Below are 72,089 nucleotides of genomic sequence, written 5' to 3'. Positions count from 1 at the left end.
GTATCTCTCTTTCCAGCAGACACAAGTGTGTAGAGGTGCAAAGACCTGCTGGTTAGTAAATTGTCAACTCAAGCGGAACGTGACCCATCAACAACTCCTCCTTCAATTTCTCCCGCCACTGGGGCTGCAAGGAAAAGGATTAGATTTCTTAGCCCGCCTGCTGGTGGTGTTGCAGGGCAGTCAGGAGCGAAAGCTTGCATCTGGTCCAGACTGAAGTACCTGCCAATGATTACTGACATGTCTACTGTCACTGCATTTGATTCTGTCACCATTGAAAGAATGGTGGAGGATTATATGAGTGACAGCATCCAAGTAGGCATGTCAGACAGTTCGTATGTATACTGGCAGGAAAAAGAGGCAATTTGGATGCCCTAGCACAAACTGGCTTTATTTTACCTAAGTTGCCCCCCCCCCCTCCAGTGTGTACTCTGAAAGAGTGTTTAGTGCAGCCGGTAACCTTGTCAGCGATCGGTGTAGGAGGTTACTTCCACTAAATATGGAGAAGATACTGTTCATCAAAATAAATTATAAATTCCTCCGGGAAGACCTTTACCAGAAACTGCCTCCAGAAAGTACACAGAAACCTGTGATGGTGGATTCCAGTGGGGACGAATTAATACTCTGTGAGGAGGAGAATGTACACAGTGAAAGGGGTGAGGAATCGGAGGATGAGGATGAGGTCGACATCTTGCCTCTGTAGAGCCAGTTTGTGCAAGGAGAGACTGATTGCTTCTTTTTTGGTGGGGGCCCAAACCAACCAGTCATTTCAGCCACAGTCGTGTGGCAGACCCTGTCACTGAAATTATTGGTTTGTTAAAGTGTGCACGTCCTGTTTATACAACATAAGGGAGGGTGGGAGGGCCCAAGCACAATTCCATCTTGCACCTCTTTTTCTTCTTTGCATCATGTGCTGTTTGGGGACTAGTTTTTTTAAGTGCCATCCTGTCTGTAACTGCAATGCCACTCTTAGATGGGCCAGGTGTTTGTGCCACACACTTGTGTAGCTTAGCTTGGCTATCCAGCTACCTCATTGCACCTCTTTTTCTTCTTTGTATCATGTGCTGTTTGGGGCCTATTTAGTAAATCTGCCATCCTGTCTGCCACTGCAGTGCCACTCCTAGATGGGTCAGGTGTTTGTGCCGCACACTTGTGTCGCTTAGCTTGGCCATTCAGCTACCTAATTGTACCTCTTTTTCTTCTTTGCATTGTGTGCTGTTTGGGGACTAGTTTTTTTTAAGTGTCATCCTGTCTGTAACTGCAGTGCCACTCCTAGATGGGCCAGGTGTTTGTGCCGCATACTTGTGTCGCTTAGCTTGGCCATTCAGCTACCTAATTGCACCTCTTTTTCTTCTTTGCATCATGTGCTGTTTGGGGACTAGTTTTTTTAAGTGTCATCCTGTCTGTAACTGCAGTGCCACTCCTAGATGGGCCAGGTGTTTGTGCCGCATACTTGTGTCGCTTAGCTTGGCCATCCAGCTACCTAATTGCACATCTTTTTATTCTTGGCATCATGTGCTGTTTGGGGACTAGTTTTTGAATAGTGCCATCTTGTCTGCAACTGCAGTGCCACTCCTAGATGGGCCAGGTGTTTGTGCCGAACACTTGTGTCGCTTAGCTTAGTCATACAGCCACCTCGGTGCAACTTTTAGGCCTAAAAACAATATTGTGAGGTGTTGAGAATAGACTGGAAATGAGTGGAAATTAATGTTATTTTGGTTAATAATACCGTAGGAGCAAAATTACCCCAAAATTCTGTGATTTCAGCTGTTTGTTTTTAGCAAAAATCATCCTGATCCAAAACCAAAACCAAAACATGAAAGGGTGGTTTTGGCAAATCCAAGCCAACACCAAAACACGAAAGTGTAATTAGAACCAAAACCAAAACATAAAACATGAAAAGTGCCAGCCGCACATCTCTACTTAAAATGCCATCTGCTAAAGTCAGTCCTCATTATCTGAAGCAGTGGGATATGGTTGAGAGAGAATAGACGAGATAAATCGCTGGGTAATTGGACACCTAAATATGCGATATAGTAAGATTTCTATAGGAAAGGGAAGGAGTGTTTAAGTATATTCACAGTAGTGGGAGAGGCCAAGATGTTTAAAGCACAGGATTTTGACATGTTAACTTTAAAATTAGAGAGTTTACTAAAAGTGTCCAATTCACTCATAAAATGGGGCAAAGAGGAAACGTGGATGCAATTATCGCAAATATATCGTCTACAAACATCGCTAGTTTATATTCTTTGTCCCCAACGGAAAGGCCAGAGATATGATCGTTGGATCTAATAGCCCTAGCCAGGGCTTCAATACACAGAAAAAAGATTAAAAGAGAAAGGGGACAGCCCTGTCTTGTACCATTTCCAATGGAGAAAGACTCGGAAAGGGAACCATTAACATGAACATACTCTCTCGGTTGACTATAAAGGGCCAGAATCCTACTAAGAGCATGTGGACCCAACCCGATGTGCTCCAGTACCGACCTCATAAAACCCCAACTAACTCTATCGAATGCCTTTTTGGTATCAGCAGATAGTAAATCAGTAAAGGTCACACTACGAAAAGCTAGGTGGATCAAATTTAGAATCTTAGTGGTGTTATCTTTCACTTCCCACCCAGGGACAAATCCCACTTGATTATTGTGTATAAGGGAAGGAAGAAATTCATTCAATCTAGTTGCCATCAACTTCGCAAAGATTTTGACATCCACGTTGAAGAGGGAAATGGGTCTGTAGCTAGAGCACACAGAGGGGTCTTTACCTAATTTAGGGATTACAGTTAACTGAGCTTCCAAGGATTACTTTGAAAAGTGGGTATCTGCAGATATAGAGTTAAAAGCCTGAAGGAGTGTAGGGGCCAATGTGTCTTTGAACATTTTATAAAAAAGTTTATACCCAGGCTTTTACCGGAGGTATATGAGGCAATAGCATGCTCCACCTCCAGTAAAGTGAAAGGTCATTCTAGTATCTCCCTGTCAGAAGGAGGAATAGCAGGGAAGGAAACATTTTCCAAATACTGTAGGCTTTCATTTGGAGGGTGTATAAAAGAAGGTCAGCATTTGGTATGTAAGTTGTAAAAGGAAGAATAGTATTGTTTAAAACAGGTCACTATTTTGGGATTCTTAAAGCATAAGGAGCCCGAACTGTCTTTCATGGTCCCAATAAACAAGGTCTCTCTTTGGGCTTGTAACGCCTGTGCCAGAAGATGACCTGGTTTCTTTCCCCATTGAAAGTATTTAGAACGACATTTGCAGAGACATAGTTTAGTGCTATCACTGAGGAACTTATTTAACTGGGCTCTCGCTTCGATCAATGCTATGTAATCATCTTTGGAAAGAGGTGATTCTTTTTGAGTCTCAAGAGAGTAAATTTGTTGCAGTAAACAGGTGATATGGGCTGTCCTCTGTTTCTTCATTTAGGAGCCCAATTGTATAAATTTGCCTTGTTAAGTGCACTTATGCTTTTCCCACAAAATAACTTTAGATACATCCACAGTATTATTAACAGTGACATATTCAGACAGTGTTTTTTCGACATAACCTTTACAGTACTTATCCTGCAGTAAGGCTTCATTAAGACACCAGGTCCATTGACCCAGAGAAGGGAGAAGAACTGACAGTGTCATAGACAGGTGCATGGTCAGACCATGTGATCGAACTAATCGATGAATCAACTAGAGAAGGTGTCTATGGCTAAGAAACAGGTAGTCTAGATGAGAGTATGATTGATGTAGGTTAAAGTAGAAAGAATAATCACACCCAGACGGGTGAGGGACTGGGCCAGCTGGAGCTCATAAAAAATTATCTTAACGATATTTGCGTTGAGAGGCTTTAAGGATATTAGAAGAGGAGTCAAGAGAAGGATACACAGTCCAATTCAAATCTAGCCCCAATACCACCGTGACAAGAAAAAGATGTTATAACTGGAGGAGGTGAGTCTGAAAAATGGATGTTTGGTTATGGTTGCAGGCATACATCACTAAAAACGTATAGCAGCACATAAATATTTTACAGTTAACTAGAAGCAACCTACCCGGGACCGGTTTGTGCACAGAAACATCAGACACTGGAAGGTTCCTAGAAAACAATAAGGCTACACCTTTTGATTTGCTATCCAGAGTATTACAATAAAAGACCAAAGGAAATATGCGATTGGTCAATGATGGGCTACAGGCAGAAGTTTAAAAATGTGTCTCCTGGATGAGAGCAATATCGACCCTATCAGACCACAAACACCTAAGTAAAGCGGATCTCTATTCTGGAACATTCAGGCCCTTAGCATTAATTGACAAAAATTTTAATTTACCTGGCAAAGTCATAGAGGCCAGAATACAGTACAGTGCTTCATAGGTCTTGGAACGGCAAAGAAATGAGAGAGAAAGAAGAAAGAGACAAAGCATGAAACTGTTAAAAGGTGGGCACACAGATTTAAGAACAATATGAACATTAAAAGAAAAAAACCCAGCAGTAGTGAGACTGAGACACCAGGGAATTAGCAACCCAAGAGGCATGGTAGCCATATGGGGGTGTTTTGGTAGGGAGTCACTAGGAAGGACGTGTTGTAAGCCAAGTAAATAAGATAAGTAGTAACACATTAAAACGTAGGGGTTGGCTTAAGACTTAAAGTAAACATTCACAACATCAGAAAACAGAATAAATGACTAAACATCCAGAGGGTCTAAATCCTTAAGGCTAGAATTCCAAACTAACAAGTGTATCATATATCTGAACAAAGATAGCAATAGGGTGGATCTCACCAACATGTATCAAAGTGGGAGTCAGCCGCAGCCATGTAGAGAGTAAACTAAAATGTGTAAAAGAAAGACAGGCTTTCAGGGGATACTGGAGTCAACAGGCTGCGACAGCAGTGGATCTCCTCGTTATAGAGCTACCTGCCTCTTGCCATCGGGAACTGTTATTCAGTAGCTGAGGAACTTGCATATTTGGGGTAGTAAATTCCTAGTCAGGGAGTGTAAGTTTTGGTAGGCCTAGTCCAGAACAAAACTTTGGCAAATCAGATGAGGTGTTTAGGGAATGGATCTTCCCAGACAACGATACTTGTAGGCTGAAGGGAAAGCCCCAATTATATTTCAGCTGACGTTTTCAAAGCTCATCTGTCAGTGGCTTGAGAGCTTTCCGCTGCTGAAGGGTGTGCCAAAACCGATATTGAAAGATATGGATTAGTGAGCCATTAAAATCGACTCCCTCCAACAGTCGAACCTTGTGCATGATGTCAGCTTTTTGAGAATAATAAAGTAAACAGCAAATGACATCACAAGGACGATCCGATTGGAGCCCCCTCGGTTTAAGTGCCCGGTGGGCTTTATCAAACATTATGGTGTCACTTAGATCGTTTCACAATATCTTGTTGAAGATCTTCGTTAGGTCGTTCACTAGACTCGACCTAGGGACATCCTCTGATAAGCCTGACACAAATGTTATTCCTCCTTCCTCGATTGTCGAGATCTTTCTGCCGTCTTTGTAGCAATCTAATCTCGGCCAATTGGGCTGAGACAACATCCTGTAAAGACTTCAGATACACTTCTGTTGAGTCTCGACTATCTTCCAAGGTAGACACATGATCAGAGAGATGAAAAATGTCCTGTCTAATAGTAGCCAGTTCACGTCTAATGGTATATTGCAAATCCTGTTTAGTGGCGAGATTTCTCATGAAATTCAGGATCTCGAATATCTCTGTCTCCCGTCAGGAGGAGGTGGTCTCCATTGGCTGGTGGGATGGACTTGGGAGTATCATGAGGAGAAAAGGATGTGCTGGAGGCTGAAAGATAAGCCTTTAGTCTGGATGGAGTGGGTTGGAGAAATGGTCTCATATCAGACTGTGACATGGTCTCTTTCTGTTGAGGTGCATTAAGTTTCTGGGAGGCTTTCTTGTTCCTGACTATAGTGTAGGTAAAAAGTAGATAACAGATGGTTGGAGAGGTCAGGACATACAGTTGGTGCCTGTTTACATAGTACACGGAAAGAAAAGGGCCCCTAACATAGTGACTCTGTGTGAATTAGCATCAGCATGTCATTAAGTAGCTGCAATAAACACCATCGAATACAGTTATACAGCCACCTAACCCCTCTAAGGAGGTGAACGTAAGAGAAAGTGTTCGTGTAAAATAGCTTTCTCACATCCCAGCCCAGATATAGAAATAGATGTGTATTTCTCAATGATATATAGCCAAGTTTTAGAAAATAAAAGTATTGGGTCAAGTACAGGAAGATAAACACAAGGGGGGGGCTCTCATATAAGGACACTAGAAGGTAAATGGAAGTGAGCAGAGCATACAGGGGAAGCAGTGTAATAAACTGCAAACCCAAAATCTCTGAACTAAATTCCATGAATTTGAGCAAGGAAGAGCCAACTGGGAGCAGCAACAGACCTGTTGTATCCCAATATAAGCCCTAGAATAATAGACTCAGGTGTTGTAGAAGGGTGCTATTATAGGGGCAATATGTGACAGCAACTCAAGCATTTGTAACATAGAGAAATGCAATAGGAAACTACTTGGAGCTGCATAGAGAGTGTGGTGTATAACAGGGAAGCAGGAGGAACTGTGTGTGTACAGCAGCAAAAGTCTTAATGCTGTAGCATGTAGCCTCCACAGTCCTCCAAGATGGCCAACACAAGGGAGCTCCAGTGGGGGTCATCTCAGTGATCAGCATCCCCGGCCACATTGCAGAGTGAACAAGCGGCTCCATCTCCCTTCCTCAGCACAGAGAGCCGTGGAGACCACACCAGGGTCCAGGACAGGAGCAGCAGTTGTCAGTGGAGAGAGGTCAGGGCCCGGATCCTAGCCGCACTGCAGCTCACAGAGGTGCACGTGACGTCCCGGCTTCAACCGAGGGGAGCGGGCCGCAACCCACAGGGACAGGTAATCAAAACCTCCAGCTCCGCAGCACTCACCCCCCACTCTAGGGCACTCAGGCAGGCAGGGAGGACCCTTTGAGAGGGGATAGGCACCCCGGGGAGGACAATATCACCAGTGATGGTGACGATATAGCCGGAGCTCCGGGGAGAGACCTCCGTCCTGTTAGCCTGCCAAGCCACGCCCCACTATTTTATTCTAACTTGAAATTGATTATATTTTCAATAAAAAATATTTAAAAATATGTTTATTATATATCTCTAAAAATTCATCCCTGAAGAGTTAAAACTTGCATTAACAACCAGCATTTGTACTGATGCAAACACTTTTTTTAAGATACTTTTTAGTTCTATATAAATCTTACAATGGTTTGAGTATATTTATTTCTATTAACAATACAGCAGAGCGTTATGGTAGATCAATAGGGAGTTCAATAGTAATGGATCACTTTTACAAATGTTCCACTAAGAAGGAAGTTGTTATGAACCACAGGTAGTGGTTCATTCCTATTTTATGTTTAAAGTTCTCTTGCAGGCCAGGATTTCCTTTTGCTCTGGTTTAGAAGATATTTGTTTGCTGTCAGTGGTAGTCTGTGTAATTGCAGCCTGTTTCCATGTGGTTGGTCTCACCTGTCTGCTAATTGCATCTTGTCAGTTTGGAGTTATGCAACGGGGCAGCTGCACAACATAATTAATTAGGCCTCTCTGTTATATGCTGGCTGAGTGCAATTCACAGACGCTGGTGATATTTCTAGGTTTCCAGTCTTCCAGAGTGTTTGAGTTCTGAGCTTGTTCCTGTCAATTCCTGAGCTCCTGTCTAGCAGTGTCTGACTAGCTGCTTCCTGTGTCGATTCCTGTGTCAGTTCCCGTGTCCAGCCGTGAAGCATTCCTGTCCTGAAGTCCTGTGGCTTTGCCTGTGCCTGGTCGAGTTTCTAGCTTCTTGGTGTCCTCCGGTCTGTCGTTCGGGATTCTGCCTGTCCTCCAGTTCTGAGAGTCTGTGTCGGCAGCATTGGGGGTTCCTGTCCGTTTGCCAGTATTTGTACCGGTTGCGTGAGTAGCGGCTTTGCCGCGTCTGTCGGCCTAGGCCGCTGTATTCCTTGGTTGTATCTGTCACTGGTGTTTTGCAGAGGGTTCTGCTTATGCTGTCACCGCCGGTACACAAAAGTATTGTGTCGGCGTGTGGTCAGCATTTCCTTTGTTGTCTTTTCCTTTGGCGGCAAGCCGCACATACATTTAGTTTTAGGCTAGTTAGTAGCCCCTGGCTTTGGTTGTTTCAGTTAGTGTTAGGGTCTCCTGCTCTGTGCTGCCACGTCGTCATGGCAACCGGGAGACAAGTGCTAGCGGAGTAACCTGAGCGTAGCTGATACTCCGGTTCGGGTCTTTTGCTGTGCAGTGGTTACAGGCTCTGTGCACGGCAGGGGATCCGGTGCTGGTTTTTGTGCTCACAGTCTGTGAGGTCTGAGTGGGGCGTGGACAGCACCTGCTATATAAACCCTCTTCTCAGGTTAGGCAGATGCTGCTGAATCTTTGTTGGTTAGTCAGTTCCTGAAAGCTAGCTAGTACTGTGTAAACTTTGTATTTGTTTGTTGCTTACTGCAAATAGGCCTTGGGATTTGGTATTACACTCTGCCAATCCAGACCTAGCAGTAAGACTGGAGTCAGTCGTTTAACCTGCTGGGGTTCTTTTGCTACTCTGTGAACCTAGCAAGTTTGCGGCTGTATTCTCAGACTTGCCTGCCAAAATCCTTTCTCACTGTGCAAGGTGTTCAGGTGTCAGTTTAGTGGCAGTAAGCTGAACCAGTGCACTGCAAGTGAAGACTAGGATTGTGGAGACTCTCCTTGTGTCTATTATTTAATCTCTGACCAAGGAGTTTACTGCCACACCCGTTGGTAACCCTTTAGGGTTTTGCTGTTGCCCTTAGCAACAGCATTTCGGGTTATCTACGTATTAAATCACAACATCTCGCTTCTTTCCATCTGAGCATTCCTAATACTAGGGAGACACCCAGTTTCTTAGCCTTTGGGCTTCTCTGTTCACTTTGTGTTTATTTTGTTACCCTATCACCTTCTGTGTATGTAATGTCATATTCCCCAGTCTGTCTGTGAGTTCATTTGTTTTGCATCCCTCTCCGTTCAGACACCAGTACATTCCTGCTGGCACTGGTGTGCATAACATATTCAGCAGCCTAATACTCCTGTTGAAATTTTGTGGGAATATGGAGCATACCCCTCAAAATACTTTGCAACAGGTGGTCGATCAGGTGCAGGTCCTGACTCGACAATTTAATGATTTGTCCATTAAAATGCACACCTCGCAGGCCGCTGGCGGAGCTCCCGCAGCAGCAGTACCTTCAGGGGTTAAGGAGCCGAAAGTAAATCTCCCGGATCGTTTTTCTGGAGATCGCTCGCAGTTCTTTTGTTTCAAGGAGAGCTGCAAGCTATATTTCCAGCTTAGGCCTCAGTCTTCTGGGTCGGAGATTCAGCGGGTGGGCATAGTGATTTCCTTGCTACAAGGAGACCCACAGGTCTGGGCATATGGGTTGCAGCCTGACTGTCCGTCGCTTAAAAGTGTTGATGCTTTTTTTACGGCACTGGGCATGTTGTATGATGACCCTGACAAGACGGCCTCAGCCGAGGCTCAGATTTCGATCCTTAAGCAAGGGCGAAGGCCAGTTGAGGTTTATTGTACGGAGTTTCGGAGGTTGGCCCATGATACCCAGTGGAATGACCCAGCCCTGAGACACCAGTACCGAAGAGGTCTTTCTAACCAGTTAAAAGACCAACTGGTACAATATCCCTTGCCTGATAGCTTGGATCAGCTCATGCAGTTATCCATTCTGGTGGATAGACGGATGAGAGAGCGCAGGCTTGAAAGGGAGACCGAGGTTTCCTTCTTTCCCAAGGGAACCTCAGACTCTGAGGAATTTTTCGAGGAGCCTATGCAGATTGGGGCTACCCGCCTCTCCTCGCGTGAGAAGACGCGGAGGAGACAGCAGGGGTTATGTTTGTACTGTGGGAATAAAGGTCATGTGGTAGTATCATGCCCAGAAAAGCCGGAAAACTTCAGGGCCTGAGGGTGATGGGAAATATCCTGTCAGGCCAGAAGTCAGAATTTCCCAAGAAGACTTTTATCATTCCGGTGACCTTGAAGATCCTCGGTCAAACTGTCAAGACTGAGGCCTTTGTGGACAGTGGGGCCGACGGGGTTTTTATGGACCGCCAATTCGCCCTGAAACACTCTGTTCCCTTAGTACCCTTGGCATCGGAAATTGAGATTTGTGGGTTAAATGGGGAACCATTATCCCAGGGTAAAATTACCTCTTGCACTAGCCAGATTTCTTTGTTTATTGGAGCCACACACTCTGAAAAATTGTCCTTTTATGTGACTGTCTGTACTTTTGCCCCATTTGTGTTGGGGTTACCCTGGTTAAGGGCCCACAATCCTCAATTTGACTGGGTCTCTGGGGAGATTCTTAGTTGGGGTCCTGATTGTTTCAGGAGTTGCTTGAGCCTTCCAGTCAGGCTTTCGCAGCTAAGTTTGCCAGGATTGCCAGGATGTTATGCAGATTTTGCGGACGTGTTCTCCAAAAGAGTTGCAGAGGTACTACCTCCCCATCGCCCCTATGACTGTGCCATTAATTTGTTGCCGAATGCTAAGCTTCCCAAGAGCAGGTTGTACTCCCTGTCACGTCTTGAGACTCAGGCTATGGCAGAGTACATTCAGGAGAACTTGGCTAAGGGATTTATCAGACCTTCACAGTCTCCAGTTGGGTCGGGGTTCTTCTTCGTGGGTAAAAAAGACGGTTCGTTGCGACCCTGCATCGACTTCAGGGAATTGAACCGTATCACGATTAAAATCTCATACCCACTGCCTCTCATTTCGGTCTTGTTTGACCAGCTTCGTACGGCCACCATTTTTTCTAAGATTGACCTACGTGGTGCGTACAATCTAATCCGAATAAGAGAGGGGGATGAATGGAAGACTGCCTTTAATACCCACTCAGGGCATTATGAATATTTGGTGATGCCTTTTGGGCTCTGTAATGCCCCGGCAGTCTTCCAGGACTTCATGAACGATGTGCTCAGGGAATATTTGGATAGATTCTTAGTTGTATACTTAGATGACATCCTAATCTTCTCCCATTCCCTGGAGGAACATCGGAAGCATGTACGCTTAGTCCTCCAGAAACTCAGAGACCACCGGCTTGGGGCGAAGCTGGAGAAGTGCGAATTTGAAGTTCAGCAAATCGCATTTCTAGGATATATTATCTCTCCAGAAGGTTTCCAAATGGAGGGTTCCAAGGTACAGGCAGTCCTGGATTGGGTGCAGCCCACTAGTTTGAAGGCGCTTTAGCGTTTTCTGGGCTTTGCGAATTTTTATAGATGATTTATCGCTGGATTTTCGTCTATAGTGGCGCCCTTGGTGGCACTCACTAAGAAAGGGGCGGATGTTGCTCACTGGTCTTGTGAGGCCAAAGCGGCATTTGCCCGTCTCAAAAGGGCATTTGTCTCGGCCAAGGTGCTGCGACACCCATATCCAGAGCGTCCTTTTGTGGTGGAGGTGGATGCCTCTGAGATGGGTATTGGGGCAGTGCTCTCTCAGATGGGGGTGTCTGATAATCGCCTTCATCCCTGTGCTTACTTTTCCCGTAAATTTTCGCCTGCCGAGATGAATTATGACGTGGGTAACCGGGAATTGTTGGCTATTAAGGATGCACTCGAGGAGTGGAGACACTGGCTTGAGGGGGCTAAGTTTGTGGTCTCAATTCCCACCGACCATAAGAATTTGGCATATTTAGAGTCAGCGAAGCGCCTCAATGCCAGGCAGGCACGATGGGCTTTGTTTTTTGCTCGCTTTAATTTTTTGATAACATATCGCCCTGGGTCAAAAAACATCAAGGCTGATGCGCTCTCGCTGAGTTTTGCTCCAATCCAGGGGACCACCGAGGAGCCATTGCCCATTGTGTCCCCATCATGTATTAAAGTGGGCATTACCCAGGACCTCTTGTCATTAGTCCTTAGAGCACAGGAGCAGGCTCCTCCAGACCTTCCGGTAGGTCTTTTGTTTGTGCCTCCTAGGTTAAGACAGCGAGTGTTCCTGGAATTCCATGCCAAGAAGTCGGCAGGTCACCCGGGTATTGCCAGAACTCGGGAGTTGCTATCTAGGGCGGTGTGGTGGCCCTCGGTGGCTAGGGATGTGGATCAGTGGGTTCGGGCATGTGACATCTGTGCCCGAAATAAGACTCCTAGAGGGGTTCCTGTTGGCCCATTACATCCACTCTCTATTCCATCTAAGCCATGGACCCACATTTCAATGGATTTTGTGGTGGACTTGCCCAAATCCTCGGGGATGACAGCCATCTGGGTTGTCGTTGACAGGTTTTCGAAGATGGCGCACTTCGTTCCATTGGTTGGGCTGCCATCGGCCAGACGCCTGTCTGAATTATTTATGCTGCATGTTGTGCGCCTCCACGGGTTGCCACTTGATGTGGTCTCTGACCGCGGATCCCAGTTTGTGGCCAAATTCTGGAGGGCATTTTGTTCCGATCTCCAGATTTCTGTCAGCTTGTCTTCAGGCTACCATCCGCAGTCTAATGGGCAGACTGAAAGGGTGAACCAGTCCTTGGAGCAGTTCCTCAGGTGTTATGTCTCCAAGTGTCAGACTGACTGGGTTGCTCATCTGTCCATGGCGGAGTTTGCCTATAACAACGCGGCTCACTCTGCTACAGGGATCTCTCCCTTCCTTTGTGTGTATGGGCATCATCCTAAGGCCAATTCTTTTGACCCCCTGGACTCCACGCCTGGTGGTTCCTCTGTGGTTTCGGTCCTTAGAGGTATTTGGAGGAAAGTGAAGAAAGCCCTTGTGTCTGTGTCATTAGTGACCAAAAGGGTTTTTGATAAGCGGAAGAGACCCTGCAGCTTCAAATTAGGAGACTTCGTCTGGTTGTCTACCAAGAATTTGAAGTTGAGACAGCCATCTCATAAGTTAGGCCCCCGGTTCATCGGTCCTTATAAGATCACTAGGGTTATCAATCCGGTGGCATTTCAGTTAGATCTACCCCGTTCTTTGGGTATCAATAAAACATTTAATTGTTCCCTTTTAAAACGGGCGATTAGTAATCCTTCTTCCAGTGGAAGACCTTCCCCTCTTCTGATACGTGGCCAGAGGGAGTTTGTTGTTGAAAGGATTCTTGACTCCAAGATGGTTCGGGGTCGGCTGTCATTTTTGGTGCACTGGAAGGGGTATGGCTTGGAGGAGCGGTCGTGGGTGCGCAGTTGTGATCTTCATGCCCCCAGACTGTTACGCTCTTTCTTCTCGCAGTTCCCCGATAAACCCGGTGGTAGGGGTTCTTTGACCCCTCGTCAGAGGGGGGGTACTGTTAGGGTCTCCTGCTCTGTGCTGCCACGTCGTCATGGCAACCGGGAGACAAGTGCTAGCGGAGTAACCTGAGCGTAGCTGATACTCCGGTTCGGGTCTTTTGCTGTGCAGTGGTTACAGGCTCTGTGCATGGCAGGGGATCCGGTGCTGGTTTTTGTGCTCACAGTCTGTGAGGTCTGAGTGGGGCGTGGACAGCACCTGCTATATAAACCCTCTTCTCAGGTTAGGCAGATGCTGCTGAATCTTTGTTGGTTAGTCAGTTCCTGAAAGCTAGCTAGTACTGTGTAAACTTTGTATTTGTTTGTTGCTTACTGCAAATAGGCCTTGGGATTTGGTATTACACTCTGCCAATCCAGACCTAGCAGTAAGACTGGAGTCAGTCGTTTAACCTGCTGGGGTTCTTTTGCTACTCTGTGAACCTAGCAAGTTTGCGGCTGTATTCTCAGACTTGCCTGCCAAAATCCTTTCTCACTGTGCAAGGTGTTCAGGTGTCAGTTTAGTGGCAGTAAACTGAACCAGTGCACTGCAAGTGAGGACTAGGATTGTGGAGACTCTCCTTGTGTCTATTATTCCATCTCTGACCAAGGAGTTTACTGCCACACCCGTTGGTAACCCTTTAGGGTTTTGCTGTTGCCCTTAGCAACAGCATTTCGGGTTCTCTACGTATTAAATCACAACATCTCGCTTCTTTCCATCTGAGCATTCCTAATACTAGGGAGACACCCAGTTTCTTAGCCTTTGGGCTTCTCTGTTCACTTTGTGTTTATTTTGTTACCCTATCACCTTCTGTGTATGTAATGTCATATTCCCCAGTCTGTCTGTGAGTTCATTTGTTTTGCATCCCTCTCCGTTCAGACACCAGTACATTCCTGCTGGCACTGGTGTGCATAACAGTTAGAGGGCCCCTTGTTATTACCCTGTCTCAGTTCACGCTTTGTCTCTCTTTAAGACCTGAGGGGGCATCGGAGTTGGGCAGACCTAATCCGCCCTTCAAACGCGGCTGCCATGGGCCCAAGAAACCATAGTCCTGCAAGCGTGAATTGATAACACGGGTAAAACAACGGAGGTAGGGTGCCAGGGGCTATTCCCGTTCCATTTCACCAAATCCAGTATTACGTCCTGGTGCTCTGGACTCACTTCATAACATCTCCCTTGTTCTGAGCACCAGGAACCTAACAGAAGTAAGCCCAATCCTCAATCATATAAAGTTAACAAGCAAGCACTATAATGTTGGGTATGGGTGCCCAGTGGTTGGGATACTGCTGGTCACCATACCGACGCTGGAATCCAGGTGTTTAGATTGCCGGTGGGAAGGGAGTACAATGAAGCCCCTTGCAGGCTTGGTGGCTCACTGCGCTCGCCACAGGTTCTGTTCCCACTCTATGGGTGTCATGGACACCCATAAGGGGGAATAGCCTCTGTCAGTCGGCATGCCGTCTGTGAGGGTTTCCACTGGGCGTGATTCCGGCATCAATATGCGGTCGAACCGCATCCCAAGAAAACCATTTGAAACCTATATGTGTTAAAATGTTACAAATGATTGCAACAGAAATTATCTTGCATAGACACAATGTTTAAGATCTTTCATGTAATGACTAGTCAACCATGTTGCTTGAAATCAAGCTTAAAAAAATACTGTGTGTTCATCTATAGTTAGAAAGAATTCATTATATCAACTGAATGTAGTTCCTGATCCTCCTTTGTCGGTATCCTTATAGGTTTTCTGAAGGGTTGGGTTTGGCTGACTGGCGGTTGGAAGACCACTGGTCACCATACCGACGCTGGGATCCCGGCTGTTAGATGGCCGGCGGGAAGGGTGTGGAAGCGTAACGAGGCCCCTTGCTGGCTCGGTGGCTCGCTGCGCTCACCACAGGTTCTATTCCCACTCAATGGGTGTCATGGACACCCACGAGTGAGAATAGTCCCTCTTGGTCGGCATGCTGACCAGCGGGCTAGTCAGGGTTCTGGATCCCGGCGTCGGTATTGTGACCGCATCCCTTTCTGAAGTGGATGCTTTTTCAGTCAGACAGGTTTGGGATGCCAGGGGTTGGTGCGGCTGGACAATTATACCCACACCCCTGTGAAACAGTTTGTGCTAAATTTGGGTTCAATGAAATTTGTATGTATCCCTTGCATACTAGTTTGTATTGTCCTCTCATCATAATGTTGCCCTGCCTGAATTGCGTCGTGGCTGGGAAGATATGGTTGGAACCCATCAACTGATGAGGAATGAGAAGCAGCCCTGGAATATCCCTGTAGGGTCACCACATCTATCAGATTTCAACCGATTCAGTTATTTCTTTTACACAGAACGTACTTAACTCTTGTTTGCCTGGTGTGGTATCGGAGGTCGGCTTTCTGACCATTGACTCAAGTGAGCTTCTGGTATCTACTTTGGGAGCGTTCTGGGCCCCCTCCTCTGTAGCTGGTGCATGCCATCGCAATAGAGTCTGAGCACAAACTCTATTGTGCCGGTGAAAATCTCTGGGGAAATGGTGCTGTGGCCATTTTCCCAGAGATTTCCTTACTGAGCATGTATGATATTTGTAGAGAGATGTTTCCACTGGTGAAGGTCTCTGGAGAGGTATTTAAAATATAGGTATAGGGTGTGCAATGTGGACCAATGTGCCACTGCTTCTGTGGTTCAGTTATTCTGGTCTCAGGTAAAATATAGTGTCTAATTCTGATATTCCCTCCCCCCCCAACACACACACACACACACACACACACACACAGTTCTTACACCTAAATTCTGCACTCCGGGTGCCAGGCGGGGATGAGGAATTGGACCATTATAGTGTTCAATATGCCACTAAATTATGTGCATTGGCTAGACTCTGTCTGGCCAATTTATGTATGGCATCCTCTGGCCCAGACTTTTCAGCATGGGTTGCATTGGTAAATCGACCGTGTATATATATATATATATATATATATATATATAGTCACACTCACTTTCTCAGTGTACCCAAAAAAGCAAAAATAGCCAGCACTCATGGTTTTGATGAATGAAAAAAAAGGGGTTTTATTCCTTACAGAGACGACATGTGAAATCCAGCATTCACAGCCCGACAGCTGTTTCAACCGGTCCTCGGTTTTCGTCAGGGGCTAGACACACAATTTACTGAGCTCAGCTATAAACACAGTCTTGGCGCCAAATAGCCGATTCAGACAAGCCCACTATGTGGGAGGAGACAGTACGGGACGAGCCTGCAAGCGGCTCACAAGTCACTCCTGCTCCGTAGCGCCGTTGCTAGGATAAACAAACCCGGCGCCGCTTGTAGCGACAGCTCAGTGTTGAAGTGCAGTGAAGTGACGGGTGAATGGATGGCACACCCACAGTAGTTCTACAGTGATAAAACCAAAGTGAAAGTTGGTGCATTCATAGAAAGCGAACACAGAGATAAAATATAATCTCTGGCACGTGACAGAACCCTGTTACAGAGGGAATTGCAATGGATACACAGACTGAACACATTGACTCCCAATGGCCTCAATGAGGAATTTCGTTTAGGATGTTTCCTGTAATTATTTGGGATCGAACACCGCTATTCTTTGTATGACCAATTTATATTGCCATGTTATTCTGGGTTTTGACACCACTGAATGTCATATTTTTCACTGCATGTAGTTGGGCACTATAATTGGAGACACTGTTTTGTGTCACATAGTATGCATGTGGGTGGATCCACACTTGTCTCACAGCCCTATGTATTCATTATACTCACCGGGTTGACCTTTAGAATTATTCCCCTGTTATTTGTCATCATAGCGCATATGGATGAGGTTTGTTCATTGCCATGGTAAGTCTTACAAAAGATCTATACAGCCACACCACACTGGGGATGTCCAGGTCCGTCAGATCTTGGAAACTAAGCAATGATGGGCCCAGTCAGTACCAGCTTCCGAGACTGCCTGGGAATACTGGGTGCTGTATACAAATTATTGAGACTTATGGACTAACATCCTTACCATATGGGCTAACAGAATAGCACTTTAATCATGCTATTTTAGTTATGCTTCCTTATAATATAATTACATGGGCTAATATTGCATATGGGAGCATTGATCTCCATGCTCTTACAATTTGGGTCCCCTATGATCACATGCCATTATACTCGTTAATGATATTTGGCTTCTGTGCCCGGCTCCGCAGTGTTCCCAGATATAGTGTTCACTTTCACGTGCCAGAGATTATATTTTATCTCTGTGTTCGCTTTCTATGAATGCACTAACTTTCACTTTGGTTTTATCACTGTAGAACTACTGTGGGTGTGTCGTCCATTCACCCGTCACTTCACTGCACTTCAACACTGAGCTGTCGCTACGAGCGGCGCCGGGTTTGTTTATCCTAGCAACGACGCTACGGAGCAGGAGTGACTTGTGAGCCGCTTGCAGGCTCGTCCCGTACTGTGTCCTCCCACATAGTGGGCTTGTTTGAATCGGCTTTTTGGCTCCAAGGACCGGTTGAAACAGCTGTCGGGCTGTGAATGCTGCATTTGACATGTCGTCTCTGTAAGGAATAAAACCCCTTTTTTTTTCATTCATCAAAACCGTGAGTACTGGCTATTTTTGCTTTTTTGGGTACACTGAGAAAGTGAGTGTGACTATTTATCTTTGCCTTGCACCACATTCAGGTCTTAACTTGATTTGCTTTGAGTGCTGTCTATTTTCTATTTATTTATATATATATATATATATATATATATATACACACACACACACACACACACACACACACACACACACACATACATATATATACATATATATATATATATATACATACATACAGTATATAACCACACACAACTTACAGAATTATATTGATAGCTCTTTCAGTCAGTTTGCAGGGTTCGGAGCCTGCAGTGAATTGGCAGGGCTCCAGCTACACTGGACAGCATCTACAGTTATTTTCGAGTTTTGAATGTATATCTGTGTGCATGTCCGAGTCTCTATATATATATATATATAGAACAACAGAGCATGTTTTGTGAATATTCTAAAACTGTGGATGCCACTTGTTACAAATATATACAGTACAAGTGTGTCCTTTGTGGGAATTGAACCCTAGCTCATGGGCATGATAACCATTGGCGATACCACTATGCCAAGAGAGCCATGAAGACAGGTGACTAACACCTGCAGTGACACAATGATGTCGCTCATTACGATTTTTTTGTTTAGTGCTGTGTGTCCCAACTCTATTGCTGATTGTAATGATTTTTTTTCTTTTAGAGAGCAGTGTAGAACTCTGTACTGTGCTTTTCTTTGTGTGCGCTGGAGACGCTGAGACAATCTTTTTCTGTGTTCACATTTCTAATGTAGAGATCATCAAAAAAAAAAGTAGTTCTTAAACTACAAGCATCGTTTGACTTTACAATGGAGACTTCACACATGCGAAATGGTGGTTTTCAAAAGCGACACCTGGTGGACAAACACCAGGATTGCACCCAACGGAGACTCAATTCATTACACTGTGACCAAATACACTACGTTGCGACAAAGCGCAGGAAAACGTAATGTGACTGGTTTTTCGCACTACACACCACACAGAGGATAGATGAGCATGGCTACATATGTATGTAAATATATATATATATATATATGAAATTCACACTGAAGGCACCAGGGCAGCGTTTGGATCATAGAACAGAGTGCCGGGCTGACATTGCTGTGTATATATATATATATATATATATATATATATAAAACAACCACTCAACTCCGGCACTCCAGAAGTCCCACAGGACCAACTTGCTCAGGTACCTTCCCCCGGGGGCTCACCCCAGTACACGAACAGGAACAAACGAGGCGGCACTCAAAGACTTAGAAAATGCATCAAACGTGTATTAGTGCTATCAACGTTTCGAAGGGGAGGTGGTCCCCGAAACGTTGATAGCACTAATACACGTTTGATGCATTTTCTAAGTCTTTGAGTGCCGCCTCGTTTGTTCCTGTTATATATATATATATATATATATACACACACACAGTCACCACCTAAACAAATGCAACCGCACATACATAAAATCACACACTTATACACATACATAGTGTCACACACATATCTACTGTATACAAATATATAGTGTACAACTATGTATGTATACATACCCTCCAACAATCCTGATTTTGTTGTGACAGCCCTGCTTTCTAGGTAGGAAACGCTCTCACCTGACAGAGGAAAGCCCAGCAGCTGGTGAAGTGATGTAATTGCACCCTGCCTGACATGAAATGGGGGCATGATGTGTGATCACCAGTGGCGAATTTCCCACGTGAGGCACGTGCCTAGGGGTGGAACTTCTTGGGGGGCAGCACTTGGGCTCATGTTTCATTACTGTCAGTCCAACATTACCAGCAACTACAAAATATTTCCACTCTAATGTACTGTTCACTTGAGATTGAATGGGTAGGACATGGGCAGACATAGCTCTTGGCTTGTTTTATTATTAGGTTATATTATGCTAAAAGAAAAAAAAACAATCTCCAAAAGGAGGGCTTATATTCAAACAATGAGTATAATAAAATTGGAAGGCAGGAGTAGCCCTAGGGGCACACTTAAGGGCCCTACACATATAAAGATCCGCCGCCGAGCTGCTGGACGGCGGATACGGCCGACGGGCGACTCGGCGGTGGGGGGGCAGTGATGGGGGGAGTGAAGTTTCTTCACTCCCCCCGTCACCCGCCTCCATTAAAGTGCAGGCAAATATGGACGAGATCGTCCATATTGGCCTGCATGTACAGCTGAAAGGGCACCAGCGATGAACGAGCGCGGGGCCGCACATCGTTCATCGCTGGTGCCTCCACACTCAAAGATATGAACGTTATCTTGTTCATTAATTAACAAGATCATTCATATCTTTGAGGAATATCGGCCAGTGTGTAAGACCTATAACACCTAAATCCGTCCCTGGTGATCATGCCTCCTTTCCATGTATACGCCAAAGGCTTGCACACAAGAACCCAATATCCACATCCCAAACTCTATAGCCCCCCACCCCCCCAGCCTTAAGTGCCCCAAGGCACCCCAAAGCCTAAATCCAGCTGTGATGCTCTGGACCAATCAGCACGTTTGACCACTAGTGTCGCCAGTCTTGCAAAGTTTAAGCCAGCAGTCGGCGCAACTTTTCAGTGTGCCGCTGATCAGCTGGGTGTGCCTATTACTGTACTTTCAGTGATGATAGCGGCTTTACAGGAGATTTTCGGGAAGCTGCAGATTCCAAAAGAACTCACCTGAGCATGTTTAAGAGCAGTGAAAACATAACTCTGCACATGATCCTAGGCATAGAATGAAGCCTATTACTGGTGAGAGAGGGTACTAAGTAGATCAGGCTTCATTTATAAGTAGCCGAGCAAATGTAATTTCATGCAAATTGATTTTTACAGCAGACAAAATTACATTATTCCTGCAATACAACTGGCGAGTTCCACTGTTGCTTCGTCATTCTGGGTAATGGCCATTCCTCACCTCTTTGCAAATTGTAGGTTATAAGCGCAATGGTGTGGTTTTAATTCGGGGAAGAACAAAAGTGAACACTTAAGGCTGTGAATAATTATATGAAATTAGGAAAAACCAGTTTAGAAAATGTATACTAAAATTGTCTTTTTAAAAAAATTTTTTTAAAAGCAAATAGAATGGGAAAATAACACTGTATCCATACTGTACACTGGCTCTATATGACATCAGGATTATTATATACTGTATCTGTTGCAGGCAAGTCTGGTTGTTTGTAGTCAAGCTGTCTCTGTACTGAGAAACTGCTGGTGATTTTAAACTGTTGTTATAAGCCTGCAGCAAAAACCTGCCTCTCCTGTAGCAGCGTGACATATCCCCAGAGCACTGCTGTGCTATAGCTGAACAATCACCAAGACTGCTACACCCAGGCAGGCTAAGATAAAAATAAACAGATCAATTCTATAGCCATTCATCACTACAGGCAACAGAGTTGTACCCGGCGTCACACAGGATGGAAGGATGATCTCTTTGCTGGCTGTGATGGAACGATAAGTGATCAGAACGGATTCTTGTGGAGTTCACCAGCAGATTCTTGCACCTGAAACAAGTAGGTGGAGCTGCACTACTGTACTATGATCTAACGTACAGGCTTCTAGTGCAACCACAACAACAAATGTATGTATCTGATTAGTAGCGGGCCATTTACAGGGACTGTCATCTGAAGATTTCTTTTGTGAACGTAAATGCATTTGGGACGACATATTTATCAATTATTGGGTTTTAGAGCCGATTATTGAATTCATACCTCTCAACATGACCCTTTCCAGGAGGGACACAGTGCTCTTCTTCTGGACTTTTCCCTTTCTCTATGATTGCCGGCACCTGTGTTGAATAGGTTACTGGATAAGAAAGATGTTTCAGCACAGGTGATGGCTATCATAAATTAAGAGGGAAGTCCAGGAGCAGAGCATTCTGTCCCTCCTGGAGAGGGTGATGTTGGGAGGTATGTGGGCCCTCATTCCGAGTTGTTCGCTCGCTAGCCGCTTTTCGCAGCAGTGCACACGCTAAGCCGCCGCCCTCTGGGAGTGAATCTTAGCTTAGCAGAATTGCGAACGAAGTATTCGCAATATTGCGAAAAGATTTTTCTTTGCAGTTTCTGAGTAGCTCGAGACTTACTCTTCCAGTGCGATCAGTTCAGTGCTTGTCGTTCCTGGTTTGACGTCACAAACACACCCAGTGTTCGACCAGCCACTCCCCCGTTTCTCCAGCCACTCCCGCGTTTTTCCCAGAAACGGCAGCGTTTTTTCACACACACCCATAAAACGGTCAGTTTCCGCCCAGAAACACCCACTTCCTGTCAATCACACTCCGATCGCCAGAACGAAGAAAAAACCTTGTAATGCCGTGAGTAAAATACCAAACTTCTTAGCAAATTTACTTGACGCAGCCGCAGTGCGAACATTGCGCATGCGCAGTTAGCGGAAAATCGCACCGATGCGAAGGAAAAGAACGAGCGAACAACTCGGAATGAGGGCCGTAATTGGAAATTCTTACTAATGCTGTTTGCGGCAGTAAGAAATTAAAATAGCACCTGAATGTATCAAAGTTCCTTCACTGAGACAGGGGCTCTAAATGGAGCCTGTTCCTGTGAGGAGTTCAGAGTGCAGTGAGTGCATCAGCAATCTCTTCACTCCTCTATCAGGACTCCTGTGCATGCGTAAAAAAATCTAAGCTAGATTCAAAAAAAAGTGCACTGTGTCTCTGTACATCTTCCTGAAACACATAGACCCAGAGACAGAAGGCAAATGTTTTTAAAGGGTGCTTAGCTGTCTGCCAGGTGAGCAGAATATAGAGGGTCATTCAGACCTGATCGTTGCTGTGCATTTTCGCACAGCAGCAATCGGGTCTGAACTGCGCATGCACCGGCGCCGCAGTGCGCTGGCGTATGCCAGACAGCTGATGGCTGTCTTAGGCTACCGATCACCTCTGCCTGTATGAGAGGCAGAGGCGGTCGCCGGGTGGGAGGGGAGGGGACAAGACGGCGTCGATTGGCCGCCGTTTAGGGGGCGCAGTCCAGACAATGCAAGCATGCCCGGACCATAGGGGGGGTGGGCTGCTGCAGCTGCGTGATGTCACACGCAGCCAGAGCCGGCCCTAACCAATATGATGCCCTAGGCAAGATTTTGGCTGGTACCCCCTAGCACCACCGCTAGTTCCGCCTCTGACCCTGCACCCCTTTCCCAGCACCATCACCCCCCACCCATAGCAGTCCTTTTTTTTGCTTTCCTACCCCCTGTAATTTAAATAAGAACAGTGTGCACATTTGGCCTTACACATATGCCGCACATTATTAGTGCCCTTATACACATAATGACACACATAGTGCCCCTTACACATATGTTACACATTATTAGTGCCCTTATACACATAATGACACACATAGTGCCCCTTACACATATGTTACACATTATTAATGCCCTTATACACATAATGACACATGTAGCTCCCAGCGTGAGTCAACTGGCAGCTCTGCTAACGTCGGGTGCCTATTTTTTATGAAAATGCATCTTATTTGTATTGCTATGTGGCTAGGATACACAAGCAGCTTCTGCTGATTAAAATGATATGCGGCATGCCTATATACTGTGTGCGACTGTGGCTGTATCTGCATACGAAATGCTACACACAGAATATAGGCATGCCGCATATCATTTTAATCAGCAGAAGCTGCTGATGCCCCTAGGCATACCAGATGCCCTAGGCAATTGCCTAGTTTGCCTATACCTAGGGCCGGCTCTGCACGCAGCCACTGCGACCCTCACAGTGATGAGTAGCTCCCTGCCAGCGCGCAGGAGCTGCGCTGGCAGGGAGCTACTCCTACAGTGCAAAAGCATTGCCGCTATGCAATGCTTTTGTACTTATGCGATGGGGCAGGGAGGGACATTCAGGGTGGACTAGCCCTGTGCTGGGCGTCCCCCCGCATGTCAGGGAAGCTGATCGTAGATGTGCTAAATTTACCACATCTACGATCAGGTCTGAATCACCCCCATAGTGTGGGTGCTAAGGGCAGGGCCGAAAAAAAAAAAGCATTGTGGGTGATAAGGGCAGGGCTGGCAACAAAAATATTGGGGACCACTATACTCCAATCATGCCTCTGGGGGTGCATCTTGCATCTTAGTAGGTACAGGCCAGTTGGGCCACCAGATCACCCCCCCTCCACCCCACCTTTCCTTCCCCTGGTGTATTCAGAACTATCCCCCCTCTCCAGCACCACAACCATGTGTGTCTTCAGCCTAATCCCCCCCTGCTTCACACAGGTTCATTCTCCCTACCCCTCCCCTACCCCCCACCCAACCTGTGTTTAAAATAATCTTCAAAAGATAAATACATTGTGCATGATCTAGTTAATATTAAATTTATGTTTACCAAAATCAATATGCATGCAGGGCCGTAACTAGGTGTGTGCGGAGGGGGCACCACAAATAGCAAAGCAGGGTAGGGGGTGCTGTTGGAGGCACTTTTTCAGTAATCTGTCTTAATTACTTTAACTTTTAGCTTCCCCCTTTTTTGAAGCCCAGCATCCATTTGAAACCTATATGTGATAAAATGTTACAAATGATTGCAACAGAAATTATCTTGCATAGAAACAATGTTTAAGATCTTTCATGTAATGACTAGTCAACCATGTTGCTTGAAATCAAGCTTAAAACAATACTGTGTGTTCATCAATAGTTAGAAAGAATTCATTATATCAACTGAATGTAGTTCCTGACCGCCCCTGTCTCCTACCTTGATCCCTTCTGTCGCTAATACCTATACAACATTTATGAACTCAACTTGAGATTTCTTTGTTATTTAGTCATGCTGTCCTTTATTACCTTTCAAGATTATGACATACCTGGGATTCAAACCCATTGCCTGTGGCATTAGAGATAGACAATCGATTCATTGAGCTATGTGCCCTTGCATAGAAAGTTAGAGAATTTTAAGCTAGAGAATTCTAATTATTTGAAGCTTACCTTGTACTTTGTAAAAAAAAATGATCAGCATTGCGACTGAGCAGATCTATGTAGTGTGTGGCTGCACACTACATAGATCTGCTCAATTGCAATGCTGATTATTTTTCTACAAAGTACCAGTAGCTTCATATAGTTCTCATAGACCCCTTTCACATCTCCAATGCCGGATCCCACCCGGCTTCCCGACCAGGCAATATGCCGGGCCAGTTGCCATAGCGATGGGGGGTGGAGCCGGCAGTGGGGGTGGGGGGTGGAGGCAGCCTTTACACTGCCAATGACCCGGTGTTCAACCCAGGAATAACCCTTCTTATTACCCGGGTTGAATTACCGGGTCAGGCGACCCGGGAATTCTCCAAGGCCCCTTTCACATCACACACTGACCCATGTCGACCCGGCAATATGAGATGTCGATACCAGGTTATTTTTGCGATGTGAAAGGGGTATTAGTTTTTAAGCAGGATCAAATAGCTCAATGAGCAGGGTGTTTGATTAGAATTCAGCAGGTTAAAGGTTTAATTCCTGGGTATGGCAGTATATATAGTGTTATTTAGTAAAGGGTATTGTAACTGAATAAGGGCCCGATACAGACCTGATCACTGTGCTGCAAATTTGCAGAGGACTGCAATCAAATAGTCACCACCCAGTGAGAGTATATGCTGTGAAAAAACTTCGCCAGGCAGCGGACATCAGCAACTCAGTTCACAACTCACTCACCATCTAATTATTTTTCCATACTGTGCAGTCTGTGCATAACCCAGGACTTAGTCCTACAGTGCGATAGAAACAGGCTGATCGGGGCCGGAGCCGATGTCACACACTCTCCTTGAAAACGCTTGGGAACGCCTGCATTTTTCCTGACACTCTCAGAAAACAGCCAGTTACCACCCCCAAAAGTCCTCACCTTGAGAACGCCTTGGGATCAAAATTTTTGCACCATCCTGTGTTGCTGTTTGTCATCATGCCTGTGCATTGCGGGGCATACTCATGTGCAGTCATTCGATATAAGGCCGCTGTGCAATTTTGCACAACTGCAATGAGGTCTGAATCGGGCCCTTACAATGAGCTCTCAAGTGTATGAATGTGGTATAAAGAGGATTTGTGTCCAAATCCATTTTCTTGCAGTGGTCAATAAATCTGCGTGCATTATATGTTTGTGTGTGTATATATAGAAAAAGACACAGATTCCCAAGTGCGCTAATAATGAAGTGTGATTACACAATTCTTCCAGCGTTTATTTCGTTGGAAAATGTGGACTGGAGGATGTTTAGATCTGGGGACCTGTAACAGACACCCCTCACCAGAAAGTCACCCAAACAAGAGGCCAACAGGCCAATTAATAAAAAGTTATTTTAATAACATATGATAAAACATATGAGTTTTGATACACAATTCAAAATATAAAATTATATCCATAAAATACAGCCACAACCAACATGTTTGTAAGATGGATTCTGGATACTCCCTCACCTTTTTCAAGGTGCGAGCTCGAAGGGAGTATCTTCACAAACTAGGGTGCGATTTTTTTTACTGACAAACCAACGCGTTTCGTCTTATCGACTTCATCAGGGGTAACGCATATAGGGAAAAAGGCTAATTTGCTCTTGATAAGTTTATATGGCAGATCGTAACCTCAGAATAGGGATTAATCAAAGTCTCCTTTATCTGGATTTAATAGGTGGAGCTCCTATATTCTGTGACTTCCACACACAGCCAAATTTCTCCAGGATTTATGCCTTGAGACCTATTGAGGAAGTCGCATCTTTTATATCCCTGTGATTGTCAAACCAGCCAATTAAATCTTGAATTTTACGCGAGTCAACATTTGAACCAGAAATATTCTTGGTCATAAGAGTTGGAGACCATACTTTAGTTTGCATAAACGCCGACATACGGTTGTCGGCATTTCCAACGGACTATAACCAAGAGCTTTTTTAGACGGCTCTTAAGGAATTATGTCTAATTAGTTCTAAGGCAATGTCTACAAAAACACTATCATTTTATAGATCTTATATCTAAAAAGGAATACCATTCTAGCTCCAGTTAGGAGCCCGAATATAGGAGCTCCACCTATTAAATCCAGATAAAGGAGACTTTGATTAATCCCTATTCTGAGGTTACGATCTGCCATATAAACTTATCAAGAGCAAATTAGCCTTTTTCCCTATATGCGTTACCCCTGATAAAGTCAATAAGATGAAACGCGTTGGATTTGTCAGTAAAAAAATCGCACCCTAGTTTGTGAAGATACTCCCTTCGAGCTCGCACCTTGAAAAAGGTGAGGGAGTATCCAGAATCCATCTTACAAACATGTTGGTTGTGGCTGTATTTTATGGATATAATTTTATATTTTGAATTGTGTATCAAAACTCATATGTTTTATCATATGTTATTAAAATAACTTTTTATTAATTGGCCTGTTGGCCTCTTGTTTGGGTGACTTTCTGGTGAGGGGTGTCTGTTACAGGTCCCCAGATCTAAACATCCTCCAGTCCACATTTTCCGACGAAATAAACGCTGGAAGAATTGTGTAATCACACTTCATTATTAGCGCACTTGGGAATCTGTGTTTTTCTCTGTATGTTTTTGAGGTCTCCCAACAAAGATCTCTCCCAGTGTGTCGCTCCTGAGTTGGCGCAAGATAAAGATACTTTTGTGTTTTTCTATATATATATATATATCTATCTCTATATCTATCTCTGTATATATATATATATATATATATATATATATCTATATATATATATATATCTATATCTATCTATCTATATGTGTGTGTGTGTGTGTGTGTGTGTTTGTATATATATATATATGAATATATATATATATATATATATATATACACATACATACATACGTATGTATATATATATATATATATATATACACACACACACACAGGTTGAGTATCCCTTATCCAAAATGCTTGGGACCAGAGGTATTTTGGATATCGGATTTTTCCGTATTTTGGAATAATTGCATTCCATAATGAGATACCATGGTGATGGGACCTAAATATAAGCACAGAATGCATTTATGTTTCATATACACCTTATACACACAGCCTGAAGGTCATTTTAGACAATATTTTTAACAACTTTGTGCATTAAACAAAGTGTGTGTACATTCACACAATTCATTTATGTTTCATATACACCTTATACACACAGCCTGAAGGTCATTAAATACAATATTTTTAATAACTTTGTGTATTAAACAAAGTTTGTGTACATTGAGCCATCAGAAAACAAAGGTTTCAGTATCTCACTCTCACTCAAAAAATTCAGTATTTCGGAATATTTGGATATGGGATACTCAACCTGTATATACACTGCTCAAAAAAATAAAGGGAACACTAAAATAACACATCCTAGATCTGAATGAATGAAATATTCTTATTAAATACTTTGTTCTTTACATAGTTGAATGTGCTGCCAATAAAATCACACATAAATTATCAATGGAATTCAAATTTATTAACCCACAAAGGCGGAGGTAGCATTCCTGCTGCTGGGTTGTTGCCCTCCTACGGCCTCCTCCACGTCTCCTGATTTACTGGCCTGTCTCCTGGTAGCGCCTCCATGCTCTGGACACTACGCTGACAGACACAGCAAACCTTCTTGCCACAGCTCGCATTGATGTGCCATCCTGGATGAGCTGCACTACCTGAGCCACTTGTGTGGGTTGTAGGGAGGTCATACGGGCAACGTGGAGGCCACACACACTACTGAGCCTCATTTTGACTTGTTTTAAGGACATTACATCAAAGTTGGATCAGCCTGTAGTGTGTTTTTCAACTTTAATTTTGAGGGTGACTCCAAATCCAGACCTCCATGGGTTAATAAATTTGACTTCCATTGATAATTTTTGTGTGATTTTGTTGTCAGCATGTTCGAACAAAGTAATTAATAAGAATATTTCATTCATTCAGATCTAGGATGTGTTATTTTAGTGTCCCCTTTATTTTTTTGAGCAGTGTATATATATATATATATATATATATATACACACACACACATACACATAATGTGGGAAGGGGCATCATAGCATGGGCTTTCTCTGGGATCAATCTTGTCATTCCACTTCCCGACGAGGCATGCTCCTTATGTCCGTAATAAAAAAATTCTCTGCCAATTCTCTTTCTGGCACAGGACACCAAAAAGTCTAGTTACGGCTCTGCATGCATACATTTATTTGCAAAATGTGTGTATTTGAGAATAACTTAATTCATTGTTCACTGCGTTACAACAATCTTTACTAGAATTCTTATCCTTATTCTCACATTTAGGGGTGTATGTACTAAGCCTTGGAAAGAGATAAAGTAGAGAGAGATAAAGTACCAACCAGGGTCCAGACGATCGGGATGCCGGTGGTCATGTGACTGGTGACGGAATCCCGACACCACTCGGAATCCCGGCACCAGAATACCGACCGCCAACATCGGGGGTTAGCTGTAGCTACCACTGCCTGAGTTTTAGCCCTAGTCCCCCCTGTTTTTTTAGCCCCAGCTACTACCCCAGGTGGGTTAGGGTAGGGGGCAGATGAGGGGTAAATTAATTACCCCATCTACTGTTGGCTTTCCTAAGGTTGAGATACTCGTGTCGGTTATGTGGCCGCCGTCATCCTGACCACCAGGATCGGGTATCACACCCAACCAACTGGCTCCTATCAGTTTCCAAACACAGACTGTAACATGGTAGTTCAGAGCTGATTGCTTGGCACCTTATCTCTCTGCAAGGCTTACTACATAGACCCGTATGTGCCCTACATGGAAGACCCATATACCCATCCCGTGTATGTATGTGTATATATATATATACTATGTATGCACCCTGGACTGCTGAAGATCACAAGACCTAATTCAGCATGGACCGCAATTTAGAGATTTCACAATTTGGCCAATTATCGGAAGACTGCGCATGTGCTGTGTACGCAATGTGAATGCACCATAGCTGCTTTGCCATCACGGTGCATTCGCAATTTTAAAGTGAAGTGATTGACAGGAAGTGAGCATTCGGGGGTGATATCATGAGGCTTCTGAAATGAATTGCCTGGAAGCATTACAACAATACTGTGGGCGGGATGTACTAATGCACATCACCACCCATCACCACGCAGTGACACGATGCTGATCGCATATGTAATTTCATAAATGCAATGAGCATTTCTCTTCCAATAAGAGCTGTCCTCTGCGATGTGCAGCGGCAGCCTGACTTCCGGGACTCGGCCCCGGGAGTCAGTCTAAGCATGCGCAGGTGGACGGGGGCGGACACGAGCCATGCTGGGAGGGATCCAATCAAATCCCTCACACAGCGCTGCGGAGAGAAGCTCATTGGATTCTATGGGGTATCGCCAGCAGATGCTGGCGAACCCAGCCGCGCCACTGACCAGGTGGCCGGGGGATAGAACAATAGGAAAATGCAGTAAACGGGGTTTACCACACTTTCCATTTAGTACATCCCGCCCAGTGTGTCTCACCCCCCAGTTTGCTTACTGATCGTGACTTTGAATCAACGAATGTAGCATTAGTCTGACATTGTAGGCTAGTGCTCTCCCTCCCTGTATCTACCAGCTGTCTGGCAGTTTATCACTACTCCAAGCATAGGATTGAGCATAGCACAGACTTTGAGCACAGTCTGTGTTCTCACCTGTCTGGATATACAATTGGTTTGTTTTCAGTAAATCTAGGAGTAAGCACCATTAACACCAACTTGTGAGGGATTGCTCATGACTAAGTTTACAAAATATTAATATCACCACTTTGCATACTGGACACGGTGTTCTCTCATTTTCCTGACAGGGTCCATTTTTCCAGAAGTGATTGCTTTTTAATAGTTAATCTGCTCCAATTAGTGGGTTATCTCCAGTGGTGCAAGTAGAAAAAATGTCTTACAGGTACTGTGTGCGCGTGCGCCAAAAAATGGGTGTGGCCAAATGCCACATGGGGTGTGGCAAATGAAAATGGGGGTGTGATACTCATATGGGGGGGGGGGGATCAGATACACATATGACCCCAATAGTGCCAGATACACGTTGCCCCACAGTGCCAGATATACATTGCCCCACAGTGCCAGGTACACATTGCCCCACAGTGCCAGGTACACAAATGCCCCCACTGTGTCAGATATACATTGCCCCCCAGTGCCAGATAAAGACATGCCCCCACAGTGCCAGATATGCCCCCAGTGCCAGATACAGAAATGCCCCCAGTGCCAGATACACATGTTCCCACAGTGCCAGTTATGCCCCCAGTGCCAAATACAGAAATGCACCCACATTACAGATACACATTTCCCCCAGTGCCAGATATGCCCCCAGTGCCAGATACAGAAATGCCCCCAGTGCCAGATACACATGTTCCCACAGTGCCAGTTATGCCCCCAGTGCCAAATACAGAAATGCACCCAGTGCCAGATACACATTTCCCCCAGTGCCAGATATGCCCCCAGTGCCAGATACAGAAATGCCCCCACAGTGCCAGATATGCCCCCAGTGCCAGATACAGCGATGCTCCCAGTGCCAGATATGCCCCCAGTGCCAGATACACATGTCCCTCCAGTGCCAGATATGCCCCCAGTGCCAGGTACACATGCCCCCCCATCTGCTTACCACGCTGCTGCTGTCATCCTGTTCCTGTGTGTGAGGGGCGGAGAGCGCAGCATGCGCCTCTCCTGCCCCTCAGTCTCCGGCGGCGGTGCGGGTGTCACTCTACCTTCAATTAGACACTGATCCGTTAGCCAATCAAAGCTCACGGTCCGGCAGCCAATCAGGAGCCTTGGCTGCCGGTCCGCAAGCTCTGATTGGCTCACAGGCCGGCGCCGAATTGAAGGTAGACACTGAGGGGCAGGAGAGATGCACGCTGCGCTCTCCTCCCCTCATGCAGCAGCAGCGGCGTGGTGAGCAGCAGCGTAGGGAGGGAGGGAGTGGCGGCGGTGGGTACGGTGTACCCACGGCTAAATTCTTAAGGGTACACAGTACCCACGCATACCTGCCCACTTGCACCGTTGGGTATCTCACCGCTTCCTGTTATTCCTAGAAGGAGCTACCATGGAGAAACCTCAGATTTCTCCAGCAGTGCCCCTGATCAGGGTAGATATAGCTTCCCCATACTGTAGTATGGGGAGAGCAATTCATAGAAGCACGGAAAGCTTAGCTTTCCATTTCGCTTCTCAAATAGCCTTCTTCATCTCAGGATGGCGTAAGGAGGATGTGTGGAGAAACACATCGGAGACTGCTGTCTCCCCACCTCCTCCCCCGCTTCTCCGCCCCTTCAATGACACCGACCAATCACATGCGCCCTCTGCAGTAGCTCCGCCCCTTTGTTTCCATATAATGCACTGCCTTTTAAGCAATGGGTAACAAAGATCTGATAGAGCTTGTTAACCCACTGCTTTGTTCCAACAGCCCCGGACCTCATGTGTCCGACATCTTTGTACTCACTGGAGAACATAATATATTCACATTTTCCCCGCAGCTGCTATAGTTAGGTAGGTGACCCATCATATTCATATGCATATGCTGGGTCACCTCCTCCTTACAGCCCCCTGTGCCACTCGCTTTGCCCCTGCACCACTGTGGTTACCTGCTGCTGGCTCACTTGCCTAAGGTGCAGGAGAGCTGGGAGGAGGGAGGAACCGCAGTAGCAGCAGCGCGCAGTGCAAAGGGGTTCAAGGGGAGAGCAGCAGCAGGCCAACAGCTTCCAGTGCGGGAGGTGCATAGGGGTCCGGCGGAGGCACTGAGGTGCAGAGGTGCTTGGAGGCACTGAGGTGCAGAAGTGCCTGGAGGCACTGAGGTGCTTGGAGGCACTGAGGTACGGAGGTGCTTGGAGGCACGGAGGTGCAGAGGTGCTTGGAGGTGCAGAGGTGCTTGGAGGCACTGAGGTGCTTGGAGGCACTGAGGCGCAGAAGTGCCTGGAGGCACGGAGGTGCTTGGAGGCACGGAGGTGCTGAAGCACGGAGATGCTGAGGCACGGAGGTGCTGAGGCACGGAGGTGCTGAGGCACGGAGGTTCTTGGAGGCACGGAAGTGCTGAGGCACGGAGATGCTGAGGCACGGAGATGCTGAGGCACGGAGGTTCTTGGAGGCACGGATGTTCTTGGAGGCACGGAAGCCACAAGGATACGGGAGCTCTGGAGATCACAACTACAACAGCAGTAAAACTGAAACACGGCAGCTGTGGTTTTCAATGGAGACTATGGAATACAGTACTGTGCCTTTAAGATAAACCACTACAGCTGTGCCTTTACATTGAGACTCATGGAAACAATGAAATCAGTGGCAACACAAAAGTAAACCAAACAGGGTAACAAGGGAACAGTTTCCACAGGAACTTAGGTACAAAGGTTACCTTTAGTGAGCTCAGCTTTAAGACTCACACAGAGCTGTGTGTGACACGAGGAACTGGCCCAGTTTCCAACTCAGCCTCCTGACTTATACTTCCTGGTCCTTGGTGATTGGTGAGCAGGATTAGGTGATGCAGAGAGTCTCAGGCTGGCAGAGGATTGGACAACTCTGGCTCAGGTGAACAGTCAATGTCATGTGACTACTCTAGACTAGGCTGTGATGTAGAATGAGGCCTAGCAGGCCGAGAGAACACTGAAGCCTGAACTTCTGCAAAACATAAGATGCTGGCTTTTAGGCCTAAACTACAGATTACTGAATTCAGCCTCACACAGGAGCTCACCACAGGTGGAGCTAATTAACTATTACCTTTCAGGCAGAGAACTCAGGAAAACTCAGTGCTGACATGCTGTTTGACTCAGTGAGTAAAAAGACACAGGATCCAGGACAGATGGCAGGGGTAAGTCACCAAATATGAAACCTACAGTCAGGATTGTGACAGTATCCCCCCTCTTCAAGGGTGGACTCCGGACACCGATCTTGAATCTTAGAGGAACTTGAGAAATTCATACTGAAAAATGTAGGACCTTCGTTGATGCCTCTTCTTCTTCTTACGGGAACATTTGGTTTTGACCAAGGGCAGCGGAATCTCCTGTAAAGAAAAACCTTCCTTAGAAAACATGGGGCCTCCCATAAAAGGAGTAGCATCATGAACTGTATCAAATTCAGAGTCTGAGTCCAAGTCTAATGGAAGATATGAATCTCCCTTAGATACACAGTTTGCAGATGAAAAGGAGGTGCACTGGAGTTTTAAATTCTCTGGGCTAGGAGAGACTCCAACATGAGCAATTTTAATGGTCGGATTCTTACCGAAGGAGATTCTTAGATTATCCCTGGGAGGACAGCACAAACTTCCTTCTGCATTCCCTTTAGAGCATGATTTTTTTACAGAGTCAGATTCCAAAGGTTTAGGACCAAATTCTTTAACCACAGCATTACTAAAAGTCTGTAAGTCATGGAACACCGGATCATTACTCTCAAAAAGCATGTTGGCCCACTCCAAAGCTCTTCCTCTGAATGCCAGGAACAGATATCGAGTAACGTTGGAAGGAGTTACTGCACCTGAAGGATCAGACTCCATCCGAGAGAGAAATTGTTCAACCAGAGCGGCATATTGCAATAAATCTCCATCAAAGTAAATAGGTGGGACGAAAGCTTAGAGGCTGAAACTGGAGAAAACTTTGGCTGGACGAGTAGGACTGGATTGGATCCGAGGATACTCGAATTGGCTGGAGCCAACGGAGACTGACCAGGCTGGTCCTGGAGTATTGCTGGACCGGCAGGAGCCCCCTCTTCACGGGGCTGGGCTGAGGCAAGAGCCCCCTCTTCACGGGGCTGGGCTGAGGCAAGAGCCCCCACTTCACGGGGCTGGGCTGAGGCAAGAGCCCCCACTTCACGGGGCTGGGCTGAGGTAAGAGCCCCCACTTCACGGGGCTGGGCTGAGGCAAGAGCCCCCACTTCACGGGGCTGGGCTGAGGCAAGAGCCCACACTTCACGGGGCTGGGCTGAGGCAAGAGCCCCCACTTCACGGGGCTGGGCAGCACTCTGTAGACTCCCTGGCTGGGCAGCACTCTGTAGACTCCCTGGCTGGGCAGCACTCTGTAGACTCCCTGGCTGGGCAGCACTCTGTAGACTCCCTGGCTGGGCAGCACTCTGTAGACTCCCTGGCTGGGCAGCACTCTGTAGACTCCCTGGCTGGGCAGCACTCTGTAGACTCCCTGGCTGGGCAGCACTCTGTAGACTCCCTGGCTGGGCAGCACTCTGTAGACTCCCTGGCTGGGCAGCACTCTGTAGACTCCCTGGCTGGGCAGCACTCTGTAGTCTCTCTGGCTGGGCAGCGCTCTGTAGTCTCTTTGGCTGGGCAGTGCTCTGTAGTCTCTTTGGCTGGGCAGCGCTCTGTAGTCTCTCTGGCTGGGCAGCGCTCTGTAGTCTCTTTGGCTGGGCAGTGCTCTGTAGTCTCTCTGGCTGGGCAGCGCTCTGTAGTCTCTTTGGCTGGGCAGCGCTCTGTAGTCTCTTTGGCTGGGCAGCGCTCTGTAGTCTCTCTGGCTGGGCAGCGCTCTGTAGTCTCTCTGGCTGGGCAGCGCTCTGTAGTCTCTCTGGCTGGGCAGCGCTCTGTAGTCTCTCTGGGGCTGGACCCTCTGAACCCCTCACTGGGGCAGAAGACGCGGACGCCCCTCCTTGGGCTGTAGACACGGACGCCCCTCCTTGGGCTGTAGACACGGACGCCCCTCCTTGGGCTGTAGACACGGACTCCTCTGTGACTCTAAATGGCTTAAACATTCTTCTCTGGACACCTAACTTGAGATAAGGTCTTTTAATCACCGGACCCAAGTCATAAATTTGAGTCTCTTTCAGAGTAGCCATCTTGATACCCCCATCAGCAGTAGCAGGATCGGCTACTGTGGATGACTTGTAGACATGAGCACTGTGATACATTTGTCACCATTCCCTGGCTTACGAAGAATGCAGTCTTTAACAAAGTGACTGGAATTTCCACAGTAAAGACAGAGGTGTAGCTCCCTACGCCGCTGACGTTCAGCTTCAGAGAGTTTGGGCCGTGGATAGCTCTGATGAACAACTTTTCCTTGCACAGAGGAAGAGACTCTATTAACTGGATGGGACAAAACAGGATCAACAACGTTGGTAGTATTCCTGAAGAGATCAGGCATCACAGAAAGAATACTAGACAAAAGTTCTTGTAACTGTAATAACATCTGGTAGAAAAACTGCAATTGGTCAGGAGTCTTAATGCAGAAGGTCAGAGAATCTCTGGAGAAAGAATTCCGCTGCAGACACTGTGCTAATTGATGCTGAGTCGACTCCAGACCTTCCAAGCGTCCTGCAATATTGCTTAGGAGGTCCTGCGTCAGACAAACACTTTCGTCCGGGTCCACGTGGCCAGTTCCTACTGTCATGACTGAGGTTTTGTGAACCCGGTGTTAGTGAAGTCTGTTCGGGTGACTGGAGGACTATGTAAATACTTTCACTGACCTGGTTTGGAGGTGTTGTGGGCTCGGGGTTTCTTCCGGTGACCAGGAAGAGGGACCGCAGCAGAGATGACTGAATCTAGGTTTTCCTCATGCAGGATTTGGTCGGTAGACAGGAAGCAGGTATGGATGCTGGAGGTCTCCTGAAAGACAGAACTTGAAAAAGGTGCTGAGGAAAGAATTAAGGAGTACCGGATGCTGGAGACACCAACTACGCTTGTGAGCACTGGGTTTTTGGAGGCACTGAGGTGCTAGGAGGCACTGAGGTGCAGAAGTGCTTGGAGGCACTGAGGTGCTTGGAGGCACTGAGGTGCAGAAGTGCCTGGAGGCACTGAGGTGCATGGAGGCACTGCGGTGCTTGGAGGCACTGAGGTGCAGAGGTGCTTGGAGGCACTGAGGTGCAGAGGTGCTTGGAGGCACTGAGGTGCAGAGGTGCTTGGAGGCACTGAGGTGCAGAAGTGCCTGGAGGCACTGAGGTGCTTGGAGGCACTGAGGTGCTTGGAGGCACGGAGGTGCTTGGAGGCACGGAGGTGCAGAAGTGCCTGGAGGCATGGAGGTGCTTGGAGGCACTGAGGTGCAGAGGTGCTTGGAGGCACTGAGGTGCAGAGGTGCTTGGAGGCACTGAGATGCTTGGAGGCACTGAGGTGCTTGGAGGCACTGAGGCGCAGAAGTGCCTGGAGGCACGGAGGTGCTTGGAGGCACTGAGGCACAGAAGTGCCTGGAGGCACGGAGGTGCTTGGAGGCACGGAGGTGCTTGGAGGCACGGAAGTGCTGAGGCACTGAGGTGCTGAGGCACGAAGGTGCTGAAGCACGGAGATGCTTGGAGGCACGGAGATGCTGAGGCACGGAGGTGCTGAGGCACGGAAGTGCTGAGACACGGAGGTGCTGAGGCACGGAGGTGCTGAAGTACGAAGATGCTGAGGCACGGAGATGCTGAGGCACGGAGGTTCTTGGAGGCATGGAAGTGCTGAGGCACGGAGATGCTGAGGCACGGAGGAGCTGAGGCACGGAGGTTCTTGGAGGCACGGAGGTTCTTGGAGGCACGGAAGCCACAGGGATACGGGAGCTCTGGAGATCACAACTACAACAGCAGTAAAACTGAAACACGGCAGCTGTGGTTTTCAATGGAGACTATGGAATACAGTACTGTGCCTTTAAGATAAACCACTACAGCTGTGCCTTTACATTGAGACTCATGGAAACAATGAAATCAGTGGCAACACAAAAGTAAACCAAACAGGGTAACAAGGGAACAGTTTCCACAGGAACTTAGGTACAAAGGTTACCTTTAGTGAGCTCAGCTTTAAGACTCACACAGAGCTGTGTGTGACACAAGGAACTGGCCCAGTTTCCAACTCAGCCTCCTGACTTATACTTCCTGGTCCTTGGTGATTGGTGAGCAGGATTAGGTGATGCAGAGAGTCTCAGGCTGGCAGAGGATTGGACAACTCTGGCTCAGGTGAACAGTCAATGTCATGTGACTACTCTAGACTAGGCTGTGATGTAGAATGAGGCCTAGCAGGCCGAGAGAACACTGAAGCCTGAACTTCTGCAAAACATAAGATGCTGGCTTTTAGGCCTAAACTACAGATTACTGAATTCAGCCTCACACAGGAGCTCACCACAGGTGGAGCTAATTAACTATTACCTTTCAGGCAGAGAACTCAGGAAAACTCAGTGCTGACAAGCTGTTTGACTCAGTGAGTAAAAAGACACAGGATCCGGGACAGATGGCAGGGGTAAGTCACCAAATATGAAACCTACAGTCGTTGACTGTGTGTGCCCAGGAGTGTCCCCAGGTGCATCATGCTCTGAGATGGGACCAGCTAGGATTTCTTCCAATTGATGAGCCACCCGTGGGCTTGTAGGAAGCTTACCGTCAGTTGCAGATGACTGAGGAGGACATAGTGGGAGCAAGTCGTTCATATACGGCAGGATCCTGACTCCCTGACGACGGAGATGGGCCGTCATTATGGCCATGACCTTGGTGAAGATCCGAGGAGCCGTAGCCAGTCCAAATGGTACAGCCTGGAACTGATAGTGGAGGTTGCCAATAGCAAACCACAGATACTGCTGATGCGACATGACAATAGGTATACGCAAGTACGCATCCTGTATATCCAGGGATACCATATAGACTCCGGGTTCCATAGCCAGTACAATTGAGCACAGTTTTTCCATACAGAACTTGGAAACTCTCGCAAACTTGTTCAGTGATTTGAGGTTGAGTATAGGCCAGAAATACCTATTGGGTTTCGGAACTAGAAACAGGGTCATGTAGAAACCTCTGCCTTTCTCCTGTATTCAGGAGGGAACCCACAACCTTTTGCAGAGCTTGTGCCTTTAACGGATCTGAAGGGATAACTGTGGTGCAAAACTGGCGAGGGGGACATCTCTTGAAGGAGACTGCGTACCCGTGAGAGACGACTTCCCACACCCATGCGTCTGAAGTGGTCTTTATCCAGACCTGGGTGAACTGCAGAAGTCGGACTCCCATCCTGGAGTCCTCCAGGGGGAGGCCCGCACCGTCATGCAGCAGGCATGTCTTGTTTAGAAGCAGGCTGACAGGCCGCCCAGGACTGCTTTGCCTTGGGCTTAGTGGTTTTGGGAAAACGAGATTGTCTCGGATATGCTTGACCTTTTGCTTTCCCTTGAGGCTGAAAGGAACAAAAAGTGGTAATTTTAGACTTCTGTGCAGAAGGATTAGTAATTTGGAGAAACTCAGTCTTAGCAGCCGCCAATTCAGACACAATTTTATTTAGGTCTTCCCCAAACAAAATGTCCTCCTTAAAGGGGAGTACCTCCAAGATCTTTTTGGAGTCTAGGTCCACCTTCCATGACCTCAACCACAGAATACGGCGAGCCAGGACAGACATAGTCTATTCCTTGGTGGCCAACACACCCGCCTCAGAGGACGCCTCCTGAATGTAATAGGCAGTGGTGGTAATGTGAGACAGGTACTGTCTGGCATTGTCATATATATCCTCAGGCAGCTCATCCTCTAATGCCTGAACCCACGCTTCAATTCCTTTTGCAGCCCAAAAGGCCGCACCTGTAAGGGAGTAAATAGACTTCAGGCATCCCTCCACACGCTTATCTGTCAGTTCCTTCAGTGAGGTGACAATGGTGATAGGCAGAGTGGATGACACCACTAGGTGAGTGACATGAGAATCCACCAGTGGTGAATTTTCCCACTTGTTACATAACTCTGCAGGGAGAGGATAGCAAGCCAAGGCCCGATTAGACAGAGGGAATTTCTTCCCTGGATTAGACCACCAAATGGTCAGATTGGGGTAATAGATTTTTAAACACCTTCTGCCATTTGAACATATCAGTTTTCTTAGCCACAGTAGTGGAATCCTCATCATTAGTGATTTTAAGGATTTGCTTAATAGCAACAACAAGGGCAGGGACATCAAGTTGCAATGGAGAATCCTCGTCAGAAACACCGGATTCAGTGTCTGACAGTACAGTATACTCCGCCTCCTCTTCAGATGAAACATCTAAGAGATTAGTGGATTGTGAGGAGGAAGCAGCCCGCTTAGATGACCCAGAGACACAAGAGTAACCTGAAGTAGATTTTTGCCTGACCAAGGAACGAGTTAATTGCTGCATCTGGTTAAACACATTTTCCACACAAGGCGGATTAACCATAGGGACAATTTGTGGCTGTAATGGCACAGGTGGTCCCAAAGGGAGCGTAAGGCGTTCCACCAGAGTACCCAGTAGGTTTGTGAATGCAGCCCAGGTGGCTCCTAATTGGTTATAGGAGCTGCGGACTGACTGGGAGATGTATGGCACATAGTACACAGACCATCATACACAGCTTCCCCCTCTGGGAAATCTTTGGCATATGCTCTGCATGATGCAGGAGCGTCCACAGACTTTCTACCCTTCTTGTTAGACATTGTACACAAATGCAATAACAGAGCGATTTAGTATAATAAAGCCAGACAGAGTACAATACCTGCGATTAAAACCGTTAGTATGTGACTGTAGACACAGTAAAGAACACCAGCGATTAAGGCCCTCATTCTGAGTTGATCACTCGCTAGCTACTTTTAGCAGCCATGCAAACACATAGTCGTCGCCCACGAGGGAGTGTATTTTTGCTTTGCAAGAGTGCGAACGCCTGTGCAGCCGAGCGGTACAAAAATATTTTGTGCAAAACAAGACCAGCCCTGTAGTTACTTGTTCTGTGCGATGATTGCTGTGACGAAGGTCCCAGAATTGACGTCAGATACCCGCCCTGCAAACGCCTGGACATGCCAGCGTTTTCCCCAACTCTGCCAGAAAACGGTCAGTTGACACCCATAACCACCCTCGACCTGTCAATCTCCTTGCGTTCGGCTGTGCGAATGGAATTGTCACTAGAAGCAGTGCAAAACAACGATGCTCTTTGTACCCATACAACGCGCGTGCGCATTGCGGCTCATACGCATGCATAGATTTCTGTTTTTTTAACTGATCGCTACACAGCGAACAACGGCAGCTAGTGATCAACTCGGAATGAGGGCCTAAATCCGGTATTATGTGACTGATTACACAGTAGAATATATGTAATGGATAAATACTGTGACGCACTATATATATGACCCTGACGCACCTAGGAGGTCATTCCGAGGTGATCGCTAGCTGCTTTTGTACGCTGCGCAGCAATCAGGCAAAAAAACGGCACTTCTGCGCATGCATATGCGGCGCAATGCGCATGCACGTCGTACTATTACAACGAATGATGTAGTTTCACACAAGGTCTAGCGTAGCTTTTCAGTTGCACTGATGGCCGCAGAGTGATTGACAGGAAGAGGGCGTTTCTGGGTGTCAACTGACCGTTTTCAGGGAGCGTCGGAAAAACGCAGGCATTCCAGGAAAAGTGCAGGCGTGGCTGGGCGAATGCAGGGCGTGTTTGTGACGTCAAAACAGGAACTGAATAGTCTGAAGTGATCGCAAGAGCTGAGTAGGTCTGAAGCTACCCCCCCAAATATCTTCTCTTCTTCCCCAGCAACAAGCCATATCAAAGTATTTGAACAACCATTTCATACAATTTATCTTTTCACTTGTACCTTGTAGCAGTTCATATTATTCACTTATTATAACCATAAATAAAGTTGGCTCTTCAAGGGCACACATCACCCTAGACACCCTTCAGTAATTATCCACTAATTTCACAGTCCTACCAAATTTCCTGCCCTCACAACAACACTGGTCATTTGGCCAACTACAGTAATGATCATCCCTCACGCTAAAAATTCCCCCATCCAAGCCCCACCCCCCCACTTAACCCCGACACCCCACCCCCTCACCCCCGCAAAATCCCCCCTTTTTTCACCCTTTTCACCTGTTTTTCACTCAATTTCTTCACTTTTTTCATTCCCCCTTTTTTCACACCTTCCAGATCATAACACACCAATAACCTATTAAATTTAGGTTATTTTTATATTTATTTTCATTTTCATTTGTATTTATATTTTTATATTCATTTTTTATTTCTTTCATTTTATTATCTACTATTTATTTTTCTATATAAATTTGTAGGCAATATGATTTATTGTCAAACAACATTAATATTTCACCCATGTTTATTCTTCTAGCCATTTTCCTTTTCAAATTATACATTCCTTATCTTATAATCTACATAGTTAACACCCCCATCATTGTTAATTATGCAGATAGGATAATTAATCAATATCTTTAATTCCTCTCCCCGCTCCAAATAAGCCAGCCTACATCTGCCCTCTTCCAACATGGCGTATACTTTCACAATATCTCCAACATGTCCCTGGTCACAGAACCTTGTGGCCGCATCCCCAAGGGCGCACGCCGCCTAACATCACTTATAAACACAGAGTGGTAGAGCGTCGCGCGCCGGTGCCAAATTAGCAATGCGGGGGGTTTTCACTAAGGGCACAATTGCCCATTCTCAACATGGCGTTCACGACTTCGGCCCGCAATGCGTCGCCCTCCATTCGCTGACGACAGCGGCTCCCGCAGCTCACATCCTTTCAGCTAAGTTTTCAATAAATATATCACCTATCAACGAGCTCCCTGGCCGCTTTCTCGGGGGCACTAGGCGCCATTCAATTTGGATAGACACCATGTAGAGGTGCGCTGCACCCCGATATTTAAATAACAATGCGGGTGTTCATGACGAAGGGCACAACTGCCCTTTTCCAATATGGCGCTCCCGACCTCAGTGGTTTCTGCATCGCCGTCCAGCCACTGACGTCAGCGGCTCTTGACGCTTATCAGCACAGGCGCACATCCTTTATATGATTACCAATTCTCAGCTATGATTGGCTGAAATGCCTCAACAAGGCGGTTTAAATCTCCCTGCCACTCACATGCAGACCCAGGAAGTGAACAAGCCCCACAGGGGTGAAACGCGTTTTCCAATCCAATGGGTCCTTGTTTGTCCAGTTGCATCTGATTCATTGTCCTAGCCTCAGGTCAGGTCATTTAATCCAGTCACTCTGGGTTCATTGCTTCCAGCCGTTACAGGATTTGTACCTTTATCCCTGTATGCATTCAGGTTAGATACCTTAACATGTGGCTGCACATACTTGTTTGTATTTAGTCACAGCTTCCTGCATAGCACTCTTTCACTAAGATCAAGTTGTATATACTAGGAATAGAAATTGCATTTCTCTGACATCTTTTGTGATTTTAGTGAGTTATTTATGCTTATCTTATGAAAAATTCCATTCCTTTCTTCTTATGTTCCAGCATTTGCAATAGCAATAACTCACATCCCATTCACTTTATATGCTTTCAGTGACGGCTTCTTCCAATAGAATCTAACCCTGTATACCAGTATTAGCAATCTGTACCATATATAATTCTGAATGATCCTTTGTCTTTAATCTCAGCACCAGTGTACATTAGAAAAAAAAATTTTGTACGCAGATATACACGAATCCTTGAATCAGTACCTTCTGAGCTTTATATGATCATTCTTGCATGATATTGATGTATACTACACTATGTCTTAATTTCCATGCTCTTTTCTCTTTTCGTGGACTCTCATTTATGATCCAGGGGCACAATACCACTTCGGTGGGATTTGATGTCTACTGCCTAACATAAACAGCAGATCCACACTGCACCTTGTGACGTAAATAGTCACTCTTTCTTATATAGGTGCACTCTCATTGAAGTCTTACCCACTTTCTCTACTATCAAACTAATGCCCGATCTCGTCCGATCTTGGAAGCGAAACAGTGTTGGGCTGGGTCAGTACCTGTAGAGGAGACTCACAGGGAATACCCAGTGTTGTAGAGCGCTAATCATCTTGTATGATGTGGGGTATGTGACTCCAACAGCAGTATCACCACTTGCTCCTATTTTTTCCATCTATTTTTTCTTTAGGGAAGGTACATTATTTGGTTCTCCCCAATAAAACTATATAACTAGGAGTTACTATTCTATGTACTGTTTAATCAATGCTGATAATTCTTTCTTTGATTCTGACAGAATTATGAATTAATTGACCAATTGGTCTCATTAATACAGATTATCTGTACTGGTCGGGTGAGATGGGTGTATGACTTTGTGGTGTCTTCACCCATCTCTATCTCATTTCCTGAGGCAGGACCAGAACATTTTATTTATAACCATCCTGGATCACCCACACTCTTTTGATAAGGGGCAATTACATTGATCTTAATGATTATTTCAATAAAATTGTGTTTTATCAGTAATTAGAATAACCAATGGGTTAATCATTAAAAGTGATTACAATTAATTAATGAGTGCGCCCACACAAGAGCCTTCTCTTCTCTCCCTTTGCTTACACATGTAGTTCTGGCTCTGGGCGCACCTCCAAACTGGACACTGAACTAAAGATTTACTTATATAATTGTCCAACTTTGGTTCCTTTTGATTAAATATATACAGACCGGTGCCGGGTCGCTCCTCTCTTTGCTATAGGTCTGAAGCTACTCTGAAACTGCACAAAATTATTTTGTAGCCGCTCTGCGATCCTTTCGTTCGCACTTCTGCTAAGCTAAAATACACTCCCAGTGGGAGGCGGCATAGCGTTTGCATGGCTGCTAAAAACTGCTAGCGAGCGAACAACTCGGAATGACCACCCTAGTCCCTTAGGGTACAGAATATAATGATATGTATTTCTGGGAAACACTGAAAAGTGAAACCACACAGCAGATACAGGCACACACAGGCAATGCAGATAGTTATTATGACAATAAAACTGCACTGGACTAGTATATGTACAGATATAAATATAACACAGCACGGTCCTAGACCGGAGGTATACACTATATCAGAATACTCATACAATAAATCCTGTAATAGGTACACTTTACTAATAGGTACACTTTACTAATGCTATCTGTATAAAAACATGTAGAATACTCAAGTGTTTATAAAGTCACAGCGCTGTGTACAGACGGCTTTACAAGGGAGACCTTGCCCTGCAGTCCCAGAGACTAGCCGCAACTATGCTTAGAAAATGGCGCCCAACATCTTAGTCAGGGAGTGAGGGAGAGTGCGAGGCAGCTCCAGGGCGGGAAAATCTGCAGTAGATGTTGCCCTGGGCCGGGGAGAGGCTACAGGTCAAGTGCCGCCTCCCCTATGCTGGTCTTCCACCCCAGGTACTAGCGAGCCTTATTAAATGGGGCGTTAGTACACCTGACCTGTGCTCTATTGCCCTGGTAGTCTAGTGGGGTCCCTGCTCGGTGACAATGTCCACGCCAGCGCCGCGACCCATCTCCCTAAGTCGCGCACGAAACACGATTTAATGACAGGTCCTGCCTAGGAAACCCACTTACCTCCTCCCCGTAGCAGCCACGTGAACGAGGAGAGCGACTCCGACTGTGTGCCTAAAGCCAGAGCATCTCCTCCGCAAGTACCTGGGAACAGGCCGCGGGAGTATGCAATGCCGCTTGGGAGGTGATGGAGCCACAGTGCTGAATGTCACACAAGCATACAGCGCTGACAGCCCAGTTTTAAAGAAATTTTCTTTAAGAAAAATCTTTTTCAGGGCTGCCCAGTGCAGTCCACCTGTTAAGTGACCTGCTGCTGCTGACACCAACTGAAACTGAGCTCACAGTGCCTGGAGGCGGGGTTATAGAGGAGGCACAATGCATCCTGGGACAGCCTAAAGCTTTAGTCTGTTGGTGCCTCTGGATCAAGATCCACTCTACCCCCAATGTGTCCCTGTGGAACCCTATGTAGCCTGCTGCAGAAATATCACAACAAGTAGTGTCCCCAGACGAGTGCCCATAACTTTGCTGTCAACATTAAGCATATACAGCTCATTTGGCTGCCCCCTCCTCCCCCCCCCCAAAAAAAAAAAAAAAAAGGAAAGATGACCCTCTACCCATTGATTACTGTCCCTTCCCATTTTTCCATGGGATACCGGGCAATTCAGTGGTATCTGGGGGTAATTCAGAGTTGATCGCAGCAACAAAATTGTTAGCAGATGGGTAAAACCATGGGGGTAATTCCAAGTTGATTGCAGCAGGAATTTTGTTAGCAATTGGGCAAAACCATGTGCACTGCAGGGGGGGCAGATATAACATGTGCAGAGAGAGATAGATTTGGGTGGGGTGAGTTCAATCTGCAATCTAAATTGCAGTGTAAAAATAAAGCAGTCAGTATTTACCCTGCACAGAAACAAAATAACCCACCCAAATCTAACTCTCTGCAAATGTTATATCTGCCCCCCCTGCAGTGCACATGGTTTTGCCCAACTGCTACAAAATTTCCTGCTGCAATCATCTTGGAATCACCCCCCATGGCCCTCATTCCGAGTTGATCGCTAGCTGCCGTTGTTCGCTGCGTAGCGATCAGTGAAAAAAACGGCTAATCTGCACATGTGTATGCACCGCAATGCGCACACGCGTCGTACGGGTACGAAGTCCTTTGTGGTCTTGCACTGGTTCTAGCGACGATTCCAACCGCACAGCCGAAGGAGATTGACAGGAAGTGGGAGTTTCTGGGTGGCAACTGACCGTTTTCTGGGAGTGTTTGGAAAAACACAGGTGTGGCCGGGCGTTTGCTGGGCGGGTATCTGACATCATTACCGTGTCACTCATCGCAGCAATCATCGCACAGAATAAGTAACTACAGGGCTAGTCTTGTTCTGCACAAAATGTGTTTGTTGCCGCGCGGCTCCACAGGCGTTCGCACTTCTGAAAAGCAAAAATACACTCCTCCGTGGGCGGCGACTATGCGTTTGCACGGCTGCTAAAAGTAGCTAGCGAGCTATCAACTCGGAATGAGGGCCCATGTGCACTGCAGGGGGGGCAGATATAACATGTGCAGAGAGAGTTAGATTTGGGTGGTTTATATTGTTTCTGTGCAGGGTAAATACTGGCTGATTTATTTTTACACTGCAATTTAGATTTCAGCTTGAACACATCCCACCCAAATCTACTCTCTCTGCACATGTTACATCTGCCCCCCCTGCAGTGCACATGGTTTTGCCCAACTGCTAACAAATTTGCTGCTGCGATCAACTCTGAATTAGGCCCCTAGTACACTCATGAGATACATTCTTGTAGATATAATGAGTTAAGGGCTTCGGGCCAAATTTCAGTAAGGATTGCAAATTCTGCTAATTAGGATAATTTGCAATCCTTTTGTTAGCTTGCTGGGGGCCGCCCATTGCAGGGCAAGGCCATCCAGCATGCTGACCGCCGCCCCCTCCCTCCCTTAATGAAGCAGAAATTGCGATCGCATCGCAAATTCTGCTTCTTTGCAGAAATTAGGGATGAAGCATAATTTGCGATGTGATCGCAATTTCATGCCTCCACCACGCCCCCGTTTGCACCGTCTCCGCCCTGGAAATGGAGCGTTGCCGCCCCCCTCCAACCCATGACCGAGCAGAAAGTGCGGGCGCATGCGCAGGATGGGTGCTGCAAATGCACCCATGGGGCGATCGCGATAATTCCGGTTGGATCACGATTTGCAATCCAACCTGAATTAGCCCCTTAATTCATGTTTGTATGCAATTGTGATTTTCTAGTCTACAGAATTGCTAATGTTAGCAAGTGTAGCTGCCACCCAGATATGAAATGAGACGCCCACCGAAGCTGTTCCTAATTGCATTTACATTCTCAGCCTATACATTAAAATGAGGAACATCCAGGGTTAAGGGTTAACCTATGGCTACGCAGACTGTACACAGCAGTAGTGACACAGGCGCTATGTTTTTGCACTTATGAGCTCACAGCCAATGACAGATACACATCCCAAAAATAGTCATGACATTGGCATTTTTTCACCTCTCCCCAATAACACCTCCAAACAGGCACTTCCTGTCAACCACTTCATCATGGAATCCTCATTGCGAGCGAGATTGCAGCAGCAGCCAGATGCATGCACATTGTGATCGCAGCACATGCGCAGTCTGCTGACAATTGCTCTGTTGTGTGAACAACGATATATTGGGCCTAATTCAAGGTTGATTGCAAAACAACATTTTCCTCTTATAGGCAAAACCGTGTGCACTGCAGGTGGGGCAGATTTGGGTGGGGTATGTTCAAACTGAAATCTAAATTGCAGTGTAAAAATAAAGCAGTATTTACCCTGCACAGAAATAACATAACCCACCCAAATCTAACTCTCTCTGCAAATGTTATATCTGCCCCACCTGCAGTGCACATGGTTTTGCCCATTATAGGACAATGGGGGTCATTCCGAGTTGTTCGCTCGCAAGCTGCTTTTAGCAGCTTTGCACACGCTAAGCCGCCGCCTACTGGGAGTGAATCTTAGCATATTAAAATTGCGAATGAAAGATTAGCAGAATTGCGAATAGACACTTCTTAGCAGTCTCTGAGTAGCTCCAGACTTACTCGGCATCTGCGATCAGTTCAGTGCTTGTCGTTCCTGGTTTGACGTCACAAACACACCCAGCGTTCGCCCAGACACTCCTCCGTTTCTCCAGCCACTCCCGCGTTTTTCCCAGAAACGGTAGCGTTTTTTCACACACTCCCATAAAACGGCCAGTTTCCGCCCAGAAACACCCACTTCCTGTCAATCACATTACGATCACCAGAACGAAGATAAAACCTCGTAATGCCGTGAGTAAAATTCCTAACTGCATAGCAAATTTACTTGGCGCAGTCGCACTGCGGACATTGCGCATGCGCATTAGCGACTATTCGCTCCGTTGCGACAAAAAAATAACGAGCGAACAACTCGGAATGACCCCCAATGTTGTTTTGCAATCAACCTTGAATTAGGCCCATTGTGTACAAAAATGACTTAAACCCTAAGTTCCATCACATACTATAGGGACAGGAACTGATCTATCTATACTTATGCAAGGCATACAACTGTAATATCTCTTTGTGTCTATTTAGATGCCATCATGAGAGGAAGATTGAACATCTGGCTATGCATTAAACTGTGCCTGCTCTCTGTGGTCATTCTGGTGCTCTTTGCTGCCTTTGAAGGAGAGAATGCAATTTTAGGCAATTTCCATTGGCTTCAACACAGTTTAAATCTCCTGTCATTCACAAGCCAGATCATTATCCTGAACTCTTCAACCTCTACCACGCGGCACCCTCTGTCACCTCCCTATCCGTATCCTTACAAGTTCCTCATCAATCAGCCACAGAAGTGTCAGAATCGGAAACCATTTCTAGTTCTCCTGGTGATGGGAGAGAGTCATAATGTGAAATCTAGAGACACAATCCGTGAAACTTGGGGAAATGAAAGTAATTATGGAGAAATAGATGTCGTAAAGATTTTTCTGGTTGGCCTATCTCCAGCTATGACTGGAGCCATACAGGGGGTGTTGGAGGAGGAGAGTGCTATGTATGGAGACATTGTGCAACAGGACTTTCTGGATACTTATTATAATCTAACTTTAAAAACTCTAATGGGAATGGAATGGGTGTCAAAATTCTGCCCTAATGCCAGTTACGCAATGAAGGTGGACAATGATGTCTTCCTCAATGTCAATTATCTTGTTCACCAGTTTCTACATACAGAGTTTCCAGCTCATGAAAATTATTTCACAGGGCTTCTTGTGTACTCTGCAAGACCTGTTAGGAACAAAAAAAGCAAATGGTATGTACCTGAGAATGTCTACCCTAGTGACATGTTTCCACCATACCCTTCTGGTCCAGGTTATGTGTTCTCTGTGGACATGGCCAGAAAGGTGTACGGTGTAGCTCAGGAGATAACAGTTCTTTCTGTTGAAGATGCCTTTGTGGGAATATGTTTGTACAAACTGAACATTTTGCCCACAGAACCTCCCAAAGACTTGTTTAATGGGCAAAGGATTGAATATGATCGCTGCATTTTTCAGAATGTCATCATGGTTCACCATTATGAGAATGAGGAATTGCGAAATGTGTGGTCAGACTTCTGGGGCAAGAATATATTGGGGTGCTGATTTCTAGAGGTAATAAATGAAGTTAGAGAAAGAGATAAGTTAATATGAGGAGCCAGTATTTACTTTTATATACCTACTAGTTACCAGCCCATCATAACAGTAATGTCAGCACCAGTGGCTGTGTGTGCCCAGATGGAGCAACACTTTAATTGCTCGGTCGGGCATCATGTAGTGGCCGCCAACGGGCAAAACACTTGAATTCTCCCAATACATGTGAGGAGCAGCGCTATCCTTTTATTATATAGGATGTCGTAGTAATCACATTTCTCTTCTAAGAAGAATCTTATGCTTATTTTATGACCACATGTTTGCAGGCACAACACATAATACATTAAATGGAATGGAGCAAATAGCTTAGTCTGGTAAAAGAAACATACAGATAGGTCCAACAAAACACTGGACTGACAAGTGTAACAACAGCAGAACCTGTAAAGTGTGTATCCAAAGTACTTGTAAGAAGTACTCTATGGGTGAAATCTATATACAACGCAAAAAAAGAAGGAGATTGACTCACTGATTGACTCATCACGAAATCTCTTAAACCACAAGGCCTACAATCTTGAAACTTGGCAGGTAGCTTCTCCTTAAGTCCCAGGTGCTTGCTATGAACTGGTTTTACAAATGTCACTGCCCATCCATGAAAATCACAAAGAATGTGTGTGTGTGTGTGTGTGTGTGTGTGTGTGTGTGTGTATATGTATGTTCCAGCATAACTCCGGAATGCCTCTAGCAATTTACACCAAACTTGGTACACATATGACTTACAATCTGGGAATAAACACTGTGGGGGTAACACACCCCTACCATCCTTATGGGTGAGTCAGCAGCACAGAGTATTTCAGCAGACAGCATAACTCTGGAATGCCTGGAGCAATTTACACCAAAATTGGTACACATATGACTTACAAATTGGGAACAAACATTGTGGGGGTAAGACACCCTTAGCGCCCCTAGGATTTGGACAGCAGCACAGAATATTTCAGGAGATAGCAATACTCCAAAATGCCTGGACCAGTTTACATGAAACTTGCTACACATATGACTTACGACCGGGGAACAAACACTGTGCTAGTAAGATACCCGTAGCACCCCTAGGGGTGAGGCAGCAGCACAGAGAATTTATGCACAGCATAACTCTGTAATGCCTGGTGCTATTTACACCAAACTTGGTACACCTATGACTTACAATCTGGGAACAAACACTGTGGGGGTAACACACCCCTAGCACCCCTAGGGGTGGGCCAGCAGCACAGACTATATCAGGACATGCATGATATGTCAGTGATGACAGGGCATCATGTGAAAGTGGCAGTGACATGATGTGAGGAGGGGAATGGAGGTAGCAGGAAGCCACACACTGAGAGTTATATAGTGGGAGGAGTAGGGTCCCCAGCAGCACAGAGTATGTTAGGAGATGCATGATATGTCAGGCAGGACAGGGCTGCATGTGACAGGGGCAGTGACATGATGTCAGGAGGGGAATGGAGGTAGCACGGACCCACATACTGAGAGTTATATAGTGGAAGTAGTAGGGTCCCCCAGCAGCACAGAGTATATCAGGAGATGCATAATGTGTTGCGCTATATAAGAAACTGAAAATAAATTGATCATTTCACAGGGGCACTGACATGATGTGAGGAGTGTAATGGAATGGAAGCAGCAAGAAGCCACAGACTGAGAGTTGTGTAGTGTGAAGAGCAGGGTTCCTTGGGGAACAAAAAGGGGTCTGGCCACTACACAGAGTGGGTCAGGGAAGCAAGATATGCCTATATACTCGATCTCCAACCAACGCAAATTAACGAACAACTGTAATTCTAATTTACCATCCTCATCCCGTAGCGAAGCACGGGTATTCAGCTAGTACAAATATATACAGCAACATATGCAAGACATTGTTTCAACACTAAGTTTCATTTTGTCTTAATTATCTGCTTGTGCTTAACAACTTCAGGTAACAATAGTACTTTTTTCAAAACATACATAGACAACTCTGGAGAAACATTGGCTGAGTGTAGTGGCCAATACAAAAATCAATGGCAATATGGAGAAGTAGCCAGGGCTGTGTTCCAGGTAGAACCAGGTTCAGGGGTACATGGGTTAATTATGGTGACTTAACACAGTAATCTAAGCAAATAACAGTTTATTTATAACGTGCAATAATGCAATAACAGGCAACACATATCATGTGAAACAATGGATGCTTAGCTACAATTGGAAAAGCTGTTCATGGTGGTCAAGTTACAGATTCCAGGAATCCCTCTTTCAATTTTCACGAGCTGGAATAACACTTCAGAACAGGGCATGAGACTGCTGCAGACAGTCCAGAAATGAGACTGATCTGACAGGGCAAAGGCTCTGTCTTAAGTTGCCCAAAAATGGAGTGGAAAAAACATGTGCCTTGTGGACAAACAGATATCTGGCAGTTTCAACCACATTTCCAAGACAGGTACAGTAACGGTGGAACCAGGGCCAGAGCTACCATTAGGCAGCTACCTAGGGGTGCCGACTCCTGGAGGCGTGCTATTGGGATCGCCAGCGCAAGAATTAAGGTCCTTATGCTACATAGTACTGACAGCAGGAGTGGATTATATAGACAGCTGCTGCACTCGTACTTTTACCCTGCTCTTAGTTATATTAACCAGCCAGGCATGTTTAGCAATGTCGTCCCTCCCTGCCAGTGATTCACATATGAAACAAAGGTTCAGCTAATCTAAGACAGCACAAATCTATCCCAGAGCTGTATACAAGGCAGTGCTATGCTATCCGCCCTGCGCTGCTGCTTTTGAGGAAGAGGAGACCAGGTGCCACCGGATGAAGTGAGAGAGCACCATTCCCCAGACTTCACTCTTAGGAAGGAGGTCCCACCTCCCTTCATCCAGGGAGACATCCAGTAGTAGCGCTCAGTACTCCAGGTTTGTGCAATGAGAGAGGACTGCATTATAGACACCATACTTGCCTACCTGACCCTCTCCTTGAGGGAGAAAATGCTCTGTTCCTGGACTTTCCTGGTAATGTATGATTGCCATCACCTGTGGTAAAACACCTTTCTTATCGATTAACTAGCTCACCACAGTTGATGGCAATCATACATTACCAGGAAAGTCCAGGAACAGAGCATTTTCTCCGTCATGGAGAGGGTCAGGTAGGCAAGAATGATTATAGAATTGTCCCTAATTGGCTTTGGTAGATCTATAAGTCCCATCGTGCTCGTCCAGTCGATTAGGGGGCTAATTCTGTAAGGATTGTAAAAAGTACAAATTAGCAAAAACTGCGCCCAATCGCAAAATTGCTAAAGCACGCCCAAACGGAAAATATGCAACACTAATTTAATGTTACAAAAATAATGTGGACTTATCAAATTTTCAAAAATTTTGCGGTGAGATTTAAAATTCCGCATTTTTGCGAAAAAACTTACACTCAGTAGCATTTTTTGCATAAAGGTTTCTGATGTCACAATTTAACATCAGCCACACATAACAGTAAGCCAACCATGCCTACTGACAGTATGCGTTGAACAACAAGACAAGCTACTTCCGCTGGTGAATCCACAAACGCAGGTGGAAAAAGTAAAAAAAATAGTGTTTTTTTATGTTGAAAGTTTACATCCATGACATATTAATGTTTCTTTGTTGTTATTATTATCATTCCTTATGTTATTGTTTAATGTGAAAATATTTTCAAAATAAAGTGGTGCATAATTAAAATGTCAACAAAATCACAATTATTGTGGTGATGTTATTGAACATGTTTCTTTGTCAAGGAGGGGGAAAAAACAAAAACTTACATATGTATGTGGCTATGATTTTTGAAGATAATAATTGTTTGTTGCTTTTAATCATAAAAAAACTCAGCTTTTAAATAAAAAGCAATTAACAAAAAAAAAAACTTGCTTGTAAATGTTACTGTACGTTTGTAGGAAAACAAGTGTGTTCTTGAAAAACCTGCATTGTTATTAACTTAAAGAATTATTAGGTTACAACTAACATATATTTTCGAGTAATACATGTGTTAAATAGTTTAAATCTCCCTTACATGTTGTTAAGTTTCAATGCAGCTGAATAAAGTGATTTGTAGTCTGCAGTGTGAACTGCTTCAGCTGGGGATAATGAAGCAATGATTACAGTATACATCGAACAGTCTACAACTGAGGTCAGCTTGTGCAGATTTTAAGGTAGACCTGTAGTCACTCAGAAACTGCACACAATAATTATGTGTTCACATACCTCCCAACATGACCCTCTCCAGGAGGGACAGAATGCCCTGCTTCTGGACTTTTCTCTTAATTTATGATTATCATCACCTGTGGTGAAACACCTTTCTTATCCATTAGCCTGTTCAACACAGGTGCCGGCAATCATACAGTAAGAGGAAAGTCCAGAAGCAGAGCATTGTGTCCCTCCTGGAGAGGGTCATGTTGGGAGGTATGTGTTCAGTTGCAAAAAATGCGTATGCCCCACCTATATAAAATCTGCATACGCCCACAAGCCTGCTCATACTTTTTGAGAGTCCAGCCCTTTAGTATGCCCCCTACACGCCTAGTTTTCATAGTGCATACGCAGTTTTTGCTATGTCTCAGAAGTTGTATTTTTTGTCTCAGATTTTGTATTTTTTGTCTCAGATTTTACGTATCTTCGCAATTTTTGCAGTTTTGCGTTCCTTGTTAAATTAGCCCCTAGGGCATTTTTTTAAAATATATTGATGCACATAGCTTATTTGTATGTTATTGGTGGGCCTAGAGCTCTGCAATATGTTATTACTGCTGCTGTGAGTGCACAATAGGGAACTGCATCCGCAATGTACATTCTTGTACAGTTCCTGCTGCCTCCCATCACCACCGATGTACAGTATACAGTCCCTGGTGCCTCCCATAACCACTGATAATGTACAGTATACAGTCCCAGCTGCCTCCCATCCATACTTGCCTACCTGACCCTCTCCATGAGGGAGAAAATGCTCTGTTCCTGGACTTTCATGGTAATGTATGATTGCCATCACCTGTGGTGAAACACCTTTCTTATCATTTAACTAGCTCACCACAGGTGATGGCAATCATACATTACCAGGAAAGTCCAGGAACAGAGCATTTTCTCCCTCATGGAGAGGGTCAGGTAGGCAAGTATGCTCCCATCACCACCGATAATGTACAGAATACAGTCCCTGCTGCCCATTTCCACCGATAATGTACAGTATACAGTCCCTGCTGCCTCCCATCACCACCGAAAATGTACAGTATACAGTCCCTGCTGCCTCCCATCACCACCGATGTACAGTATACAGTCCCTGCTGCCTCCCATCACCACAGATAATGTACAGTATACAGTCCCTGCTGCCTCCCACCACCACAGATAATGTACAGTATACAGTCCCTGCTGCCTCCCACCACCGATAATGTACAGTATACAGTACCTGCTGCCTCCCATCACCACCGATAATGTACAGTATACAGTCCCTACTGCCTCTCATCACCACCGATAATGTACAGTATAAAGTCCCTACTGCCTCTCATCACCGCCGATTATGTACGGTATACAACACAACTCATACTATTTGTGAGAACTCAAATGCTACAAAGTGACCAGTTGTAATATCATTTGTAATTTTTTATTTAGATTTAATGTGTCTGCCAACAGGACATTTTGTATGCAATCAGGTGCTGGGAGGGTGAAAGGCCAAAGCTTAGCCTAGGGTGCACAGAAACCTTGTACTGGCCCAGGGTGGAACAGGTACTATTTTCAGATAACAACAGACACAGTACTTTTCTGGGTATTTCCCAGTGTTTTCCCTTACAGCAGACCAGCAAACACATAAAAGTATATATGTATGACAATTTTGTGTGATTCCACTACAGACTCGAAGAGAAACAATTCGACAATTATATACCTCTAATTACCATTTATTGAATTGAAACTGCCACAAATATATTTCGGTCACTTAGTTGGTTGCTTATAACAGGGTATGTATGAATTAGAGATGAGCGGGTTTGGTTCGTCGAGATCTGAACCCCCCCGAACTTCACGTGGTTTATACGGGTCCGAGGCAGCCTCGGTTCTCCCCGCCTTACAAGCAAAACCGAACGGGGGAAAACGTCATCATCCCGCTGTCGGATTCTCGCGAGATTCGGATTCCATATAAAGAGTCGCGCGTCGCCGCCATTTTCACTCGTGCATTGTCGAGATAGCGAGAGGACGTGGCTACGTTCTCTGCCTGAATAGCCCAATATCAGCTAAATATCAGCTTAATATCTGTGCTCAGTATCAGTGCTGCATTGTGGTGACCAGTATATAGTAGTACAATACAGTAGTCCATTGCTGTATTTTCCTGCTCCGTGTCAGTTCTATTATCCTGAACAGTGCTCAATATCTAAGCTCATTATTATCAATGCTGCATTGTGGTGACCACTGACCAGTATATATATTAGTACAGTACAGTAGTCCAGTTCTGTTCTCGCTGCCCAGTGTCAGTTCTATTATCCTGAACAGTGCTCAGTATCTGTGCTCATTATTATCATTGCTGCATTGTGGTGACCACTGACCAGTATATAGTAGTACAGTACAGTAATCCAGTGCTGTTCTCGCTGCCCAGTGTCAGTTCTATTATCCTGAACAGTGCTCAGTATATGTGCTCATTATTATCATTGCTGCATTGTGGTGACCAGTATATGGTAGTACAGTACAGTAGCCCATTGCTGTATCTTGCTGCTCCGTGTCACTTCTAGTATCCTGAACAGTGCTCAGTATCACTGGTCAGTGTCATGTCAGAACAAAATGTTTTGGAGGTTGTGGAGGTGTCTTCCTCAGAGGAGTCTGTACCAGGTACTCAGGATTGCCTTGAGTGGTTTCATCCCATTAGAATGGAGACAGAATGGCTGGATAGCCTAGGAAATAAGATTCCTCAGAGTTAATTAGGGCATACTCTATTAAGTTGCTGGAAAAAAGCAACGAAGAATGCTCTAGATATGGATCAGTCCATTTCATCTAGGACCCCCTCAGCTCCTGATACACAGGTCTTGCAGGCCAACGTGGACATCGATGCTGACACAGGGATCGACACAGAACTTAGAGGTGGCACTATGATAGATTGGAATATAAAATTCAGCAATTTATCAATGCCATTAGGGATGTGTTAGAAATACCTATACAAATAGAGGAAAATTCTTGTATGCTAACTGCAAAATCATTAGTGACATTCCCGGTTTCAGAAGAGTTGAATACCCTATTTGAAAGATCCTGGTTAAACCCAGAAGAGGTTTTTCACATCCCCAATAAAGTACTTAAGACATATCCCTTTCCTGAGGAGGATAGAAGGAGATGGGAGATTCCTCCCATAATGGACATTTCGGTGTCCAGGCCATCAGGGGTAATTACATTACCTGTACCATGCTCGGCCTCGTTAACGAAGCCGACTGACCGCAAGATAGAGACAGCTCTAAAATCCATTTACACGGCTACTGGAGCCACCCTTAGGCCCACTATTGCATGCACTTGGGTAGCTAGGGCTATGTTAAAATGGTCAGACAATTTAATAGAACACCTTGATACAATCCATAGGGATGATGTTGTCTTGATTCTAGGTCACATAAAGGATTCGGCTAAATTCATGGTGAAAGCCATGAGGGACATTGGGCTGATGAATTCTAGAGCATCCTCCATGGCAGTAGCGGCTCGCAGAGGTCTCTGGATCCGCCAATGGAACGCAGACACCGAATCCAAGAGGTACCTCCCCTTCGCAGGTGAGACACCACTTGAGGACACTCTGAATACATTTCCTTCCGCAGCACCACCTGTGAGAAGACGTAACTCTGCTTCTCTGATGCAGTCCCCTTGGGCTGCCAGATCGAGAAAATTCTGGAGGACCTACTTCTGCACGAGGCTAGGCCATAGAAAGAGCAGAAAGTCTGCACCCTCTACAGGTGCACGGGTTCAGAGGTTGGATTCTACTCCCTTAGCGTCCTCAGCGTGACGCGGAAGGACTCCCATGTGTGGGGTCCACTGGGGGGGTAATCTCATCTACATCACTACAGGGGAGCCTTAGTGATTATTATTATATCCCGGGTAATAAAAATTATTACCTAGGTTTAGAAACTGGATTCAGGAGTTTCCCCCTGGCTGTTTGTTTAATCAGCCCTGCTAATTGTTAGGACAGTGGGTTTGTCCCTGTCATATAAAAAAAAAGTTTTTTTAAAAGTGCCATCATGTCTGACACTTCCTTATATGTCCAGTGGTACTGCCATTTGATATAATTCCCGACATTACTGCCATTTAATTCCAGTGATTTTGTCATTTTCTTCCAGTGATTTGGACCAATAATACCATTGATTAGATCGAATAATTCCTGTGATAATGGCTTTTAATTCCAGTGATTTTGTCATTTTCTTCCAGTGATTTGGACCAATAATACCATTGATTAGAACTAATAATTCCTGTGATAATGGCTTTTAATTCCAGTGATTTTGTAATTTTCTTCCAGTGATTTGAACCAATAATACCATTGATTAGAACGAATAATTCCTGTGATACTGGGTTTTAATTCTAGTGATTTTGTCATTTTCTTCCAGTGATTTGGACCAATAAATAATACCATTGATTAGAACGAGTAATTCCTGTGATATTGAGGTGTTTGTGTCGCTTAGCTTAGCCATCCAGCAACCGCCATCTAGCGACCTTGGTGCACCTCTTTTTTTTCTTTGCATCATGTGCTGTTTGAGGACTATTTTTTTAAGTGCCTTAGGGGTATATGCAATTGCGGTCGAATTCCCGAAATTGTCGAAAAACTGGACTTTTTCGCCCCAAAAAAAATTCGACAATGCAATTCAGTACTTTCCGTCAAAAAAACGGACTTTCAAAATTCAACTTTTTGAAATTCGACATTTGTCAAATTCGACATTTCTGCAACGGTACAAATGCGGCAATTCGACAAAAGTATATTCAATTGAAGTTTGGAAATTCGACAACAGTGCTTTTAGACAGTAAATTCGTCATTTTCAATCCGCCACACTTTGGTGGGTGAATCTAATAAAAAAAAATTAAAACATGTTTTTTTTGGGTGTTTTTTTATTGGTAATAGCATATCTATTTATATTAAAAGGGATTAGGTACTTGGTTTGTCTTTTTGGGAGGCACAAGTATTATTTATATATTTTTAAAAATATATATATATATTTTTTTAGATGGAATGGTAAAATCCCGGAAAAAAATGGCGTGGGGTCCCCCCTCCAAAGCATAACCAGCCTCGGGCTCTTCGAGCCGGTCCTGGTTCTAAAAATCCGGGGGAAAAATGGACAGGGGATCCCCCGTATTTTTAAAACCAGCACCGGGCTCTGCGCCTGGTGCTGGTGCAAAAAATACGGGGGACAAAAAGAGTAGGGGTCCCCCGTATTTTTTACACCAGCATCGGGCTCCACTAGCTGGACAGATAATGCCACAGCCGGGGGTCACTTTTATACAGCGCCCTGCAGCCGTGGCATTAAATATCCAAATAGTCACCCCTGGCCGGGGTACCCTGGGGGAGTGGGGACCCCTTCAATCAAGGGGTCCCCCCCCCAGCCACCCAAGGGCCAGGGGTGAAGCCCGAGGCTGTCCCCCCCATCCAAGGGCTGCGGATGGGGGGCTGATAGCCTTGAGAAAATGACAAGAATATTGTTTTTTCCTGTAGTACTACAAGTCCCAGCAAGCCTCCCCCGCAAGCTGGTACTTGGAGAACCACAAGTACCAGCATGCGGGAGAAAAACGGGCCCGCTGGTACCTGTAGTACTACTGGGAAAAAAATACCCAAATAAAAACAGGAGACACACCTTGAGAGTAAAACTTTATTTCACACCTGCCGACACACACATACTTACCTATGTTGACCCGCCGACTGCCACGTCTCCTGATCCGACGATCCGGGGTACCTGTGAATAAAATTATACTCACCTCAATCCAGTGTCCAGATATAAATCCTCGTACTTGGCAAAAAAAATAAACGAACACCCGACCAAGCCGGACTGAAAGGGGTCCCATGTTTACACATGGGACCCCTTTCCCCGAATGCAGAGACCCCCCGTGACTGCTGTCACAGAAAGGACTCTTAAGCCAATCAGCGTGCGCAACGTCCTGGCACTCTGCTGATTGGCTGCACGTCTGAGCTGTCAGACAGCGCATCGCAAAGCCTCTCCATTATACTTAATGGTGGGAACTTTGCGGTTAGCGGTGAGGTCACCCGCGGTCAGCCGCTGACCGCGGGTAACCCCACCGCTGACGGCAAAGTTCCCACCATTGAAAGTAATGGAGGGAACTGTGCGATGCGCTGTCTGAGCTCAGACGCGCATACAGCCAATCAGGTGAGTGCAACGAAGTAGCGCCTCCTGATTGGCTGAAGGGACCTCTGTGACAGGAGTCACGTGGGGTCCCGGCATTCGGGGAAAGGGGTCCCATGTGTAAACATGGGACCCTTTTCAGTCCGGCTTGGTCGGGTGTTCGTTTATTTTTTTTGCCAAGTACGAGGATTTATATCTGGACACTGGATTGAGGTGAGTATAATTTTATTCACAGGTACCCCGGATCGTCGGATCAGGAGACGTGGCAGTCGGCGGGTCAACATAGGTAAGTATGTGTGTGTCGGCAGGTGTGTAATAAAGTTTTACTCTCAAGGTGTGTGTCTCCTGTTTTTATTTGGGTATTTTTTTCCAGTAGTACTACAGGTACCAGCGGGCCCGTTTTTCTCCCGCATGCTGGTACTTGTGGTTCTCCAAGTACCAGCTTGTGGGGGAGGCTTGCTGGGACTTGTAGTACTACAGGAAAAAACAGTATTCTTGTCATTTTCTCAAGGCTATCAGCCCCCCATCCGCAGCCCTTGGATGGGGGGGACAGCCTCGGGCTTCACCCCTGGCCCTTGGGTGGCTGGGGGGGGACCCCTTGATTGAAGGGGTCCCCACTCCCCCAGGGTACCCCAGCCAGGGGTGACTAGTTGGATATTTAATGCCACGGCCGCAGGGCGCTGTATAAAAGTGACCCCCGGCTGTGGCATTATCTGTCCAGCTAGTGGAGCCCGATGCTGGTGTAAAAAATACGGGGGACCCCTACTCTTTTTGTCCCCCGTATTTTTTGCACCAGCACCAGGCGCAGAGCCCGGTGCTGGTTTTAAAAATACGGGGGATCCCCTGTCCATTTTTCCCCCGGATTTTTAGAACCAGGACCAGCTTGAAGAGCCCGAGGCTGGTTATGCTTTGGAGGGGGGACCCCACGCAATTTTATTTCGGGTTTTTTCCCGTTTTTTAAAAATCGGAACAAAATCCGTCAAATCGGACGTTTTCCGTCAGCGGGACTGTCGAATCCGTTTTTTATTGAATATGGTCAATTTCGGCACCCACTTGCTGAAATTAGACGGTCGAATTGTGTCGAATTAAAAAACGGCCAAAAAATTGCCGCGATTCGCTGCTAATTGCATATACCCCATACTGTCTGACACTGCAGTGCCACTCCTAGATGGGCCAGGTGTTTGTGCTGCCCACTTGGGTCGCTTAGCTTAGTCATCCAGCGACCTTGGTGCAAATTTTAGCACTAAAGATAATATTGTGAGGTGTGAGGTGTTCAGAATAGACTGGAAATGAGTGGAAATTATGGTTATTGAGGTGAATAATACTATAGGATCAATATTACCCCCAAATTCTATGATTTAAGCTGTTTTTGAAGTTTTTTTTTTTTTTAAAACATCCAAATCCAAAACGCACCCGAATCCGACAAAAATTCTCAAGGGAGGTTTTGCCAAAACGCGTCTGAATCCAAAACATGACCGCGGAACCGAATCCAAAACCAAAACACAAAACCCGAAAAATGTCCTGTGCACATCACTAGTATGAATAAAGGTAATTTTCTCTCGAAAGTTCTGGACATTTGGGCCAGTATTTACTAAAAATCCTAGTTTGGCCGATTTGTGTTTTTTTTCCTAAACCCTAATCCGGGAATTCACTAAGCACCAATCTCGGCAGTGTCTGGTCTATTCGTAATGGTTTGAATGACAACGTTCCGAAATACGAATGAATAGACCATCAGTCAAACGCGGCTGTTATTTCATAGAATACGGGAATTCACTATTCATTCGTATTTGGGTGTTAGTTTCTGAGTGCTCAAGTGCGGGTCTGTTTTTTTTCGATTCGTTAAAAAAAGCAGCAAAAAAATAGACCTGCTTTTTCCAGTCGAGTTTGGATAACCATGCACGGATCAGTGAGATCTGTGCATGGTTATCTATGGGAAAGGGTCTGTTTAGTGTAAAATCTGGAAAAAAAATTGCATGGGGTCCCCCCTCCTAAGCATAACCAGCCTCGGGCTCTTTGAGCCGTTCCTGGTTGAAAAAATATGGGGGGGAAAATTACAGGGGTTCCCCCATATTTAATCAACCAGCACCGGGCTCTGCGCTTGGTCCTGGTTCCAAAAATACGGGGGACAAAAAGCGTAGGGGTCCCCCGTATTTCTGAAACCAGCACCGGGCTCCACTAGCTGGGGAGATAATGCCACAGCCGGGGGACACTTTGATATCGGTCCCTGCGGCCGTGCCATTAAAACCCCAACTAGTCACCCCTGGCCGGGGTACCCTGGAGGAGTGGGGACCCCTTCAATCAAGGGGTCCCCCCCTCCAGCCACCCAAGGGCCAGGGGTGAAGCCCGAGGCTGTCCCCCCCATCCAAGGGCGGCGGATGAGGGGCTGATAGCCAAGTGTGAAATTGTGAATATTGTTTTTAGTAGCAGTACTACAAGTCCCAGCAAGCCTCCCCGCAAGCTGGTACTTGGAGAACCACAAGTACCAGCATGTGGTGGAAAACTGGACCCGCTGGTACCTGTAGTACTACTACTAAAAAAATACCCCAATAAAAACAGGACACACACACCGTGACAGTACAACTTTATTACATACATGCACACCAACATACACACATACTTACCTATGTTCCCACGAGGCTCGGTCCTCTTCTCCTTGTAGAATCCTAGGGGTACCTGTGGAAAAAAATATACTCACATAATCCAGTGAAGAATCCGGCCTTTGAATAATCCACGTACTTGGCAAAAAAAAATCCGCAAACCCGACCACGCACTGAAAGGGGTCCCATGTTTACACATGGGATCCCTTTCCCCGACTGCCAGGACCCCCCCTGACTCCTGTCAAAGAGGGTCCCTTCAGCCAATCAGGGAGCGCCACGTCGTGACACCCTCCTGATTGGCTGTGTGCTCCTGTAGTGTCTGTCAGGCAGCACACGGCAGTGATACAATGTAGCGCCTATGCGCTCCATTGTAGCCAATGGTGGGAACTTTGCGGTCAGCGGTTGACCGAAAGTAACCTCACCGCTGACCGCAAAGTTCCTGGTGGACCGTCGGGAGTGTGGAGTCACTTGCTGCATGTGGCCCCACTCCCATTAGCACTTCACCCGGCTTTCATGCATTACAGTCAGACCACCAGTTGCCTGTCATAGTAAGTAGAGCATCCCATCTGCAGATGAAGAGAGACCTCCTCCATTCCCCACCCACACAACACACACATACACACCTCAATCGGGTCCATGGTGGTCATTCCGAGTTGTTCGCTTGCTAGCTGTTTTTAGCAGCCGTGCAAACGCTATGCCCCTCCCACTGGAGTGTATTTTAGCTTAGCAGAAGTGCGAACGAAAGGATCGCAGAGCGGCGGCAAAGTTTTTTGTGCAGTTTTAGAGTAGCTCAATACCTACTCAGCGCTTGCGATCACTTCAGACTATTCAGTTCCTGTTTTGATGTCACGAACACGCCCTGCGTTCGCCCAGCCATGCCTGCGTTTTTCCTGGCACGCCTGCGTTTCTTCAATCACTCCCTGAAAACGGTCAGTTGACACACAGAAACGCCCACTTCATGTCAAACACTCTGCGGTCAGCAGTGCGACTGAAAAACTATGCTAGACCCTTTGTGAAACTACATCGGCCGTTGTAAAAGTACGACGCGCGTGCGCATTGCGCCGCATACGCATGCGCAGAAGTGCCGTTTTTTTTGCCTCATCGCTGCACAGCGAACGAATGCAGCTAGCGATCAACTTGGAATGACCACCCATGTCCGACTGCATTCTAAGGTAAGTTAATATATTACCTCAGCCTCCCGCTGACTACTCTTAGCATTGTGTATGCCCCCCCCCCCCCCCGATAAAATTAAGCCATGCCAGATTATTGAGGGGAGGACCGTGACTGCACTTTACTTTGTACCATTTGTGTGCCTCCTGAGAGACATGCGTTTTAATTGGCACCTGCTTTTAAATAAAGACTAACAGCAGGGGCATAGCCAGAACTTTGTGGGCCCCATAGCAGCATGTTGAAGGGGCCCCTGTCCCAATGCTTCTATAGAGACACTTCTCTGCAGCAGTTGTTAATTTTATTCCTATAATAGTGCCCTATGTCATTTTTTGATCCATAGTAGAGCCTTATTTAATGCTATGCCCCATAGTAGTGCCCTAGGGGGTAATTCCAAGATGATCGCAGCAGGAAATTTTTTAGCAGTTGGGCAAAACCATGTGCACTGCAGGGGGGGCAGATATAACATATGCAGAGAGAGTTAGATTTGGGTGTGGTGTGTTCAATCTACAATCTAAATTGCAGTGTAAAAATAAAGCATCCAGTATTTACCCTGCACAGAAACAAAATAACCCACCCAAATCTAACTCTCTCTGCACATGTTATATCTGCCCCCCCCCCTGCAGTGCACATGGTTTTGCCCAACTGCTAAAAAATTTCCTGCTGCGATCAACTTGGAATTACCCCCCTAGTTTCTTTTATGAATCGTAGTAGTGCTTAAGTTCACCCTATGTCACATTTCAGAGCTGCCAGTACACATTATACTGCATAGTATGCCCAATTCACATTATGATATACTGTATAATTATGTGAACAGTATTATGTTCATACTGTGCCTCATTACAGTGCCCTGGTTCATATTATATTACATTAAAATGCCCTCCAGTTCATTTTATACCACACTACAATGAGCAGGTCCAGGGGCATACCTAGATATATTGCAGGCCCCAAGGAAAAAGTTTGAAAGGACCCCTACATACCACCCAATGGCGAAAAATGTATATAACACATGTAACTGTGACAGGGAAGGTGGGCCCCTCTCAGCTCTGGGCCCCATAGCAGCTGCACTGCCTGCACCTATGGTAGGTACGCCCTTGCTAGTGTGCAAATGTGTACATGTCAAGTGGTTCTTATCTGCCAATTAAAATTCTGATTCCAGGCTGCAGGCTCTCCAGCATAGCCAGCAACCTGGAATCATAGAATTTTGATGGCAGTTTGCAGGTTTTGCGGGGTAAAATTTTTTAGAAATTCTACCTGTTATTGCATTCTCCTGTGACTTGCAGTTAGCCGGTGCTAGGATGCGGGGTGGTGTGTGTGTGCGCGCGTGCATGCATTGGCACATCTGTGAAAGGCCTGCAGGTGTAGTCTCACTGCTTACCTTGCGCCGCACTTTCGCGTTCAGAATCCGAAAACCTCAGCGGACCTGGAATCTTCACTGGAACCCGGACAGGGTGATCCCCTTCCAGAAACAGACGACGGACGAGCTAGGAAGGAAAGTAAATCAATGGAGTATCAACTCTTTTCCAAAGGAAAAGAGGATAATCCAGGGGTGGCGGCGACCTTCACCGGATAGGTGAAAATCATCATCGGCATAGAGCCTCAGCCACCCAATTTTCACCTAACAGCGCTTTCACGCTGAGGTTTACCCTGGACCTTGCATGGTCAAGCAAGGTCCACTGAACCGGTGCTCAGGGGACAGACAGACACAGATGATGCTCACCGTTGCCAATCTTGTACTCTGATCTTCTCCACTTACAGGTCCCTGTAAGGAGGCACAATGAAACAACAGTCGTGCAGGGTCAAGAACTAACCTAGTGTGCATCCGCTACACTAGCTACATGAACAGAGCCCTCAAACTAGCTCAGGTGTATGTGGTGCAACACAAACTCTATGCACAACCTATAAACAACCTTTGCCCTGCACGGAAAACAACACCTATCATGATAACACAGTACAAGAATAAGCAACGTCCTGTCCCTGTAAATCCCTATCCGCTTAGTGCTGTTATGGCTAAGTGTGTCTGGTCCATTCCTCCACACAGGGGAAATCCTACTTTAGAATACTGGGGAGTGGACGCCGCACAAACTGCCCTCTTCCCCTTGCTGCTTAATTGGGCCTACTGCCCAGAACCTTGCAAGGGGTACTATTTATACTGGACCAAGTGCCCCCTAACTACACACAGGCCAGAGGCCTGACTTTACCCATGTGCCTAGCACCTGCCTAACGTGGGGCCGGTTGGAGTGAGCTACACATAGTGTCCAGATCACTCTTATGCAATGTGGCTCAGGTTTACAAGCCTGCCTACAGTGGGATTATTCTTGGTGACCTGGGCCTTGTGCCAGCGGCCATCCTCGTGACCTGGGCCATCCTGGCCAGCGGCATCGCCGCCTCTTCTCAGTGTCCAGCCGCCGCTGGACATCTTCTCTGGCACCGCTTGCATCTTCAGGAATCTTCCGCGGCCTCAGAAATTCCCTCCACGGTGTCCTCTTCTCTCCGACGCCGCCCAACTCTTCACCACTCTTCAGCGTGGCCTCCTTCCTCCTCTGCCTCCCGGCGGTGTATGACGTCAGACACCGGGGGTGGGGCCGGGGGTGGTGCGGTGAGCTCCGATTGGCTCGCCGAGGCCGCCCGTGATTAGCCAGCACTCTGCGAGCCGTGATTGGCTCACGGGGGGCACCGGATTTGAAAGGCCGTGGGCAGTGCTTCCAATTGGCTGCCAAATCGATGCCAAGTTGGAAGCGCCAATCCGCACCACTGTCCGTGGCTGCTGCTCAGATGTGCCCTGTGATATAAGGCACATCTCTACAAATCACATACCCCTAAACCCACCTAGCATATAGTACTTACCCCTTTAAGTAGCCTGAATCTTCTGTGATAATTGTTATCTCTGTACACTGATATAATCCATAGTTGTCAAATGGGGATTCATTGAGGATCCCGATAGTTGGCATCCTGACAGTCGAAATACCAAATGACAGAACCCCGATCACTGCTCGGGATGACTGCACCAGCATCCTAAACGAGACCACAATCCCAGCTCAGGCATCCCTATAGCCATGATCCTGAACAAGGGACTGCCGGCCCGTGAAGAGAGGTGGGGTAGGTTAGGCTGTGGGGTGAGGGGTAGGGATAGGCTGCAGGCGGGAAGGGGTAGGTTTAGGATGCAGGAAGGGGAGGTTTAAGGTTAGGCTATGAGGGGAGGGTTTAGGCTGAGGTAAACGAGGCAAAATGGAAAGAAAACTTCAAAATACAGTGCGCAATCAAACAGCAGTGCAGCTACACAATATACACAAGTGTGCATCCAAAAACACACTTACAGATAGACGTAGGAGAAAAAAGTGTATACTAATAGTAGCGCTCTCCAGTAACCATGTTAAATATCACCCATGTGAAAGTGATAAAATGAGGGTTGATTCACCATATAATGAAAATGAAGTATCCTTTAGATTCCTTATCAGATGCAGTCAACAGCGGAAGGTCACATAGAAATCCTTCCTTCTCAAGGAAAATCAGCAGTGATCCTTTGTAATATGGTCAACACAGAATCTAAAGGAATAAATATAAGTGCCTCCTAATCCTCTTGCAAGGATAATAACTGGAGACACTTATAAAGAGTGTCTTATATAGTGTAGCAAGCCTTTAAAAGAGACATATTTAATTTGTACAAGTTGCATGTGCAGAAGAACAAATTAAAAACAGCATATCATGATCTCCATATATCACATCACCATCGCTGAGATCTTTGTCGGGGAATCAAATTGCACCAGATGTTCGGTGAGAAGGTGAATGAGCTCCGGATGCCCACCTCCACACCATTAGATAATTCACCCTTACAGCAGATCGATGAGTGCAGAAGTCCAGGTAAAAAGCACAGCCACGCTTAACGCGTTTCGGACGGGATCCGTCCTTCGTCAGAAGCATGGCTGTGTGTTCTGAAGCATAAGTATTTAAACCCTCTTAACGAGGGGTAGCAGCTGAGAACAATTACGGCACAGTAATCCTCCCACCCCGGGGAGCGTCGTCGCCGGAAGCGGAAGCTCGTCATGCGGTTCACCAGTTTCCGGAAGTTCCGGTATTTGTATCGTAAATGCGGTTCACATTTTACTCAGAACGACAGGCAGGTGTACCCATTTTACTCAGTACGGCAGGCAAGTGTCAAGTGGGGGGGGGGGGGGGGGGAGGAAGGAAGGAAGGGAGAGGGAGGGGGGAAGGCGAGACTACTTACCCATGAACAGCAATCAGGATCTTCCTGCTCTTCGCGCCGGCCACCTCCTCGGCTCCTTCCAGCTTGTCTGCTCCTCCTCCCTCTTCCTGAGTACTCCTGCTTCTATGTGACCTCCCGCTGTTGACTGCATCCGATAAGGAATCTAAAGGATACTTCATTTTCATTATATGGTGAATCAACCCTCATTTTATCACTTTCACATGGGTGATATTTAACATGGTTACTGGAGAGCGCTACTATTAGTATACACTTTTTTCTCCTGAGGTAAAAGAGGGTTAGGGTTAGCATACTTACCCGAACCCTGTCAGTATTCTAACCATTGGTATTCCGCGGTTGGTATTCCGACCACCGGCATCCCGAACGCCGGAATTTCAGTCCCAGCCCACCAAATACCCTCAGTTTCCTAGGACAGTACAAAGTTTTACATCTCTTTCTCATGCTTTCCAGGCCACCTGCTGATCTATTAAATTGTGTAAAAATGAATGCATAACATGTGAATCACTTAAAATGTGTTGTTAAAGCTGGGCATACACTATACAATTATCTGGAAAACAATCTGCCAGATCTGGCTGGTTGGAATGAAAATTTGGTAATGGATGCAAGCAAATGACAATCAACCATTTGCTCCCAAACACTGGACAATGGACAACAACTGTTGTTCATACAAATTAGTTAAATCTGCAGTTTAGCCAATTTGTCCATTTTCCAGTGTGTACTGCCATATAAGTACAGCAGTATTGCCATATAACTCCAGCGGTACTACCGTATAAGTCTAGGGGTTCTGCCTATAGATCCAGTCCAGTGGTGCTGCCATATAAGTCCAGTGGTGCGGCCATATAAATCCAGGGGTACTGCCGTATAAGTCCAGTGGTACTGCCATATAAGTCCAGGGGTACTGCCGTATATGTTCAGGGGTTCAGTCCAGTTGTGCAGCCATATAAGTCTAGTGGTGCTGCCGTATAATTCCAGGGGTACTGCCGTATAAGTCCAGTCGTGCTGCCGTATAATTCCAGGGGTACTGCCGTATAAATCCAGTTCAGTGGTGCTGCCGTATAAGTCCACTCCAGGGGTACTGCCATATAAGTCAAGGTGTACAGCCATATAAGTTCATGGGTACTGCCGTATAAGTTCAGAGGTGCTGCCATATAAGTCCAGGGGTACTGCCTTATAAGTTCAGTGGTACTGCCATAAAAGTCCATGAGGTACTGTCGAATAAGTCCAGGGGTACTGCCATATAAGTCCAGCGGTACTGCTGTATAAGTCCAGGGATACTGCTGTATAAGTCCAAGGGTACTGCCATATAAGTCCAGTGGTACTAACGTATTAGTCCAGGGATCCTGCCATATAAGTCCAGTCCAGTGGTGCTGCCATATAAGTCCAGGGGAAATGCCATATAAGTACAGGGGTACTGACGTATAATAAAGGACGGAGTTTCCCCAGCGCAAATCTTAGGATAATGAGGATACAAATGGTAAAGTTCAAAACATATGTTTTGAACTTTACCATTTGTATCCTCATTATCCTAAGATTTGCGCTGGGGAAACTCCGTCCTTTATTGTTTGTAAATTTACTTGTGGGGTTAGGTAGTGACTCCACCTCCTTCAGCAGCATTTCTAGGTTAACCAGCTTTTATTTTTAGCGCAGTGTCTCCATCTCCTTTGTTTGTATATGTACTGACGTATAAGTCCAGTCCAGTGGTGCTGCCATATAAGTCCAGTGGTGCTGCTGTATAAGTCCAGGGGTAGTGACGTATAAGTCCAGGGGTACTGCCGATAAGTCCAGTCCAGTGGTGCTGCCGTATAAGTCCAGTCCAGTGGTGCTGTGTATAAGTCCAGGAGTACGGCCATATAAGTCCAGGGGTACTGCCGTATAAGTCCAGTTGTGCTGCCGTTTAAGGCCAGTCCAATGGTGCTGCCATATAAGTCCAGGGGAACTGATGTATAAGTCCAAGGGCACTGCCGTATAAGTCCAGTGGTACTGCCATATAAGTCCAGGGGTACTGCCATATAAGTCCAGGGGTACTGCCATATAAGTCCAGTCCAGTGGTGCTGCCATATGAGTCCAGTGGTGCTGACGTATAAGTCCAGGGATACAGCTGTATATGTCCAGGGGTACCTCTGTATAAGTCCAGTCCAGTGGTGCTGCCATATAAGTCCAGTCCAGTGGTGCTGCCGTATAAGTCCAGGGGTACTTATACAGCAGTCATCAACTTCAGTCAAAATTTTATACAAAATAATCGTGCATAGGAGACCACAAATAGGTTGAACTCATGGACAATTGTCTTTTTTCAACCTTAGATACTATGTTACTATGTTACTGCCATATCAGTCCAGGGGTAGTGACGTATAAGTACCCTTCAGTGGTGCTTCCATATAAGTACAGTCCAGTGGTGCTGCCATTTCAGTCCAGGGGTAGTGACGTATAAGTACTTTCCAGTGGTGCATTCGTATGAGTCCAGTCCAGTGGTGCTGCCGTATAAGTCCAAGGGTACTGTCGTATAAGTCCTGGGGTACTGCCGTATAAGTCCAGTGGTGCTGCTGTATAAGTCCAGGGGTACTGCCGTATAAGTCCAGGAGCACTGCCGTATAAGTCCAGTCCAGTGTTGCTGACGTATAAGTCCAGGGATACTGCTGTATAAGTCCAGGGGTACTGCGATATATGTCCTGGGGTACTGCTGTATAAGTCCAGCAGTACTGCCATATAAGTCCATTGGGTACTTGCGCATAAGTCCCGGGGTACTGCCGTATAAGTCCAGCGGAACTGCCATATAAGTCCAGTGGTGCTGCCATATAAGTCCAGGAGTGCTCCCAAATAAGTCCAGTCCAGTGGTGCTGCCATTTAAGACCAGTGGTGCTACTGTATAAGCCCAGGGGTACTGCCTTATAAGTCCAGACCAGTTGTGCTGCCGTATAAGTCCAGTCCAGGGGTAATGCCGTATAAGTCCAGGGGTACTGCCGTATAAGTCCAGGGGTACTGCTGTATAAGTCCAGCGGTACTGCCATATTAGTCATGGGGTACTGCCGTATAAGCCCAGGAGTACTGCCGTTTAAGTCCAGCGGTACTGCCGTATAAGTCCAGTGGTGCTATCCTGAGCTGTATATTATTTACTCCAAATAAAGGGGTTATTAATATTTAATCCAAATCATTTTTACAGGGTATGCCATGTGTGGTGTTGGGGTACGCTCTCTTGTGCCGCATATTGTTATATAACTCCAGAAAAATAATGGAGAACAAAAATTTGGAGGCTAAAATAAGGAAAGATCAAGAACCACTTCCTCCTAGTGTTAAAGCTGCTACTAGTCATAACATAGATGATGAAATGCCATCAATGTAGTCTGCCAAGGCCGATGCCCAATGTCATAGTAGAGGGCATGTCAAATCCAAAAAGCAAAGGTTCAGTAAAATGTCCCAAAACAATTAATTTAAATCATCTGAGGAGAAAAGTAAACTTGCCAATATACCATTTACGACATGGAGTGGCAAGGAACGGCTAAGGCCCTGGCCTATGTTCATGACTAGTAGTTCAGCTTCACATGACGATGGAAGCCGTCATCCTCCCGCTAGAAAAATTAAAAGCATTAAGATGGCAAAAGCACAGCAAAGAACTGTGCATTGTAAGGTGGTATCACAAATCCCCAAGGAGAGTCCAAGTGTGTCGGCACCGGTGGTTACGATGCCTAACCTTCCCAACACTGGACAGGAAAAGGTGGCTCCTTCCACCATTTGCACGCCCTCTGCAAGTGCTGGAAGGAGCCCCCACAGTCCAGTTTCTGATATTTAAATTGAAGATGTCACTGTTGAAGTACACCAGGATGAGGATATGGGTGTTGCTGGCGCTGAGTAGGAAGTTGACGAAGAGGATTCTGATGGTGATGTAGTTTGTTTAGATCAGGCACCGAGGGAGACAGTTGTCCGTGGAATGAATAAGCCCATTGTCATGCCTGGGCAAAATACCAAAAAAGCCACCTCTTCGGTGTGGAATTATTTCTCCATAAATCCGGACAACAGGTGTCAAGCCGTGTGTTGCCTTTGTCAATCCGTAATAAGTATGGGTAAGGACATTAACCACCTACAATAGGAACATCCTCCCTTATATGTCACCTGCAGCACATTCATCAGAAGTCATTGTCAAGTTCAGAACTTTGGGTAAGAGTGTAAACAGTCCACTGACACCTAAATCCCTTCTTCCTCTTGTACCCAAGCTACTGCAAAGCCACACCACCAACTCCCTCAAAGTCAATTTCCTCCTAAGTCAGGAACGTCAGTAGTCCTGCAGGCCATGTCACTGGCATGATTGACGAGTCCTCTCCTAACCGGGATTCCTCCGG

The 72,089-nt window shown here is 46.0% G+C and overlaps 1 protein-coding gene across 1 annotated transcript; it reads left to right on the top strand.

Moving 5' to 3' along the window:
- Positions 1-21,070: 21,070 nt before the first annotated feature.
- LOC134936381 (beta-1,3-galactosyltransferase 2-like) lies at positions 21,071-52,552 on the top strand. The gene is made up of 2 exons (XM_063931410.1): positions 21,071-21,317; positions 48,439-52,552. Exon 2 carries the CDS (start codon positions 48,447-48,449, stop codon positions 49,476-49,478), a length of 1,032 nt encoding a protein of 343 aa, XP_063787480.1. The 5' UTR covers positions 21,071-21,317; positions 48,439-48,446; the 3' UTR covers positions 49,479-52,552.
- The last annotated feature ends 19,537 nt before the right edge of the window (positions 52,553-72,089 follow it).

The sequence above is a fragment of the Pseudophryne corroboree genome, chromosome 6 (assembly GCF_028390025.1).
Source record: "Pseudophryne corroboree isolate aPseCor3 chromosome 6, aPseCor3.hap2, whole genome shotgun sequence".
NCBI lineage: Eukaryota > Metazoa > Chordata > Amphibia > Anura > Myobatrachidae > Pseudophryne > Pseudophryne corroboree.
Note: the sequence above shows the minus strand (reverse complement) of the source record. Positions and strands in the feature narration are given on the sequence as shown.

What these genes read in the sequence shown, in the direction of transcription:
- LOC134936381 (XM_063931410.1), top strand. Translation starts at nt 48,447, where the DNA reads ATGAGAGGAAGATTGAACATCTGGCTATGCATTAAACTGTGCCTGCTC.